Genomic DNA, 52,377 nt, shown 5'->3' on the forward strand with positions numbered 1-52,377 from the left:
TGTTATAGGCCTATATTATATCTCCCTACTATGTGATTGAAAAGAAACACAGACTGTTGCTATGTATTCTAACATTCAGTAATTCTAATCAATAGGATCGTTTGTACTATCTCGAAGATGACTACTAACATATACGATATAACAAACTATTGTGGGATACATATGTGTTACCTGTTTAGGTTAGATAAAGAAAACAGAACAGTTTTTAAAAACTAAATAATTTGTTACTTACGTCAGATTTTGTAATTTAAAAACAAATTATAAAACAGCACATATTGAGAAGCACGTGATAACTATCTCTAATTGTTGATTGGCCGATTTTTAAATCAATATAAAGCAATACAATAATACAAAGGATACAATATACTGTATAAAATAATGTAGAATAACGAATAAACAGTCGGTGATGACGTGTATCCCTTCAGTAAATATGGTGAATGCAGTATACAATACAAGGATATAATATGTCTAGACGAATGCCAAATACAATAGATAGTTATTAGGCCTTCTTATTGTATCCCACAACAAATAGTCAATTGTTCAGTAGACTTGGTAATAAGGGATATTTATCTGTCAATACTTGTAATATTTTTTGCATTAGCATAAATGACTCCCTACACTGGCTACATATTGTACTATAGGCCTACGATACTTGTAGTGATGAAGTTAAATTAAACTGAAACATTATTTAACATTTTTGTCTTTTCTTTGCTTTATTGCATCCCATCCTCCACTCTCCATACTGTATCTTAATTCAGTATTATTATTATTATTATACCATTATATATTCACTAAAAGTTATACATAATAATAGAATAGTTACAACTTGACGAATAATAAAAATGTTTTATTATTATTATTATTCAAAATAACACAATTCAGTAATAGGTATGTACATGTACATGTATATAATGTACGTAACGGCTAATTAAGATTAGCCTAAGTGTTGTTTTTTTATTATTTGTATAATGTAAAGAGGGACTACATCGACAGGCCCATCGGGCCTTTTGTAGTCTCTCGACTATATATATTATATGCAAACCATTGTTAATGTTATACCATTTTTGGTCAATAAATGTTTAAATTGAATTGAATACATTAGTTTGGGCATTTCCAATTTCTTATGGCTAGGGCATCAACCAATAATTCAGTGATACATAACGGTATTTAACAGTAGTTAACATCTCAGGATTCTCCACATGTCCAAAAGATCTTATTATCACACGACAGACCACCACACCATCGAGTCTTTCACTATATAGTACCATTATATATCATTTTCATAACCATAACTAGACCTAATAAACTTTCAATAATTTGTATCAAAATATGTGCATTAGTATGAATCTCTTTCAATTCTTTCAAGCAGCCATCTAAAATTCTAGTGGCACGGTGAATATTGCCATACTTAAGTGTTACTCTTGCCATTATATAATAAACAACTATGTCCAAAGAAAACCTAACGTCCCCGTGACCTTCGATGGCATATCGAAATACGTCATCAATCTTCCAAGACCTATGAATCAAATCTTTATTTTCATCTCTAGAAATTTCCACATATGGAATGAACGGTTGTTCGTCTTCCGGTAATGCAGTTTGAAAATCTGCTATAGCTCTTAGCAGGGCTTTGTCATTACCCATTAAGTAATGGAATTTTACAGAAAGAGCATGCTTTCCTAAACAGTTGTCGTGGTTTCCGTCAGGGTAGACTATTTCACCTCCTAAATTGTAGTAATATAACGCTTTCCTTTCATACGTTGTCAGATCTTCGATTGAGCATCTGTTTCGTAAGCACACCATTACGGACAGGATTAAGTCTCCTAAAAATTGGTACAGTCGGGTTTCAAACGCTTTATCATATCCCTTCATTACAATGGATTTGATATTCCTAATGATTGGTAATAACATGGATTCTGCATTTCTGATGATTTCTGAAATGTTAAAATTGCTCGTTATCAGAGGAAAGATCTTGGTAGAGATTGGCCAAATATCCTTTGACATCCAATTGAGAAATAGCAATTTTAAGGTTACTGGTTTCAATTTATTTTTTAGCTTTTTAATGAAGTCTTCAAGGCAGCTTGTTGTCATTGTGTGCTTTAAAAGATCATCCTCAAATCTTGAATAGTCATCACTTGTATTTACATCTGCAACATTTAATTTATCACATATATCATTCTTGATGATGGTTCTGAAAGGTACTTCACCATCCACTATACTTGAAATCACCAACACCCAAAGATTGTCTTTAGTTTCTTTCAATTTCCCACTTACGTCATCACAGCATTCGACTGATAGATGACCTATCAAGTTTTGTTGTGGAATAAAATAATGTGGCAAATATCTCTTCTGATAGCAACTAATCAGCCAATCTAGCCCTCTTCTGATTAAATCCATGGTGTTGTCCGATGAAATGGTTTCACACATCCATAGGCAAGCAGTCTTGATGAAATACGAACAGAATGGTTTTGGTGTTTGAGGCTCATACAGTTTGTGCTTTTTCTTGATAGCTTTCAAAGCAAACATGCAGCCAAAAAATTGTTCAGGTAATTCTTGAATGATCTTTGTCTCCGCAACAGAAAATGACAATCGCCATTCACTGTCTTTTGTGTCACTATCATGACGTCCAACTGCAACTACAAGACAGTCTAGACTTGAGATGTTATTTAATAACTCCTGCGTCGGCCAGTTACTCGGTCTCAATCTTGTAAAGTACTCGTCAGTAATATATGGCCATGATACACACGCGAAGCAATATACTGTATCTCCCAGATCTGTTAATTTTGACATCTGTGTTAGTGATGGGCCGTGTATATCATACTCAGATGAAGCATAATTCTCCCTAGCTTGCTTAAAAATAACGTCCATAAAACTGCTACTCTTATAATAACCATCTTTATCAATAAGATTTTCTCCAAGGCTGCTCTTTCCATCAAAACTTTTAAGTTTTAGATAGGCTGGTTCATCTTTATATAGTTCAGCTACAACAAAAGCATCTTTTTCCGGAGGCTGTTGCCAACAGACTGTCGTGAAAGATAGCACAAACATCATATCCACATCACTCCGAATATATGTAGGCATTCCTTCAGAATAACTTCCAGAGAAATATACTCGTTCGAAGTGTTCGTCTTTTTCAGTGTTAGTTAATGCCTCTTCAACTATCCTAAGATAAGATATTTGAGAAAATCGTCCAGTTGATTTACATGCAATTATCCCATTTGCGACCTCATCCATCTTCAGTTTTGGGTTCATATCTTCTCTCATAATAATTATCAATGTTGGTATAAATCTTCCACAACTTAATGCTGACGTGTTAACATACAGTACTTGAAAAAAGAAAACAACAATTAACCGCCTTTTATAAATTATACAATCATTGATAATCGACCTTGAACAACACTTATATAAAACTTGAATCTTAGTATAAAGTTTGGAACAATTCAGTCTATTAACTGATATATCAACCGAAACATAACCTCTAAATTAGGACAGAATTGTGACCTATTACTTAACATTACTAATTACAAGCCCTACGTAGTCCGTAGGCCTACATAAAACGTATCAACAACGAAACTAAGCAATGTTAATAACATCATCTGTTGAGCCATACATGTAGATATTAATGAATAGGCCTACAATACGGTATTATTGAACAAATAGTCACACTCAACATTGCCAATGGTATAATGGTAATGGGGAATAAGTTACGATTTTCCATGGTACTTATTTCTCCATGGTATAACGTAGACTGAACTTTCCGGTTAAGAAGTTTCAATCAATAAAGCTTGTATTGGGCCTATTTTTCAATATTAATTATAGCTAAACAACAAACAATTTCTATTAGATATACTGTATGCAACATAGAAAGATACTATATAGGTATACTCACACAAAATACAGAAAATCACCTAAATGCCTATAACAACATAGCACCATTACCACTGTGTTGTATGCCTGAATGAGTCGGAACAATTAAATAGGCAGCCAGCCAGACAACGAATAACAAATTATTGTATCTGAGTAAATAAATTAAGTAAATAACGGTATGCCTACCTGGAACGCAATACGATTCGGAATCTACAACACATAACAACGTTAACCTTTTATCAAATATAAGATAGGCCTACGGTTGTACATTTTCATTATATTTAGGCTTGTATTAGGCCTATAGATTTTAAACGTGCCATATTTCCTGGAAAGGTTACACAGGATAATATTACAGTCCATTGCTGTATGGTTGGGGCGCTAATCGATTATCATTAGCCGCTTACAGTCAGTTAAATCTGATATGGGGAAAGTCGTTTCTACAAAATGCCGTCACACTACGCAAACCTGGTTACAACTTGTTACTTTTTGCATATGTGAAAAGGGTTAGATATTACGCATAGTACCATATAATTTCAATGTTACTTTGTCATATCATGTATTACATTTTATTTTGTTACCATGACATTGAAAGTAAATAAATGTTTAAATGCAAAAAAAATTATTTTGTTAGAAAATAATCTCTACAATTTTAATTTGGAAATGTTATTGTACAAAAAAAGAAACTTATAAAAAACTTAGAAAACTTGTTAAAACCTGCATGATAAAACACCAGGCAAAATGCCAATAGATATATGATGTCGGTCATAATCTTCTGACGACAATTAATTACAAAACAACGACGTCAATCAGCTAAATTCCTTTGTTTACCCAGTACATCTTCTGGCTTGTTACAATAGCATGCATACCTGACTCTAAATACTCGTAACGAACGACGTGTGCAAATCTTCATCTCTATGCCTGTTTATACATTATGTCATAGCATAACGAAGTGTAACTAGCGACAACTCAGATACGAATGAACCAAACATATTGGAAATGATTAAATTCACACACACTACTTGATAACTTTAAAAGTGTTGGTATTTTGTAAATTGCACACAAAACTAGTCAAATGCAAAGCTGTATTTCCTCGTGTACTTCCATGCAATGTTGGTTTTTAAATTATATTTCCTAATTATGCTACGGTAATGTAAGTAGCATTTTTCTCAAATATCTAGAATTATTAAAACAAGTGCAAATCTGCAATAAATATATCTTACCGTAATAATTGTGCCTGAAAAAGGAAAAAAACAATTTGAGTGAGGTACAATTTCCCATGACCTACGACCTACAGCCATAGAGCCTTTGTTTATACCTTACTAAATAGTACCATTACATATCATTTGCATAACCTGAACTAGTCCTAACAAACTTTCAATAATTTGTATTAATATGCATACATCATAAGCATTCTCTATTTTTAAGGCATCTGCGATAGTAGACGCAAAATATATGTGGCCATTTTTTAGTGCCACTCTGGCCATTATATACCATACAATCAAGTCTAATGGATATCTAGCTCTATGACTTTTGATGACATATTGAAATATTTCATCAATTTTCCATGACATATAACTCAAGTTTCTGCAGTCAGTGATACATATTTCTATACAGGTAGACAACTCGGGTGTGTGTACGTCGAATATAGTATGCATGAAGTCTGTCAAACCCCTATCTAAATCTTTGTCATTACCCATTAAGTAATGGAACTTAACTAACAGAGCACGTTTTCTTAAGCATCGGTCGCGATATCCGTTAGGTTGGACCATTTCATCACCTATGTTGTAGTAATACAATGCTTTATTTTGATACGCATTCAGATCTTCGATTGAACATTTGTTTCGTAAGCACACAATTGCAGACAGGATTAGTTCTCCTAGAAATTGATACAATGCTGTTTTAAACGCTTCGTCATATCCCTTCATTACAATGGACTTAATATCCCTGATAATTGGTAATACGATAGATTCCATATTTTGAATTAGTTCTGAAATGTGAATTTTGGTTTCCATCAAGGAAATGATTTGCCTAGAAATTTGTATAACATCAAAAGCAAACCATTTCATGGGGGCATTTGATCTTAACTTACACTTTAAATAATCAATAAAGTTGTTAATACAATGTGTAGCCTTTGGATGTTTGGAAAGATCTGCCTCAAACTCTGAATAGTTATCACTTTTAGTTACATCTGCAATTTGCAATTTGTCACATATCTCATGTTTGACGGCCATTCCTACTTCATCAATACCAATACTGGACATCACCATCACCCAAAGTTGTCTTAAAGTCGATGTCAATGTTCTACTAACATCGTCACAAAGTTCTCTAGACAAATGACCAATCAGGTTTTGCTGTGGAATAAAATAATGTGGCAAATATCTCTTCTGATAGCAACTAATCAGCCAATCTAGCACTTGTCTGATTAAATCCATGGTGTTGTCAGATGAAATGGTTTCACACATCCATAGGCAAGCAGTCTTGATGAAATATGAACAGAATGGCTTTGGTTCTTGAGACTCAAACAGTTTGTGTCTTTTCTTGATAGCTTTCAAAGCAAACATACATCCAGCAAATGATTCCGGCATTTTTTGAATAAGCTTTCTCTCGGCAACAGAAAATGACAATCGCCATTCCAGGTCTTTTGCGTCACTATCATGACGTCCAACGGGAACTACGTGACAATCAAGGCATCGGATGTCTCTTAATAATTGCTGAGATGGCCAGTTACTCGGTCTCTGTCTTTTAAAATAGTTGTCAGTGTTAGGTGGCCATGACTGGCATGAAAAGCAATGGACAGTATCAGTCATTGTTTGAGCCTCTGACATTAGAAGTGATTGTCTCTGTGATAATGATGGACCGTTTATTGTAGGGGCAGAAAAATTTAAATTCAGATTTTTACTATATTGATCTGAAAATAGATGTAAACGTTTCATAGCAGATTCCTTAAAACTGCTACTCTCAATGTATTCATTTCTAACAATAAATTCCCAAATGCTTTTTTCACCAAATATGTTAAAGCCATGTCGGCTTTTTCCCTCAAGGCTTTTAAGTTTCAGATATGCTGGTTCATCTTTATGTAGCTCACCGATTACACACCTGTCTTTTTCACTTTGTTCCTGCCAACATACTGTTCTTGAAGAAATCACGCCCATAATGTCCACATCACCCCAAACGTTATGAGGCATTCCTTCAGAAGAGCTTCCTGTGTAATAACTGTATTCAATATTTTCCTTTTTATATGTACTGTTATATACTTTTTCCAAAATCATTGAATGAGATATTTTTGCCAATCTGTCGACTGTTTTACATTTAATTATCTCATTTGCAACCTCATCCATCTTTAGGCTTACGTTCATATGTTCAGCCATCATATTATTATATGAAATAAATAAATCTTCACTGTGACATGTACCTGGAAAAACAATCAATATAGACCCTATTTATTTCATAGATAGAAATGGTTGTATTTATGTCTTATGCAATGTTTCACACAGCCACATATACGTAATACACTCCATAATTTTCAATCAGTATTTCTAATCGACTGTAACTGCAGATTATACGATGTTGATACAATTAAACGATGATTATGGTATAATATTAAAGGGATACAATCTTGTTTAATATACTTACAAAAAATGAAAAATGTAACTTACGTTAATTCAAATAATTCTAAAAACAAAATCTACAACCATACGTATTGAAAGCAAACCAAGTAATGACGAAAACATATGCTTACAAATTTTCTAATCTATAAATCAATAAAATAAAGTGCAGGATAGGAAAATAATAGTGATGTTTTACTAAAGCAACCAACATCTGTTAAATTATATCTATACATTAATTTACAGCTCCATAATAATAATATTTTATTGGCTTCAGTTGCATGCTGTTACAGAAATTACCAAATACTATAATATTTTGTAGATTTAAAATGCACAATTATTCAAGAATTTCATGATATATTGTTTAACTGGCATCATCAGAATAAAAAATAATGTTGTGGTTACGAGTGTATGCTAAATTGTATTTAGTGTTAATAAACCTTCCACACCCATGGAGATGTGATTGAACCCCAAGAGAGCATCTATGGAACGAACCACAGCGGGAACGAGCCACTGTGGGGACGAACCATATAAAACGGAAGCAAAACAGAAACCCTGACAAAATAGTGATGGCGTAAACAAGTAAAACAGTATTAAACCATTGGAAGAAATAACACCATATAAAGTAAATCCTATGAGTGCCACCTTTATTTAAAACCATAAGTTGATGAATAAATGTAGAGCATCTATTTTTCCAACTTGAACCATATTTTAACAACGTATTAGGGATGTACATATGATTCCAGAACAATCGCGAGATTTACGATATCGCCGCGCGCGCTCGCCGTACAGCCGTGGCCGTAAATTGCTGTGACGTAACAAGTGCATGTCAAAATCTATCTCATGAGTTTTCACTGTTGTTAACATACAAGAGATAACGCAAAATACCACCGAGTGAATGATCAATCAATCGGCGGTTCCACAGAGCACGCGCATCTAACGGCAAACAAATGTTATCGTCCAATTATAGTTAGTCACGTGTGTTTATCAGCGGAAAAGGTATAATCGTTTTGCTTATCCCTAGCGTGCTTCAAAAAGCCACTTCTAATCTAAACACAAAAATAAAAGACAATTTACCTGAAAACTATATTCTGCTGACGCGGTCGACGACAATTTCGAAAATAACAGTTAATTTTCCTACACTATATAATAAACACAGATGAGTCTTTATATTATAACATTAATGAAGAAGTCTGAATGCGGAACAAAAGTTGTTTTCTTGCAAAGATTTACACAATTGCTTATATTTTTAAAATAAATTAGATATTGGTTTGTATTACCATATCGTAATACAACTTGGCGTACGCACTTGCCACTGGTCATAAAGACCTCTCAGTTGACATTGTACATAAATAAACACTTGCACTGATGAAGAGCTAGTGTTGTCCGAAAGCTCTGCTGATTTTTCTGGCTGTTTTTCTTTACCGTTTTGATTACTTTTTGCTTATTTTGCTCCATTGAGATCCAGCCACTGATAAAAAACAGCATTGTCATTTTGTATCTCCATTGAGATCCAGCCACTGATACAAACAGCATTGTCATTTTGTATCTCCATTGAGATCCAGCCACTGATACAAACAGCATTGTCATTTGGATCCAGCCACTGATACAAACAGCATTGTCATTTTGTATCTCCATTGAGATCCAGCCACTGATACAAACAGCATTGTCATTTTGTATCAACATTGAGATCCAGCCACTGATACAAACAGCATTGTCATTTTTTATCTCCATTGAGATCCAGCCACTGATACAAACAGCATTGTCATTTTGTATCTCCATTGTTGAGATCCAGCCACTGATACAAACAGCATGGTCATTTTGTATCTCCATTGAGATCCAGCCACTGATATAAACAGCATTGTCATTTTGTATCTCCATTGAGATCCAGCCACTGATATAAACAGCATTGTCATTTTGTATCTCCATTGAGATCCAGCCACTGATACAAACAGCATTGTCATTTTGTATCTCCATTGAGATCCAGCCACTGATATAAACAGCATTGTCATTTGCCTTTGGATATATTATACAACATATATAGATAGTTAGATATTTTATTTTACACAGTAGTTGTGATGCCACGAAGGAAAAAAATACAGTACGGGTTTATGATTTTTAAGGACCTCAATCAGCGGTTAGATCAAACGTATCATGTCTTTTGCCGGCGTCGCACACGATCCGTTAATTCGCAGCTATCTATAGAGGACAGCGGCAAGATACATTGTGTTCAAAGAGCGTGTTTTGTTTAATTGATAGAGTGCTTAGTTAGGCTATCGCATTGAATAATCGTCTGGTCTGATTCAAGTCCTTCTTTTCCAGTTGTTTACGCTAAATCATGGGCTACTGACCAATATACGTATGTATGTTTTTTTTTTAAATACAGGAGTAAGAAGACATTCTATAGTATTACAATGACGTATAACACAAAAATAAACCAAAGAGAAATGTACGTATAAAAATAAGGAATGCTATATTTTTTTTAATATAATAGGCCTTTATATAAAAGAATAAATTTCAAAATGTATGAATGCATTTTGTTATAAATACTATTAGATTATTACTATTACTAAGCCTAAATATTAAATAAGATAAAGACTAAAATGAAGAAATTAAAGTATGTGAAATCTCTACAAGATTGTTGTTGTCATTAGTGCATTGAGGTTAAATATAAACCTTCAAAATGAATAAATCGATTTAGAGCAGACTTGGCTAAATTCAGTTGAAACATCACATCAAGTCAATAAACTATCTTAACTGAATGATTTACAAAAGTTCATTCTATAGGAAGTTCTTTTTTATACCCAAACAACAGAAAATCGTATAGATATGTTTGATATAATGATTCTAATTCTGAATCAGAAATTTCGGAATAACTTCGTACAAGTCTGTCATGACTCGAGCTATTTGTAACATGCGTTTTTGGTGGTTTGGGAAACTGTAAGTCAGATCCTACAAGCTTCAGGATATAATTTGCATAATTGTCTAAATCCTCCATGCGACCGATGACGTCATAGTCGATATCACATGGATGACATCTAGTAGACATTTCACCCCAGTGAATGTTGGCGATGGGTTTTTTTGAAATCAACATTTGAACAAATTCACGAAATGTCAAATCATTTTTGCTAATAACAAGTCCCAGTTTCTTCCTAATTTGTTTTGTAAATATATCATGTACATCTTGTCGATAATCACTAGCATTCTTTGCAACCAGCTTATCACTATAAGCAGATAATAGCCGAATATACGGATTTCTTACAAACATAACTTTCGTATAGTCTCTCATAATTTCTTTTTGCTTTTTGAGAGGAAAGCGTACAAGACGAGGTACGTGGATTTTCCAAGCAGCAGACACACTTGGAGCACTCATTTTCTGAATCTCTGAATAGTTTTTATACCCAGATAGAACTAAGAACAATCTACTCCAACTATTTGTGGCTACTTTAGGTGTTTGACAAAGAGCAAATTTAAGTTTTTCATTAAATACTGTATGATGAGGATATTTCTTCATTGTTGGAATCTTCTTTCGATACTTTTTGCACATATCTTTTACGTATCTAGTAAAGTTTTCATTTTTTTCAGCGTATTTCTTCATAAATTCGTCGGAGGTCATCTGGGATTTTACCACATCCGTAGCGTTTAACACCTGTAAGAAGATAAACCAGGAATACAGACTTTTACAACAATGATATTTATATCATTTGTATATACAGTAATATATAAATTATATAGAGAGAAACCCTCGGTGATACTTTATGCTGGAAAATGTATAAACGGTGAAGATGGAAGTAGATGGAAATTTAATGGGAAACCTAGATATGGTCCTTTATTTGATACCATGAAAGTTGCTAGATCTCGTTTTAAATTTGCTCTTCGGAACTGCAGACAGAATGAAGAGCAGCTTCAAGCTGATAAGATTGCGAACTCTTATATTGATAACGATTTATATTTAACAGTTTTTGGAATAACGTAAAGCGTATGAACAACTCATCTTCTGGTTCATCTAACATTATTAATGATGTTAGAGGGGATAATAATATATGTAAAGCATGGGCTGATCATTAGGAGAAACTTTTCAATTGTGTTAACAATGATACTCATAGAATGTATGTTGAAAGACATCTTAGTGAAATTAATGTATCTGCGTTTGATGATAAAATTTGTACTGATAGTAATATATTGGATAGTATAAATAAGCTCACTAGTGGTAAATCCCTTGGATTTGACGGGCTTAGTACAGATCATTTGAAGTATGCTTCAAAACATGTTATTACTTTACTTAGTTTATGTTTTAATGCTATGTGTATTCACGGCCATGTCACTGATGAAATGGTACAAGTTGTACTGGTGCCTATAATTAAAAGTAAATCTGGTGAAATTACGAGTATGGACAATTACAGGCCTATAGCTCTTGCTTCTGTTGTATCTAAAATATTTGGAAACATTGTTAATCAACTATTGTGGAGATACCCTTAAGTCAGGTGATCACCAGTTTGCTTTCAAAAGTCAACACTCAACGGATACTTGTATCTTAGTTTTTAAGCAGATAGTGGATTACTATAATAGGAATGGGAGCCCCGTATTTACTTGTTTTCTCAACGCGAGTAAATCGTTTGACCGAGTTAATCACTGGTCACTGTACAGGCAATAAATTATGAGAGATCAAACATTATTGCTATTAGACTTCTAAAATCTTGGTATGAGAATCAACGATTTTTTTGTTAGATGGGGTAACTCTATGTCTCTATGTTTTAAAGTTACCAATGGTGTTATGTCTCCTCTGTTATATAATGTTTAAATTGACAATTTAAACATTATGCTTAGTGATTGTAATTTTGGTTGTGAATAACACAAAGTTCAACAACAAGTTATGCAGACGACATGGTGTTACTTGCGCCCTCTTTAGATGCCCTCCAAAAGATCGTTAACATATGTGAGGATTTTGCTAATGACTTTGATGTATTATATAATTTTAAAACATCTATTTGCATGTGCTTTTGCCCTAGAACAAGAAAACTGAATGGTAGTTATGTACCGTAACTGTTCTATGTGGTAAAGAACTAAATTACGTTCAATCCACTACCTACCTTGGTTGTGTTATCAGTAATGATACTAGGGACGAACTGGATAATAAAAGGCAATATCGATCATTATGTATTAGAGATAACTCTCTTTGTAGAAAATTTAGTAAATGCTCAACGGATGTTAAGATTACTTTGTTTAAGTCATACTGTATTTGTATGTATTGTGCGGCCTTATGGTGTGTTTTTAATGTAAAAACTATGAAGTCATTACAGGTCTGTTATAATAACGCGGGTGTCACGAAAGCTCAGACCACGAAAGCTCAGACCCCCTAAGACCTAAGATCACGAAAGCTAAGACCCAACACCTAAGATTACAAATATTTATCTTTCGCACCTGCCTTGTATTTTAACTCCTAACATTTATTCTGAATACCACACCTTAGAATTGGCACTTTCATGAAAAAGAATCACATAAAAAGTAACAAATACATTTTTAAATTGATGATTTTACAGACGTTTTTCTCGCACACAAAATGACTAGCCTACAGTACAGTAGGCCTACCCCATGGGCCATGTTCAATGTTTTTGTTTCTATGGAACGTCAAAAGAGCAAAAATGATATAGAGGGCTGAAAACTCTGTGGAGTCCATCTACAGTGTGGATGGAACAATGTAAAATTAAAATTGTAATTATAATAGTATAATCATGCAAGTACGAAGAAATAAATACTGGCAAATAAATTTTAATTTAAAAATCATGATAAGTTTTTTTGTTTCGTTTTCTTTCTGTTTTTATGCTTGTACTATTATTGTTGCTCTTTTGGCGCTCCATAGAAACAAAAACATTGAGCATGGGGAGCTCGGAGCTCGAGGAGTTACATTGTCATTACAGTATACAAAGAAACACATCTGTAAAATCATCAATTTAAAGGATTTATTTATTTATTATTATGTGTTTCTCCTTCTGAAAGTAGGCCCTACTTATAAGTCCCAATTTTAAAGTGTGGTGTTGAGGATAAAGTTAGTCAACAAATTTGGAGTCAAAATACAAGAAAGGCAGGTGCGTAAGAAAAACATCCTCTGAAGCAACACAATGGAGTAAATATATACCAACAAACAACCCGTCAAGTTTGTTTGTTGTAAAGAAAAAATATACATTTATTCAACGGGCGAAAATAATGTGAGTTTATCTATGTTTTGCGGTAGTATTAAATTATATTTATGGTAATAAATGAAACCTACTGTGTTTAAAATTATGTATGGATAAACAAGTATTGTTTTTAAGCTGTAGTATATCTTAGAATTTGTAATCTTAGGTCTTGGGTCTTAGCTTTCGTGATCTTAGGTCTTAGGGGGTCTGAGCTTTTGTGGTCTGAGCTTTCGTGACACCCATAATAACGCATTTGAAATTGAATTGTAGGCCACCAGGGCTTTTAATTTACTTTATAGGCCTATTTATTGAATAACAACAGGCTTTCATCTCCAACGTAGAAACCCAGCAGACAATGGTGTATTTATATCTCCACACTCGACTGCTTTATAAGTTATACATCATTTAGTGGGTGAGTGCCCGAGCGGTTAAGACAGTGGAACCGTAATCACGTAGCCATAACATCGGCAGGGATTCGAGGCTCACTCACTCCATGGTTCTGGTGGTAGAACGAGTCTTCTCGGATAAGAACTATAAACCGTAGGTCCAGTGTACACAACTTGCTCGTATGCACTTTAAAGAACCTAGTACATCTTTCGAGACGAGTAGGGGGTTACCCCGGTGTATTAGTACATCACAGCCACTGATCACCAACTGGGCCCTCTGGGAGATCAGTCTTTGACTGAAGAGGTCACCCAGTATAAAGATAAAACAAACAATCAATCTGTGAGGAGAACTAACTAATTAGCATATATGGTTATTTATCGCAAATCTAAATTTCACTAGGTTCATTCTATTGTTTGACAGAAGATTACCATAATAGAGTATATTACATTTACTAACAGGGAAGTTCACTCTTCCCTGTTTACTATAAACAAAGATAATCACCGAATGTGTTTGTTTTGCCATAACATGTAGTGCAACATCATTTCCATGTTCTGATTTTTCAATATACTGTTTACTTTTTGATATTTCACTTACAGCTTTAGAAGGAAATGGTATCTATAGATAAATAAAAAGACATTTAAGTTATCAAAAATTAGTTTGTACTTTATAACAAGTAAAATAATTTGGGGGAAAGAAACACTCACAGTATATTTAAATATTGGAGTTTTCGGATTACTAAGTAATAACGAATCAGAAGTCGAATATTACTTTGCTAAGTCAATTTGTAAGTCGTCCTGTTTCGTTGTAATTAGAAATGTAAGGGTCAATAACGTATTTATGTTGACCTTACCTTTACTGCCGAATTGTAGCTGGTATTTCCTATAGGGCCTAAACAACAATAAACAATTGTTAATTTATTCTGACAAATATAATGTTCAATTCAAACAACTCAAATCCTGTAAACATATAGAGATATGTCTACGTTTAAGATTCTCAAACAATCTAGGAGAACTTCCTGAGCAGACACTATTCCATTTCTCTAAAAACTGGGTTTACAAAATACCAAATATTGTCAACAACGGCTATTATATATCGCTTTGTTGTACATTAAAAAATGATTACCAACCTGTAATAAAAATCCAATGTACGATAGAATAGCTTATAAAAACAAAGAGAGTGAGTCCAGAAAATAGTCGTACCGACATCGTAGCCATGAGAACAGAACTAAATTTCTGAACCCAAGAATTAACTTCCGCTGTTGCCACTCCGAATCAGTTGAGGTAATACTTGCTTGGCGATGGTATGGTTTACCATGGAGCTCTAAGACTCTAAACAGGGATGAATGAACCTTAGAGTGTTTGATATGCATCAGAGAATCTGAACACAATGCATGCGGCACGCATGAATTAGCACAATGACTGAAATCATTATGCTCGACTGAAATCATTATGCTCCACTGATCCATGGCCTTTGAGCCCGGTTCTGAAGAACTTGTAATTAACATTAGCTTTACAAGAGCCCCATAGAATAGCAATAATCAATATTAGATTATCATTTAAGTATAATGTAAATTTAAATCCGGTGAGTTTTTATTTCATAGAAGATCCAAAAAACATTAGCGCTGTTTCGGTGTTATTAACAATTACCTTGTTACTATAAGCCTTAACTAAACTTTTAGCAACTAGAATAGAAAAACAGTATTATATAAAGAATCCTGCTTGGGGCAAGTCAACACAAATTTAGTCCTATGCACCATCTTATTTAATAATATTTCTTAGCAGTTCAAGTCACAACAAAAACATTTTGTAGAAAATGGATGGAAATTTGTTAGATTTTTTTCGAAAACAATAAATAAAGTAATTCGTTGAAAATTATGCTTTAGTATTTTGTAGTTCTTTTTGTTCTTTTTTATACCCAAACAACAGAAAATCGTATAGATATTTTGATATAATGCTTCTAATTCTGAATAAAAAATGTCGGAATAACTTTGTACAAGTCTGTCATGACTCGGGCTATTTGTGGAATGTGTTTTTTGGTGGTTTTGGGAACTGTAAGCTAGAATACCCTCAATTTCTGAAACCAAGAATGATGTTCGTCGACATATTATATTCTTGCGACACCGTTGTTTGCAGTTTATGTACAAATTTGATAATTGGTAATTGACCAGGTCATTTTAAAACCTTGCCGTTTTTATAGGCCTATGCATCGGAAAATCTTAACACACAGTAACAATAATATAGCACAATAGGCTACAGTCCAAACAACTAAAGGTATCCTTGGCATTTTTTATGCCACACAAATTTAGCACAATGAATAAAAAAACCTCCGCTTCACAATCTTTGATCCCAATTTTACCATGGCCGACTTAAGATACAAGCGATTGATTTATTGTAGGCCTAGGTAATGAAAGTACAAGTAATAAATGCTTTGTATTAGGAAGCCTGATGGAGCCATGGTCATAATTCCCTTCAACTCATAATTAATTGGTTTTTTACGAATCAATTGCAAATATTTTACAAGAATATCATTTGATCTGCTTCTTTTCCCGTGGAAACGTTTACTTAATATGACGATTGGTTACGGTCTTCTTGCTTCTAATAGTGGATAGTCCCTGTTGAGTGCAAATTTCATGCAATAGACTTTCCATCGTTCCATTGTTTATATTATTATTTCCTGTTTAAAATAATAATCTCTCTCGTTTCTGTGTATCACACTCATTGCATGCTGGCAATAACATCTAGATTTTAAATATGAAAATTTGATGATTTCATTAATTTCTACTGAGTTTATCCAGGTTTCAGACAAAATATCAACGATATAATTTCTTTTTATTCCAGGTGCAAATTAAATTTAAACACTTTCAAACACTTTAAGTGAATGATTGATAGGCATTAGGCCTAATAATTTTTTTATACAAAAGTTCATTCTATAGGAAGTTCTTTTTTATACCCAAACAACAGAAAATCGTATAGATATGTTTGATATAATGATTCTAATTCTGAATCAGAAATTTCGGAATAATTTCGTACAAGTCTGTCATGACTCGAGCTATTTGTAAAATGCGTTTTTGGTGGTTTTGGAAACTGTAAGTCAGATCCTATAAGCTTTAGAATATAATTTGCATAATTGTCTATATCCTCCATGCGACCGATGATGTCATAGTCGATATCACATGGATGACATCTGGTAGACATTTTACCCCAGTGAATGTTGAGGATGGGCTTTTTGGAAATTAACATTTTAACAAATTCACCAAATTTCAAATCATTCTTGCTTTTACCAAGTCCGAGATTTGTTCTAATACCTTTGGTAGTTATATCGTGTACATCATGTCGATAATCACTAGCATTCTTTGCAACTAGCTTATCACTATAAGCAGATAATAGCCGAGTATACGGATTTCTTACAAACATAACTTTCGTATAGTCTCTCATAATTTCTTTTTGCTTTTTGAGAGGAAAGCGTACAAGACGAGGTACGTGGATTTTCCAAGCAGCAGACACACTTGGAGCACTCATTTTCTGAATCTCTGAATAGTTTTTATACCCAGATAGAACTAAGAACAATCTACTCCAACTATTTGTGGCTACTTTAGGTGTTTGACAAAGAGCAAATTTATGTTTTTCATTAAATACTGTATGATGAGGATATTTCTTCATTTTTGGAATCTTCTTTCGATACTTTTTGCACATATCTTTTACGTATCTAGTAAAGTTTTTATTTTTTTCAGCGTATTTCTTCATAAATTCGTCGGAGGTCATCTGGGATTTGACCACATCAGTAGCGTGTAACACCTGTAAGAACATAACATAAAGAATACAGCTGATATCTGTATTATCATTAATAAGGAAATAATTAGAATTATATGAAGAGAGAGTGAATACCTGGCGACTTTAAAGACATTTTAGAAAATTAGCGTATAATCGTTTGTATAATGGCCGACTTGGAGAACAATTATACTTTACCGGTATGCTATAGAAATAAGAAGAGGTGGAGGAAGGAATGGGGCAACCTTAAAATATTGTTGTATTCCTGGTTGACAAGAAGAAAAGTCAAACGTTCAAAGTCTGATTTTATTGATTTTTATTTTCATGTTTTTGGTGGACAGTACCTGTACATCTTTAAAGGGTATCTGTTTGTAAACAGAATATTATCAAAATTTGGCCAATGCTTTGATTATTGGAATTGTTAAGTTAGTGGTTATGGAATTGGTACGTGGTTGATGGAATTGTTACGTTAGTGGTTATGGAATTGTTACGTTAGTGGTTATGGAATTGTTACGTTAGTGGTTATGGAATTGTTACGTTAGTGGTTATGGAATTATTACTTTACCTATAGGAATTCAATTATTTTATCTAAATTGCTATGTTTAATTATTATTAAATTAACAATTGTTACCTTGCAAATGCGGTTCGCCTCAAATTATACATGCGTTGACATTCTTCAACTGGTATTTGTACCTGGCGAGCGACACACAGTGGGCCAGAATCAATTCAAAGTGTGCCAAAAGTCCAAAATGGTAAATGTGGCATTCCGAACTTTTTAATATTGGATTAGGAAGAAGACATCTTAAATTATATAAATCCACTAATAATTTTATTTTTTGTAAATTTTAATAGTGTCTTGTAACCATGGAAACTTGAAGAAACCATGACATTTCACTTAAAATGAGCAAAAACAACAGTTTTGATAAATTCGCTGTTATTTTTTCTAGAAAAAAGCAATCGATTTGATACTGCATGAAATTATTGTCTGTTATTAATACTATTAGGCAGTAAAATAACATTTTCGATTATTGCTTTATTTTAGGGTTAAAAGTCACAAAATATATCCCAAAAATACCAAAAAACATATTTTTAAAGTAAAACCACTAAAATAGTTTGGATTCGCGTCGATTCGCGCGCTAATTTTGACATTAATATTTCGAGCAAAGCTTGAGCTTTACGTTAATACCAAATTTGGCTGCGAAAATTTGCGACATTGCATATAGGAAGCTATTTAAATGTCCCGTTTTAAAATAAATGTATAATGCATTTTCATTGACACATTGATGTACCGCAATCGCACGAACTTGACGAAGAGAAAACCATTCCACGACGCGTCTGTATTGGAAAAGAAAATGCTACCAGTGTGAGAATAAGCATTCATAAATGTAGGTACAGGTAACATGGCCTCCATATCAAAATACAACCTTTAAAGCTGTCCATTCGGCTGGTTTAATTACCAACATTGAACTAGCCTGCAATGTATGTTTACGTGAATTGCGTTTACATTACAATGTAAGGAATGACCAGAACATACCAAAAGAACTTTTGGAGTATACTACTAAAACTATCAAACCATTTTCTTTATTATTTACGAAGAAGATGGTACAAGTATGGCCGTCACAAGGTTCATTTCATCAACTATTATTAGTCAGAGAACCAGAAGAACTTCTCTATGCTGCTTCACAAGGCGTCTATAAGCAAAATTCACATTTAAAATATATGTGCTGAAGCTAAAATAAGAAAGTTAATATCCGAAAAAAAAACAGAACCGATCAAGTTTACTAGTGAAAAAGCTTTGTCACTTTTAGCTATAAGTTGAAACTGATATGACAAAACAGTCATACCAAACAGGTTTGTGGAACGTGAGGGAAACTAAGCATATGCTACGTAAATAATATAACGGTTAAAGAAGATTCGGCAAGAGTACCCCTTCAAAGCTTGCTGGACCAAACTGCACTTCGAATTGTTCAGTTAAAAAAAAAAAAAATTAAAGAAGTAGTTGAACATAAAGATACTTCCTCGTGATTTTGCCGAAATTTACACCTGCAATTCAATATATTATTTGATATTAATTAACTATGAACTGGCTGCAGATGAAAACAGAAAAGACAACATCTGAATACACTACAATTTACAATTCACCATAGTTGACCAAAAGGTCGTGAATGCTTTGACTGAAACCAAGTATTCAATGCGATGTTATATATGTGACGCTACTCCAAAACAGTTTAATGATAAACTCCCATCGTCAAGTGAAGAAGCCTACAGCTATGGCTCTCGCCACTACACAAATGGAGTGGGTGCTTCGAAATGCTAATTCATATTGGTACAGAATGCCAGTAAAAAAAGTGGCGTATTTCGTCTGATAGTGAAAAAGCCATCGTTGCCGATATGAAGAAAAGAAATACACGATCGGTTTAAAGAAGTTATAGGAATGAAAGTAGATGAACTTAAACAAGGTTCAGGAAAACAATGGCAACATAGCTTGCAGAGCTAGCTCTCCAGGAAAAGGAGACTTTCGCTGAAATTTGCGGGTTGGATGTAAATCTAGTACGTGTTTAGACCCTTTTTAGGGACTACTGCCGAAAAACAGCAGAGTTATATATACAACTCTATCCATGGTATAAAATGCCAGTGAGTGTACATGTTCTCCTAGTTTATGGTTCATCAATTATTTCGAATTCTGTATTACTGATAGGTATGATGAGCCTATCGACGAAAACATACAATGAAAACAAACGACAACATAAGTGATGTATTTCAGTCATTTAAACCCTTATTTGTAACATGCAATAAAAACCTATTTTCAATATCAATATTATTCACACAATCAGAAAACAGTATTTGTAATGACATAATACTGTACATTAAAAAGATGGTTCACTGAACTCTGTGGATCTTTAAATAATTTAAGTACGTTTTAATCATGGATGAAATTTAATCACACATGATATTGCAATGAGAATTAAAGTCATCTAATCAAAAATTATTATTTTATGACGTCTAATATATTAAGAAAATGTTCCAGTTGGATTTATTGGGTGTAATAGAAACCCTTACACTTTCAATAATGAATGTAGGCCTAATATCAATCGACATAAGAATTACAAGCACTTAGCCTCAACCAATCAGAAAACACCATTTGTATTACGTCATACCTATTTAAAAATACTTCCATTAAATTCTACGGGTCTGAAAACCCCTTAGATCCTTTCAAAATTAAGGTAATTAGTATTTATTTATGCGTATAGACTTTTGGCACACTTTGAACCAATTCTGGCCCACTGTGCGACGGCTTCCCATGCGTTTTTTTCCCCCTTTTTCCGTTTTTGTACGACGGAACATTTTTGTCATACAGACATCTGTATGTCTGGATGCAATCCATGAGCACAACCTCTGTTGATGAAGGCATCTTTCTTGAAAATGAAGTAGTATCATCCCATCCCACCCTGTTTCGTTTACTTTACTACGTAATAATTGCTTTATCCAATCAAAAAACTGAACAAATTACTTTGTTAATGCCGCTTCTTTAGGAAACAGTTTATAATCTTCAAAAACACTTTGGGAATGTAACTTTTTGTTTGCAATCTTCTAATTTACTTTTGTTTTGCCGTCATTTTTAAGTGCGGTAAAACTTCAAAAAGATGTACCTCTCTATATTGACCCGGCATGCTTATTGTTATTTTAATTAAAGTACCACGGAGGTCTACATGCTAATGCATACACTATGTCAATAAAATAAAGAAAGTATGCCTGCAAGCAATAATGTTAATGTAATATAAAACTATAATAGGTATACTCGTTATTTCTTTTAATATTGATTTATTTTTGTAAAGGAAGATTGTAAGCAAAAATAAGATTACCTGTATTTTTCCTCCATGTTAAGACGGTCATCTTAAATTCGTATGCGCTAAATTTTATTTCACATTATTATTAGTATTTGTCTTATTTAAAAGTATCTTTATACGTAGTGTTTAATTGTTTTACTTTTTTATTGTTATTAGCAATACATGTACACACACCCTTTAATCTTTATTAAAACATCAAAACATATTTGATAAAATTAACAAACATAAAAAATACTAAATTACAATAATATTAGAAAAACTGACATAAAGCAAAAAGTGCCGGTATAAAAAAAAAAATCCTTTCTCCTAATAATAAAAGTTAACGAACTTAATTACCGGAAGTAAAATATGTCAATAAAATAAAGTATGAATAGAAAGAACTTGAATATAATAAAAGTACTTCTCTAATATAGGGCTAATTTTTATTTATTTATTTTTTTGGTAAAGAGATGTTGTAAAAAGCTGCTTTTATTAAAGAAAGTCGTATTTTCGTATGTATTAAAAATAGGCCTATCCTTTTCCATTGTATATCTTGCGTTTACGACTCTTATGCTTACGTAAAGTTGACTCCAAGTCAACTTTACGAAAGTTGAAATTTTTTTCTTACGTCGGTCAGATTTATGACGTATTTGAAACAACATCTCTGATTGGTGTTTCTTTTTAGAGCGGGTTTTATCATTTTTCGCGCGAAATGTTGAATGATGTTATTGTACCTGTAGCAGTCTACTCAGCATCAGTGTCAGTGCAACTCAGCATCAGTGTCAGTGCAGCACACCAATATATTATTTTTAGTAGATAGGCTAGGCCCTAGTATTAGTAATAATACTTAATTAATACTGTACTAATAGGAATTAATTAATTATGAATAGAATTGACTCAATGGAGGCAAAACAATTAGATATGGAGAAATCCATTACTTTTACCTCCGATTCAATCAACGATCTTGAAAAGAAAGTAACAACGTATGATAGCGAAATGAAAGATATTTCAACAACACTTGAAACAGAAAAGAAAAAAATTTTGAATCTTGAACGGTATTCAAGGAGTTTTAACCTGAGATTTGGTGGGATAACTGAGGAACCAAACGAAGATGCAACAAAAAAGATTAAGGAATTACTAAATAAAACACTCAACCTAAACGACATCGTCATTGAAACGGCTCATCGCACAGGAAAACCATCAACAATAAGTGGTAAGCCAAGACATATCATTGTTAAATTTATATATCGACCACAGAGATTTGAAGTACTCAGAAGAGCTAAGTCGATAATGAAAAATTCCGAGATGTTTGTACTAGAAGATATGCCAGTAGCAGATATTATCAAAAAGCGAGGCCTGCGAGAAGTTATGAAGAAAGCGTATGAAGAAGGTAAAAAGACTGTCTTCAGAAATGGCAACCTTTACATTAACGGTAAAATGTATACATAACTTCTTTATTTTCGTTCGTTTGTTTTTAATTGAATTCAATTTGTGACTATATCCTGCCTGCATTAAACCATATGCAGAAAATGGGTACCACTTATTGTATCCACTAGGAGAATTCAAACTGTAAGGAATTGAAACATCAACACGATCGCGATTATGTGTTTACATAACCTAAACATTAACAGGTGAAAGAATTGGCACACTGACTTAAATACCATGTTACGTAATCTGTTGCTGTGTTGCGTGTCACATACTTTGCCTATTGTTTTTGAATCAAGTAGTGAAAAACTCAATTGCTTAACACAACACACGACTCCCTATTGCTTTCATTCACACACTATTAAGTATTATGATTTGGATTAAGAATGGGATAAAATTGGAACGATGTGGGTGGGTGGGGAGGGGTTGGGGGATGGAGGGGTTGGGGGATGGTGGGTCTTTGGGGGATGGTGGAGTTGAGGGTGGGTGAAAATAGGATTAGTGCTGTAATTAAGATTTATCACTGTGTTTACACATTTCGCACTCAATTGTTTTACTTAGCGAAATATATGTATACTAATAATATGACGGAGCAACCACATTGTTCGGTTGACCTGATTATAGATAAATTAGTTATCTTAATTATACTGTTTTTTGTTGTTGTTTTTTTTAAATCTTTTCTCTGACTATTCTTTTTTAAACTTAAAAATTGCATTATGATATTTAACTTAAATGACATTAACCCTAATGATGATATCAATATTGAAGAAACTAAATATTACCAGATAAACGATTTTAATCTAAGTTTTAAGAACTCGATACATGCCAATCACTTCTCCATTCTAAGCCTGAACTGCCGTAGCATGGTCAACAAATTCGATGATATTTTGAATCTGATTAATTCAATAAATCACTCCTTTTCAATTATTGCCCTAGAAGAAACATGGATTTCTCCAAATTCTACAACATCACTGTACGAAATACCAAAATATACATTTATTCATAAAGATAGGATAGGACGAAGAGGAGGAGGAGTTGCTCTCTATCTATCAGAAACCCTTAGTTACGAGATGCGAAATGACCTCGCTTCAATACTGACCGAAGGAGAATCTATATTTATTGATGTTAAAATAGAAAATAAAACAATATCTTACGGAGTAATATATAGGCCCCCTGATACAAATGTACAAACTTTCAACAATCAGTTGTCAATAGTCATGCAGATGATTAACAAAGAAAATAAGCTAGCATACATTACTGGTGATATGAACTTAGACATTAGCCAACACATGAGAGACAAAAACATCGAATCCCACCTTGACAATATCCAGTCCCAGTCCTTCACTTTTCTTATTAATAAGCCCACAAGAATAACAGAAAACTCTGCTTCCATAATAGATAATATTCTCTACAATTCCCATCTAACAAATAACATAAACAATGGTATCATATATTCGGATATATCCGACCACCTTCCAATATTCTGCATAAACACATCCGAAACTCACCATTATCATAACAACGTATACTGTTATAAGCGCGAAAACAAACAGTACAACATTGATCATTTTAAGCATGAACTTGCAAATCAACAATGGCAGGATGTCCTAGAATCAAATGACGCAAACAAAGCATATCAACATTTTTCCACAACTCTGCAATCATTAGTTAATATATGCTTTCCAATAAAAAAGATAAAACTTAAAGCTAATAAACTTCAATCTCCTTGGATAACGGAATCAATTGCTAAGTCAATTGTTACTAGAAACAAATTATATAGCAAATACAAACGTAGACCGACAAACATAAATAAATCTAAATATACAAACTATAGAAACGTACTTACCAATATTATTAGAAAACGAAAAAAGGAATACTATTTTAATAAATTTGAAAAAAATAAAAATAATATGAAAGAAACGTGGAATGCCATTAATCAACTTTTAGGTAGGAAGAAAAAATCCAAACTGCCATCAAACCTAAAACATGTGACAGAGACATACACTAACCCAGAAACAAAATCCGATGCATTCAATTCTTACTTTATTAATATTGGGAAACAATTAGCTGACAAAATTAACCATGATAACAACCCTGCCATTGATCCAACGTCATATTTGACTGGTAACTACCTTAATTCTATGTATTTCAGACCCACAACAGAATACGAAATAATGACATACATTAATAAATTAGAAACAGATAAAACACCAGGTCACGATGATATCAGTGCTTACTATATCAAGTACAATTCCGTCTACCTTACAAAACCTATTTTACACTTAATAAACGTTTCACTCGCCACTGGCCGATTCCCTGATGAACTAAAATGTGCCAAAACTATACCTGTTTTTATAAGTGGCGATAGGCAAAACCTTAATAATTATCGACCCATATCAATCTTACCATGTCTTTCTAAAATATATGAAAGAGTTGTCTACGACCAAACCATTTCATACCTTAATAAATACAACATAATAAATCAATCTCAATATGGATTCCGACAAAAACATTCAACTGCACATGCTCTACTACACACACTATAAAAAATAACATCAGCAATTGATAACAACTCATTCATTATAGGTGTTTTCCTAGATCTGTCGAAAGCTTTCGATACGATCGATCATAGAATTCTAATCAATAAAATGGAATGCTATGGCATACGTGGTATTGTGTTAGACTGGTTCAGGAGTTACCTAAACCACAGAACTCAGTATGTTACTATTGAATCACACAAATCAATAAAAAGAGAAGTAAAAGTTGGTGTTCCACAGGGATCTATCATTGGCCCATTGCTATTTTTGTTATTTATAAATGACATATTTTGTGTAAGCAAAGTTGTTGAACTTATCATATTCGCGGACGATACAAACATATTCCTCAAACATAATGACCCCATAGTTGCATGTAATATACTAAACTGCGAATTACAACGACTAACCACTTGGTTTAGAGCTAACAAACTCTCAATTAATACAAATAAAACTAAATATATAATCTTTAGAGGGCGCCAGAATTTAACCGACTTCACAGACATGCAACTATACGTAAATAACACCACACTCGAAGAGGTAACCCATATCAAATTCTTAGGAGTTACCTTAGACAAATTTTTGTCCTTCTGTACCCACATTGATGGCATTGCAAACAAAGTTTCAAAGATAATAGGAATTCTGAATAAATTAAAGTATTTTTTACCATATATGACTCTATTGCAAATTTATAAATCTATAATCCTTCCCCATTTAACGTATGCAATAGTAGTATGGGGCTCCTTCGGACCAAGTAAATTAAACCGACTTCACATCCTCCAGAAAAAAGCACTACGAATTATATGCAAAGTCCACTATCAACATCCTTCCCAACCGCTATTTATACAAACCAACACATTAAATATATTCGATCTTTATGAAAAACATATGGCAATACTACTCTTCCAATTTTATAATAAACAGCTCCCAATTACGTTTGACACTTACTTTCAAACAATTGAATCAACACATAATTATGATACCAGGAATAAAAAAAACTATACCACTGTACTAAAAAGAACCAAAATAGGACAACAAAGTATATGCTATAGGGGTGCCAAGACATGGAATAGCCTTGAAAACTCAGTAAGAGAAATCAAGAGTATAGGACTATTTAAAAAAACAATTCATACTAATCTCCTCAAAAAATATTCTAATACCTAAAATCACAACGTATTATGAACAAAATATTTTTCATTATCGATTTCTTTTTTTCTTTTTTTTATGAATGATCTATTCTGGTCATATTTTTTAAATTGTTATTACATGTATAATAATATATATATATTTTTTTTTATTCAACTGTCATTTATGATTATTGCTTATTGTCTCTATTGTTTACATATATATTTACTAATTGTTATTGTTTTTATTGTAATTTATTTATTTATTTAATTTTTCCAATTTTTAATTCTTACATAGGACATCACATTTTAAAGCTTTGCTTATAGTGATGCCCGATTCAATCAATCAATATATAACTTTTGCTTAAAACCATGTTCAACTGTAGGCCGTTGCCAATATACAGTAATCTCTCTAAACAATGCTACTTTTAATACTTACAATATTATATGTTTTCATCTTTTCCATTGATTGTAAACCTCTAACTAAACTTTCCAGTATTTTATTATTCAACTTCTGTTTCCAATAATAGTCAATATAAACAATTAATTTTTATTTTATCATTACTGTAAATAATCATTGTATATATTTTATAATTTATATTTATATTGGTCTTGTTTTTTTTGTTTGTAAAAATCTACTGTAATATTATACCTTATTGTGGTTACCATTATAACAAATGTACGATTGATTGAATAAAGTTCACATATAATTGATTTGACCAAAATCTAATCAAACTAGCCTATAAGGAGCCTAGGCTAGTAGGCCTATGTATTATTGTATGAATCAAAATATGAATGAATTATCCTGGCCCTTTAGGCCTAGCCTTAAATAGTTTTCAAAATTAAAAAAAGGCAAATCATTTCGGGATTCCTATTATTATTAGACCTACCTAGGCCCTAGGCTAGGCCTTGGCCTATGGGCCCAGGCATACTCTAATCGAGCATGAGATAGTACTACCGCAGTAAGATATCCATTATTTACAGGCCTATAATAAGAATAAATTTAACAAAACAATATAAATTATACAAAATCAAGCAAACAATTTTTTTTTAAAGTTACATAATAATATTATATTGCTTACAAAGGGGCTTTCTATATCTTATCTTGTTGCAAATGTTCATTTTCGTGACGTTTCTACCGATGCTGATTGTTTATTGCACGTCCATAAATAAGAGTATTAGATTTTGATATGAGTTGTAAACTCCCTGATTAGAACATTATTAGGCCTATATTGAAACTACTGTGCATTTGTAAAGTATGTACAACATCGTAAAGTGGGCTACAATTATAGTAGTAAATACATACAAATGTTATTGTCCGGCTTTATTTCACTATAAGGACATACACATTACGTCATAACTCTTGTCGCTCATTGGTTGCTTGTTACGATTGCGCTTACGTCTCTTGCGAAAGTTGACTTCAAGTCAACTTTCGTAAGAGACGTAAGAAACGTGACGCAAGGGCGTTCATTCAAGCGTAAGATAAAAAATCCCGGTTTCCTGTAAAATCGGAAGAAAACGTCGTAACGCAACAATTGTTAGATCATCGGTTTCCTGTAAAATCGTTTGTCGTTACCATTTTTCTTACGTTGCGTCAATTTTGTAAATTTTCGATCGTAATCGGTTTCCTGTAAAATCCGCATTTCTTACGACAAATCGACGTAGTCGCAACAAAAGTGATGTTCTTACGTCGACAGGAAACCAGCCTTTAGTGGTTAAGGAATTGGTACGTGGTAGATGGAATTGTTACGTTATATTAGTGGTTATAGAATTGGTACGTGGTTGATAGAATTGGTACGTGGTTGATGGTTGTTACGTGGTTGATGGAATTGTTACGTGGTTGATGGAATTGTTACGTGGTTGATGAAATTGTTACGTGGTTGATGAAATTGTTACGTGGATGATGGAATTGTTACGTGGTTGATGGAATTGTTACGTGGTTGATGGAATTATTACGTGGTTGACGGAATGTTTACGAGGTTGACGGAATGTTTACGAGGTTGATGGAATTGTTACGTGGTTGTGGAATTGTTACGTGGTTGATGGAATTGTTACGTGGTTGATGGAATTGTTACGTTACGTGTTTGATGGAATTTTTACTCGACGAAAATCAAGTTATTCCATTGCAGAAAATTACGAGTATATATTAGTATTTTAGATAAGCATAATTACCTCTGTGGTCTTATGAAGGCAAATATTACAATTCAGTATTTTACCAGAAAGGATTGTAATTTCACTCTTCCTTGGTCTCACGTAGATTTAGGCTATTACTAACAAGAGTACCTTTATTTTTAATTTTTGTTTATTTATTTGTAAAACGTTCATAATTGTAACATTTTCAACTAACAAAATTAGAAAAAAAAACATCTTGGATCTCTATTATTTCTATTTAGGCCTACGGCTATGGAATTATTTAGATTCCACCTTTAAACCTTTGTCAATAATAATACATTTCAATTCAATAATAATAATTATTATAATAATTAATTCAATTCAAGATTAATATTAAAAAACAACCTTTTTAAACGTTTTACACTTTTAAATATTTTAATAACTTTTGGCTGAACTTTTCAACATTTGGCTGCCTTCTGTTTGTATGGTTTTTTGAATAAATATACTTCAATATTTACTTTAATACATCAAATTGCTGGCTGGGGCAACAAATAAACGAATCAAACATATCTACTGATTAACTTATTTAAAATGATTTTAGAAAATGGAACTTTAAGCTTTTAAACCATCGTCGAGGTTATTCCCAAAATGTAGGGTCTAGAAACAGCAATGCTGTGACCGGTAGACTGGTCAATCTACAAAAAATGAGGTTTAAAGCTCTGTCTACACTATCAAACTAGTTTGATAAAAAAACAAGTGTGATGTGCCCAAATATGGAAGTGATATGACATCATCATGTCCATATATATGGGCACATCACATTTTTTTGTCACATAAAGTTTGATTAATTCAATTCAAGATTAATATTAAAAAACAACCTTTTTAAACATTTTACACTTTTAAATATTTTAATAACTTTTGGCTGAACTTTTCAACATTTGGCTGCCTTCTGTTTGTATGGTTTTTTGAATAAATATACTTGAATATTTACTTTAATACATCAAATTGCTGGCTGGGGCAACAAATAAACGAATCAAACATATCTACTGATTAACTTATTTAAAATGATTTTAGAAAATGGAACTTTAAGCTTTTAAACTATCGTCGAGGTTATTCCCAAAGTGTAGGGTCTAGAAACAGCATTGCTGTGACCGGTAGACTGGTCAATCTACAAAAAATGAGGTTTAAAGCTCTGTCTACACTATCAAACTAGTTTGATAAAAAAACAAGTGTGATGTGCCCAAATATGGAAGTGATATGACATCATCATGTCCATATATATGGGCACATCACATTTTTTTGTCACATAAAGTTTGATAGTGTAGGCCTAGACAGAGCTTTAGATTGTTCTTGATCGTAGGGTTAAAATTGTAATGTAACTTAAAGTTATATTTCGTCATTACACGTCAGTTAGTCGCTACGTCATTATTTCAATTGAAAGGCGAAAATCTGGATATGAATACATCGATTTCAATATTTTATTTAAGTCTTACCTTTCCTGCCGACATTTTACTGGACTTTCCTATTAAAAAAGAAAATTTTATAATTCAACAAATATTTTATGTTCAATTAAACAAGACAATTATTCATTGAAATATTTTGTACACGAATGTGAAGCACCTTTCTCTCGGATATTTATCAGTGACAAAAGACTCGAACATCAACTTACAACTACACCAATATAGGCCTACGGTAAATTTTTTATATAACACCCATTCTCAACAAACAACTCGTATAAAATTAAAACATGAATTACCAACCTGCGTAAGAAACCCAATGCACTACTGAATAGTTCATAATAAATGCAAAGACAGTGAGTCCAAAACATATTCATAACGTAAATAATTATTTACCTGTTATTCCAATTAATTTTTGAAAATCTTTTTGTTCGCACTAAATTGAAAAGAAAATCTGTAATGGATGATTTTAACTGAACGTTTTGTATTCGTTTAATGGCAGAATATTTTTATTCGTTGAAATCTCAATCCGACTCATTCTCCATATTCAACTAAATCATGGATAGGCCACAACAGTAGCATATAATATAATTTCTTACTACAAGCATGCACATGGGATGCATATTTTAAGATCTGTCTAGAGAAAAAATCTTTAAACTAATAAACACCTTTGAAATAATAAATAAATAAATAATATATTCACAAAGCCTATTGTCTATAAGACGGTTCTCTAATTAGATTATTTATAATAGATTTTTTTCAAGAAAGTTTAAAACTACAAAATTGCCTTTTTACGTTTCATTTTATTCATCTTTCATGTTTTGGGGGATGATAGACAATTTTTGAAAGAACTATTTGTGGCATAGCGCCATCACACATGTCCAATCATCAAGGACGACTAAAGCTATGAATGAGGAGGATAGTAGTCAAAGTTGGTTTTTCTAGCGTACGTATGCCTAAAGTACGCTAGTCAAATCACAGTAATGGATCAAAGGTTGTATGCACTTCCCGTGCTTTTAACAGCTTGGATAACTCAAATAATCTGCGTTCAGGTAAGAATCGTATCATTCTCGTACTTAAATTTGGATATCTATTTTCCGTTTTAATTACAATACACATAGGCTATGTGTTTAAAATTAGGTTCGGTAAGATCATAAAACATGGATTACTATACAAACACGTCAATAGCGGTTATTCATAAAGCGCCCTTGTTTCGGGTTATTTAGTCTGCTATCGATCATTCTGATGAAAATTGATTTGGTTATTATATTATTTATAAAGCACTGATATTTTATAGCTTTTCCATTTTTATGTAATTTGTGCATGATTTATCTATTATAACAAACAGTTTAGATTTACAGCGTCTATTTAGACAACGAACTTGTCCTCCTTTTTTTATCCTGCAAAAAAAATCAAAATATTCATAAATATTTCAATAGCTCATCATTCGGTCGTTGTGTGCATAAAAATGTTGTTTCATGTTAAATTTATTTAAAATTTTAAATGGATTAAAATTATATGCTAGAAAGGTATCCTCGTAGGCATATGTGAAGCCGAGTAGGCCCTATTCGTAACAAATACAGATAGCTTAATACTATAACCACGACTTTTGCAACCATTTTTACCACTTGGAGTAACAATTTTATGTAAATTAAATACTATAACCAAACTTTGCAACCATACCTTGGAGTAACAATTCCATATAATGAAATATTATAACCAACCTTAATTGCAACCATTTTACAACTTGGAGTAACAATTCTATGTAAATAAAATAATGTAACGAACCTTTCCAACCATTTTACCACTCTGAGTAAAAATTCTATGTAAATAAAATATTGTAACCAACCTTTGCAACCATACGACTCAGAGTAAAATTTCTATGTAAATAAAATACTATAACTTGAAATAATAGTGATATTATAATGATGCATAATACCAGAAGAAGTGGGAAAATGAATTATACCTATATTTTAAGTTTTGAAAATCGAACCATGTGGGCCACAAAGTTGTTCCCTCTTGTGGTTCTTCTGTAGGCCTACGTAGACTATGACCGTTTTAATGCAGACCTATACTTGATCATCTTATTGATTTTATTTGACTCTTTCTAATGATGGGGTCCGTAATATTGGACGCTGGAGCAGGAACCCTTTCGGCTAACTAACATAAAGCACGTATGCCTACACTATGTATAAGATTCATTTATCGACGTAGTAGTTCAACATCCAAATAGTTTATATGTGTTTGTGTTATGAACTATGTAGAACTGCATAGCATTATAATTATCTCCTTTCGACCTAATCTTCGTTTCATTACAAAGAGCAGCAACGATAAAAGCATTTTGCGAGCCTTTTCGTTAATTGTGACTTATTTTGGTACAGAAATATTATCAATTCGAGTCACTTGTGCAATAGGCGTAATAAATTTCTAACTTTCTGATGAATGGTTAGAAATAGCAGCTGTTTATGTGCAATATATCTATGCAATTTATTCGCAACGTATAAAATTTCCAGAAATAAAGTGTAATTCATCTCCACCTTTACATTATATTTAATTTAAACTTCTCGTATACGGTCTATAAGTGAAATATTATATGGCGTGGATGACGCGTGTGGCATCCGGGTGTGACGCGAATCGCGTTTAACATGACACGATGAATTCAATAGTTTATCGACAGTAGGCCTACATGTAGGCATACTACAACTACTTCAGCCCTATTACGAATTACTATTGTTAATCATAGAATATGTGACAGTGTTAAATCTTTTGTAGGTATAGTGTATAGAAGTTTTTTTATTTTCTAAATAAAAATAATATGTTTTTGATAAAAGAAATTATTATGTTTTCCTACTGCGAGCTCCTTTAGGTTCAATGTTAGAAAAGCACAATCAATGATTAAAATTGAGATTTGTGAAATCATGAAAAAACTTACTTAAGACCTTTTCAATTACAGACTCCTCATCCAAAAACATTTTTTTCCTATTATAAAACCTCCAATTAAGACCCTTTACACACAGTTGATTAAAATTATGAGATTTGTGAAAGCACGTTAAGACCCTTTCCAGTAAGAAACATCGAATTAAAAGCATCCCACCTTTATACAGCCCCACCCCAACATCCTCCTCAATTCAACGTATTTTACATAAAACAAAACTAAAAACCTTTAAAAGCCAGCCCATAATTATGTGTGTTTCTATCGTCCGTCTATTATGGCCACTAACATGCCCAAAAATGGACATTTCTCTGCTGTAATCCCAATCCATTAGAAATGTCCATTTTATATACCAATCGTAAATTGATTTATCAGATAATGAAACAATTTGACCATTTATGCCGATATCTTTGACACGTGCTGTGATGTACTAAACGTACAAGTAAAAGCACGTACTATGAATCTGATGTCTGTCTTGTTGAACATGTCCAACTTTTATGTTATACACAGTTATAATCATGATTTCAAAATATTTTTTTACATTTCTCAATATTTTTCCAATAGAAACTACTGTAACTGTAAGTTCTGGAAAAAATGGTTTCTTAAAAACCTCTAATTAGAGATCTTTAAATCAAAGAAAAACAAATAAATACGGAACTCATATTCATAATAATATAAACACCCTATGATTTATTAACAACCTTCTACTATAAGACATGATAAATACTCGTTCCAAGTACAAGTCCCAAGCCCAACCAACATCTCACAATATTCAAACTTTACGCAGATAAACTATTGAGACTTACTTACTAATATTATTCACATATCCTCAGTATAGGGATGGAGTTAGCCTAATGTAAGAAATATCATATTTCCATATTATCTGTGTTAACGTTATAATTATATGGATCAATCAATGCTGTACTATCCGTCCAGTCTATTGTGTACAATTTAATAAAAACCCTTTGAAGCCATTTCGATCAATATTCGTGTATCTCATAATCCGACATTTACTAACGTATTTGCGACGCTTCAAATTGAGTGATATATGAAAATTGACGCAAGAAATATCACATTTCACAGGAAACGCAATATGACGATATAATCAGACGCAAGGCGGAATGATTTTGACACAAGTTAGAAAGCCTCGATATAATGTGTGTTTGCAAATACAAAAATATAAGGCATATCAATACATGATCATGTAGAAAAATTCTGATTTAAATAAAATAATTCTCTTAGGCCTATTGAAAAATGATAAATATGTAAACGGCAAAACATACGATGTTTATTTTAGTTATTGACAACCTGTCAAGGTATTGCAAATCGAAGGTGCTTTAGACAAAATATCAACAGAAACTAAACTGACGAAATATCAATAGAAACTAAACTGACGAAATATCAATAGAAAATATACTGACAAAATATCAACAGAAAATTTATTGACAAAATATCACCAGGAAATTGTAAAAATATCAACAGAAAAATGTACTGAAAAAATATCAACGGAACATTTTTAAAACAGAAAATGCGCTGACAAAATAGCAACAGAAAATTAAACTGACAATATCAATCAGAGAAAACTGAACTGACAAAATTTGCACTGAACATTTTCAACAAACATGTACTGTAAAATTTATCAAAAGTATCCTCTAATTCACAGACAAAATATGAACAGAACAGTTACAAATCGCAACAGACGGGAAGCAACAGACAACATAGATCCATTCGATATCATAAAACAAACAAAAAACAGACGGTTTGATTAATGTAGCAAATTCCTCAAAGTACAATAATGGCTACAGATGGCATTGTAGTTTAGCATCCAGCCTTCGCTTTTGGATTATGTAATAAATCATTTATCTCGTTTCCATTTTAAATAAAAAACAAACACTTAAATATCACAGACGGTGTTAATTGTACAATGAAAAAGAAATAGTGTTTACACTTGGTTGTTGTTTAACACCTACTCCTGTAGTTTTATAGTACATTTTAAACCTCAATGCGGTATTTTATTATTAAAATAATTGCATTCCCCCAAAACACAATTATTGACGCCACTTTCTACGCTACTGAAGAGAATTGAACAAACTATCTAGTGTTATTAAAAACAGAAAATTAATGAAGACCCCTTTATCTATAACGCAACAAAACCTTATGGAAAATTAAGTTATTCTTAATAAAATATTTTTTCATGAACCAAACAAAAATAAATAAGAAATTTGAGGGGGGTGGGGGATGGGGGGGGGGATTCTATTCAAAATATACGTTAATATTTTAATAGTTCAATTGTTCAAACTTTTTTTTAAACTCTCATTTAAATTTTTCTAAAATTCATTTATGACAAATATAGTTTTCTCTGTGTTTATTTTTAGTATATTGCTTGTAAATCAGTGATATGACTTCATCGTGTCTATGAGCACGTCACTTGTCACATAAAGTTTGATAGTGTAGACAGAGATAACAACGTTATATCGCCACTTATCTTTCTATTATAAAACTATGATCAACACAATCTAAAAATACTATTATACAGTATGTCCAATGAGGAGATGTTTTTAGATATAAATCCGAATTGACAATATGGAAAAATACTGTAAAACAAATGTTTACGTACTCTTCAAAAAATGTATGCACAGATGTAAACCACAGTAAACCAGACATGACATAACTTACATAGGAAGCCATGAGGGCCAAAATAGACAACAAAATAGTATTCGTAAAGACAAAATTCAAGAATTGCTGTGTGTTGATTTATGGGTTGTCTCACTTCTGGTTGTCCATAATGTACCTCTAACCAATATTTTTGATTTTTCAAACATCTCTTTATTTTCATATTAAACGAAGTGATGAGCTTTTAATGACTATTAGTTCTACCATCCAGAACTGATCTTCATAACAAAATATCCAACATTGGCCTATATATCGTTTGCGGTACACCACAATAATATATAGTTCTGAGTACTGTTGATTTACTCTGATCGTCCTCGGGTTTAGCCTTAACCAGTCCCATCCATTTTCACTTAAATTCCCAGTTTCACTTAAATTCCCAGTTTCATGTGCTTTCTGCATTCTTATTCATTCGAAACGTTGAGAAACACAACAGTTCTTTTCATAACTTTAATATTTTCTCGTGGTGTACCGCAAACTTTATTGTCTTCGCCATCATACAAACCTTTCAAATAATGTTATGTATTTCCTTTTTTTAAATTGTGTATGGATCCAGATACCCTTAACCAGTAAGCAAGGTGTAAAAAATCAATCAACAACAATAATTATGAATATCGATTAACACGATACATATCGATCAATCCAATACTAAGTTACAAGTGTTTGTCTGGATCGTCATTTAGAAATTCCTAGTAAAATTCATTGCAAAACCTGTGTGGTCTTTTTTCTATTGTTCTGTTCTTAACGGCTAAAATATCTCGGGTATTATTTTTCAGTTTTTAGTCACTTCAACATGAAAATCTAAACCTTCTTTATTAAATCGTATAGACAGCCCCAAATACTGACTTAATGAATTACAGACAATTGTCGATTCGAAATCGGCGCAAGTTTAATGTTATAATTAGCCATTCTCCATCATTGAAATATATTGATCTGTTTGTCTTTTCATCTCCATACATCTTTTGTTTATAATGGTTTCATATAAGCCGAAATAATAATGGGCAAATCGATGAAAGATGAGCAATATTCAGTATTCAAATGTTACCGGTAACTGACTTTGCTGATGCTTTTGATACCGTTCAGTTAGTACACCTGTATCAATTTAATTTATTTCTGTGTATTGTCTTTTTTTTTTAAGTAGGTCCGGAACATTTTATTGTAATTAAAGGATTGATGTTCAAACGCGTACCGTACCTAAAGGACCTATACTTTCTCCCAAGTCTGTAGTTATTCCGAGGCTGTATGAAACGCCATATGTGCCAAAATATTTATCTTTTTACTAATATTAAGTCAAAACTACAGAAATACAGGACCATACGCTGAAGCTATACCTTCTGATTACTTAACCGTATTGGTTAGTCAGTTTTATCTCGAAAAATAATCGAATTCAAAAATTGGGACACGATCTATTATAGGAAAAATCAAAGACGTGTTTAAGTTACGTGTTGTATTAATCATCAGACGCATTCAAGTTAAATCTAAAATCAACTTTAATAAACGAATATCACAATCATTAATTTCTTTACATTAAAATAACATATCCGCAATTCAACACATATTCGTTTATATTATTTTATACTCTAACTTGTCCTTGTTTATGCGCTATGCAAAAAGCTATTCATTGCATAATGTCAATGGCCGAACAGTGATAGAACGTATAGTCTTCCCGGATATGTTATAGTAAGCACTTCAAAACATACGCTCAGCGTACATCATTAGTCCGTGTGAAAACCTACTATACTATATTTCGAAATGAGTAGGAGATTACCCCGGTGTATCAGTTCCACACTTCCCTTATAGACGGTGCCTTATACGGCTGCAAAGGTCATCACGTATCCATGAGAGGCACATTACATTGAAAATGTTAACATTTAAGCCAATATAAGTGCTCTGTGTAACATAATTATATTTTTTTGTTCATCACAAAATAATATCAATAAAACTAACACAGACAAAAAAAACAATCAAAATAAGTTGGCCCTATTTGAGGCAAAATATATGATGTTGACCTTTATATATTGTCGAAGCGCACTGTGCTAGGGTACCCATTTAAAGACTGGGCTCTAAATTAGTATTATTCATTAATAACAGCCTTATTCGAAGAAACGAAAAATACGTTGAAAAAATATAATATAGAAAAATTATAAATTAACCATATTCAATAATCACGTGAAACTGTGTGATTATGACGTATCAAAAAGGGATGCAAATTGCTTTTTAAACTAAAAGTGGATTTAAAACATAATGTAAACGTAATATAAATTGCCTACGCTTTTTGTAGAAAAAAAATGTTTATTTTGCATACTCCCTAAACTTCGCATATCTTTTAATATATGTAAGATCACCGATACCGATCACTCCATGTGGATCCAAATTATAGCACATGTCTAGGCCTATTTATGTTAAGAGTTGATATTTTGTAATCCGACACAATTATAAATTTTATATTTTGTTAATTATTTTATTTAATTATGTTTTATTTGTTTTCTTATTTGATTACACCGTACACCGAAATTGAATAGTCACAATTTGGTATAAATGTAAATTACATTTATGTATACTATTATATTTACGTTCATCATGTATAAATATCATTATGCTGTGCATTATTTCACATTACTGTTATTAATAATTCATTATTTTCATTGCTACTCATTATTATATAGGCCTAGCTCTGCTCGGTTGCTGTAACGCAATAATTAACACTATTATTATAACCATTTATCATGGTACATATCTAGAAATATGGAAGCTCATCATTCAATGCATGGTTACCTTGCATGTGTTAGTTTTTGGTAGGGGTAGGCCGTTTTCTTCCCCTAAAGATGTATTGTCCCCTAAAAAAATAATTCTTAACAAAGATTTTGTTTAATATGTCATTTTAATGTAACTTCCTAATAATTTGACCAAAAATTGGGTCGAGAAAAATGTATTTACCTGAAAAACTGCAGTTTAACGCAAAAAGTGGTCAAATTGGCTGCCAGCCAATGGGTTTTTGGTTGATTGAACCATTTATCTTGTCATTTTATCAGTGAAAACATTTTTTTTCTATGGAAGTGATTAACTTTATATACCTACAAAATAGAATATTCAAAGTCTGATTTAATTAATCTTCATTTTTCATGTTTTTGGGGACCAATACATCTTTAAGTAGTACAGGTATATTTTAATATCTTATTTTGTACATTCGTTGTCTATTAGCATTAATTAATACGAATAATAAATAAATAACCTCTAAAACTATTTATATAGAGACTAGATTTCCATTCACAATGTCACGTAATTGTTGTACGATATTAGGCTTACTGTTAATCTACGTTCACACTGTTCTCGGAATTCGGTCAGGAAATGAGATTTTGAAAAATTGTGTAATAAGGGATAATAACCATTCACACTAAGATTTTGTGCAAAAAGTACGTGTATTTATTATTAATATTATGAATTGAAAACAAGCGACATTGTTTTAATTCATCGCTTGTGACTGGTCAACTAACCTACGTTGCGTTGCCTCCTTGTGTTGCGGCTCAAGTGGGAACCAGGCTTAAGGACGTAAGTACAATGTAATTTATTTGACCAATCGCGATGAATTATTTGAACTGTCACTTGTAATTTGTTGGTTGGCTTGAGTTCACGTCCTTGCGTTGCGTCTCTCTTAACCTGGGCCGAATCGGGGCTCAGAGTGTGAACGTTGCCTTAATACGTCTGTACTACCATACTATTACTCCTATCTTTTCTATTCTATGACTACACCGTATTAAATGCATCTTTTTATGAGTAAATCATATCATATTTGGGTGGTTACAGTTTACAGTGTTGAATAAAGCAAACAGAAACGTCAAACACTGAATGCTACCAACATAAGCAGACTATACTAACACAAATCGCCAACTATCAAATTGAATTCCATTTATTGATCTTCGGCTGCACTAGCAAACTAGTTTGACAAAAAACACTGTGATATGCCCAAATATGGTAGTGATATGCTTAAATATGGTAGTGATATGACGCCATCATGTCCATATATGAGTGTTGACAGTTTACGTTTCGTTTTTACCCGATCATCACCGTGTGCCTGAGGTATTTAATGTATGTTAAATGAAATCACACAAAATGTGTTTGATGGTCGCTTTAGGCGATACATAATTACTTAGACTGCTTCTCTTATTCATTAATTAATTTTCGTACTATATCTTGATTTCACAGGGAAAATCATGTCAACATAGAGAGGAATTCATTAATCTGCAGTACAATGTAAGTACACACTTACTGAAAATTTACAAAATAAACTATTTTTTTAAAGCGTTTTCTCCGGGCTCAGTGATTCTGTATAGTGTTTTGGAGCTCTCAAAATGTTGTTGGTCATTGTCCTTTTTAACAATACTCTAAAAATCTTTATTACATGTCTATATTTGATCTATATGTTTTGCTCATAATTTTGCTCTGTGTGTAACTCTGTAGGCCATGTTTTTTAAAAATATACCGTATATGATTATTTTCAATATAGCACTGATATTTAGGGTAATTGACAAGACATTTCAATGTTTTCATACATAAAACGAATAGTTTTTTTATTTCTCTTTAAAAAAAACCCAAAAAAACACCCGAATTATATCTAGGAACAAAATTCTGCATGAGGCAAATTTTCAGGGTTACAGTAACTTTACTATTGTAAAAATATGAATTTTTAAAATATTTATGCATGTGGCAGCATCCAAATAGCAGTGAAGCAGAACGAGTGTTGTGAAAGAAACCAATTCATCAATGTTTCCTATTATCCTAAAGCTCATGTCTACAAACCAGTTTGACAAAAAAAAAGTTGTATGTGCCCAAATATGGTGATATGCTTAAATACGGTATTGATATGACATCATCATGTCCATTATGGCACATCACATTTTTTTGACACATAAAGTTTGTTAGTGCAGACAGAGCTTTACTCTATGTGTGAGAGTACCATTTCCGACCGTCTATGGGTACCATCTATATATAAATTCGCTTAGACACAGGCTCCTAAATACCTCTGAGTTGACGATGATGTTAAGGGGACACCCGTCAAATTGTTCTCTTATGTGAGGCTTTCCCTTAAAGATGTATTGTCCCCTAAAAACATGAAAAATGAAGACTAATTAAATAAGACTTTGAATATGTTATTTTGTAGTTTTAATAAAGTTAATCATTTCCATAGAAAAAAAACGAAAAAAAAATAATGTTTTTACTTGTAAAATGACAAAATAAACCGTTGAATTGAACCAAAAATCCATTGGCTGGCAGCCAATTTGACCATTTTTTGCTTTAAATTACATTTTTTCAAGTAAATACATTTCATTTGGATCCAATTTTAACTATTATGTTACATTTTAATGGAATATTCAACATGGGGACAATACATCTTTAATAGGGTTGGCCATAATTTTAAACAAGTATTGCTACTGGTCGGATGAGCTAGTTAATATGATGATGATAATAAAAATGTTGCTGTTTGATAAACTATTGAATGCCATGGTTTTGTTGGTGAATCGTGTGACATTAGATTCTAATGCAAACAACATGGTAATGATGGATGATAAAAGTCTAATATATAACTTGTCATTATGTTTATTATCCCTAACTTATTAGAAAGTTCATTAAAATGTAAACAGACCTACTTGGCTACATATAATTTGAAACTTTAAATGTTTTCGAAAATAGTGAATCAGTGAGTGTAGGATAGTTGATCACGTGATGCAAATGGTTACGCACAGTTGATGAAGCCGGATTAATGAGATTTTAAGTGCATGATATTAACACATGTAGTTCTCGTTTGGTGGATATTTGTTGTCTTCACAACAAAAAATACTGTTGCGTTATGTATTATGCACGGAATTAAATAACACAATTAATAATTAATTTATGAAAATATTTACGGCGTCTGTGACTCTATTAACCGACGAATTTGATTGGATTAGAAGATTGTTGAAATGCTTTCACCAGAGAAGAGTAAAATTACACTCTTCGGCTCCATTCACTTTATCATTTTAAACTTTTAATTGCGGCGAACCCAAGATAAAATATACATTTTTAATCATAGTTATAAACTGCAGTGGTACATTAATAAAACATCGGTAAGATAAAATTAGACATAACATCGTTGCGAGATCATCATTAATATTAGCCTACTTTATTGAATCAATTCAAACATTGGTAGTAAGTAATTAACAACAGATTCATTGAACTGAATAATAATTATTATATTAAAACGAGACCGCATTAATAAAGCAATCGAAGTGAAATTGCTAGGCTAGAAAGAAAGAAACAGAAAAGCAAACAATGAATGCTACAAACATAAGCAGACTACCGTATGTCATTACTAACACAAATCGCCAACTATCAAATTCAATTCCATTTATAAAGCTCAGTCTACACTATCAAACACTGTGACAAAAAACTGTGATGTGCCCAAATATGGTAGTGATATGCTTAAATATGGTAGTGATATGACATCATCGTGTCCATATATGGGCACATCACATGTTTTTGTCACATCAAGTTTGATAGTGTAGACAGAGCTTCGGCAGAACGTTGTGTTTCTCTGAGACTTCAGCACAATGCGGCAATGCAAAAGACAGAAAAGTACAAAAGCCATGACACACATCATTATCTAACGTAGTGCTATTAATGACAACTACTACGGATTCTATTCTGCCTACGGGATGGCTTGCGTCTTGTAAACCTGCAATGTGTTTTCTTGTAATTCTCTTCTCGATTAAGGTCTGCTCACCAATAATAAGTGAAGCCTAAATAACAATACGTAGTTATCGAACGAACTAAAGACAATAACCAATAATCAAACGTATAAAGAAAAAGAAACAGTGTCAACTATCCAATAATGTCTGACTATAAACGAACAAGTAACTTAAATACTGCAGTAACTGCAGTGACGAGCCAACAAAAAAGGTAAATCATCAAATAACTAGACAAGATTTCATGAGTATTCTGTAATACGAGCGTACGTATAATATAGGTCCAGTGTAACCTATGCTAGGCTTACAGTACATAATTATTACGTCAGAGATGAGTAAGGGGATTACCCTGATGTATTACTTTTACATTGCCTTTCGTCGTTGAAACACGGTGCCTTATATGGGTAAAAGAAAATCACGTGACCTTACGATAGATGTCTAGAAAGTATTAACTAATTCACCTTTAATTAGAAATACCTTCAAAATAGAAACTATTTATTAGTTCTTGTTCAAAATTACTATCGTATAGGCCTATACGTAAACGAAACAATTTGTATATCTATATTTAGGCCTACTTGAACTTGAAGTCCCACATGAATTTACGACAGGAACAATACATCTGAATCTGAACATCCAGTAGAACCTCAAACCTAGGAGACGTAGGCCAAGTCACAGTATTAAGGAATTATCACCCATAATAATACTGTTGTATCATGGGCATACATTATAATCACGGTGGTATTTGTTTGCAATACCGGCATGTAATGTGACAAATTATTGAATCTCAACTGCTAATAATTTAAGTTTCAATATTAATCACTCTAGCCTATACAGTATTCATTACAGTAGAACACTTCGTTTGGGAAACCCCTATAAAGGGCAAGTCCGTAGCAAGAGGGAACTTTTTCATGGAAAAAAACAGAGATCCTCGGCGAAAGTGCTAGTAAGGGGAGGGGAAATGAATACTACTGCAATTTGAGGAGACACTTTAGTATTGGGGGATCGTCCCGATGGTCTGCCGTTAATAATAATAATAATTGTTGCCTCCGTTATTAACAGGCCTAAATCGAATATTAGCTTATGAAATATACATTAAACTATTTTATTTTGACAAATATAATTAAACGTAATTTACGGTACCTGAATTAAAATGTCTTGTATTCTGTTCGTTTAGCAGTAGCGTAAAATATCATAATAATTGAAACATAGGCTAATCATGCTTCTTCCTTTTTTAACACGAAACATACCATGGACACAAATATTTACCGTCGCCAAAACTACAGGCTTGGTACATACCATTGACGAACCTGTATGCAAATCACTTAATATGCAAAGCAATGCCGTGTTACAACATTATGGAAAAACAGTAATAATGTGTTCAATTGTAGACTTACTGTGATTTTGTAATTTAAATTAATCTAATGTTTGTGATTTGAAATTTGTATTGTTTGTATTGTGTGGTTTAATAAATGCGCTTAATAATAGATTAATTAATTATCATAGGAAAATGATATGATAGATAACACGTATTTATAGACAATGTCACGTGTGTGATTCTGTATTTAGCCTATTCAACGGCTCTCAAACAAACCAACATTTAAAATAATACAGAGCACATGTGACGTATATTTAGTGCTGTATCAGAGATGTTTCTGTGATACTGGGCAAACAATGTCATTTCTATAAACATAATACATAGGCGGGAAACAAAAGGTATGATTGTTTATATTTAGGACTAAATGCGCTCTGTCTCCCTTTAATCAAATAAAAACTATTCAACCTTATTTATACTGATGGAATAATTAATTTTGAAAGAGTATTATCTTCGATACACATGGGGAAAATTGTAAATAAATTCGAAGAAAATAATGATGTAGGCATTGCATGAGCATAATGCAAACAGAATAACAAAGACAGCTACAAAATACATCGATTTACTCTGCATTATGATCGAGTACCATCAATCACTCTAGACATTTCTTCCTAAAAAGTCAACGACAGATACGAATTAATTACAGTAGATAAATATGACGTTATGTAAACTTGATTTTGACCTTGGAGGCTGTAGCGAACGACTTAACACATCCATCCCTAGATATTCATGTGATGTATGTTTGAGAGAGGCCTAAACTGACATTGTATACACTCTATTATGAAAAGCGCCGAAGAGGAAACAGACGTATGAAGTTGATTTTGCCTTGGCTGTTTAGTTATAGAAAATGACTTAGGGCTTCCATATCCCTCTTTAGATATTCATCACTTTGTAGAGGCCTAGACTGACACAGGCCTACTCTATATTATTTTTAAAAAGTTAGGCCGAAAAATATTTACTGTAAGTTATGCAGTTCGTATCGTATTCAATAATATGACATTACGAAAAGGTGATTTTGACTTTGAATGATGTAGAAAATGTCTTAGAACCGTAGAACATCCCTCATTAGATATTCATGTTCAAATCGAGTTCTAAAACTGACACTACTCTCATATTTTGAAAGATATAATGTGTTATTGCCGTCGGCTCTTTCACTGTAATGTTATCAGTAACAGATCAATTAAGGTACCAGTTGTTTTAGTTTGTTGAACTAACACTAGTAACAGCATATCACTAGGCCTATATAACATTTTATTTGAAAGCGTTTTCCAAATCTATTGATTTTTTAATTTCAATCAAGAAAATCAAATGCAGTTAATTACTTGTTTTATAAAAGAAGTACATAGAAGTAGTGACATAATAACATAACTGAAAGTGATAATTGGAGAAGTGGGAGCAGCGTGTTCCAAGAGGATTGTACCACGCCATCTCAGTTCTCGAATCAGAATTTATTTTTAGTATTTCAAGTATTCAATCATCATAGTGCCCTCATCATCATTATTCAATACAATATAAAAAATTCCTTTATTGTCCAATAGATTTTGAAATGACATTATCTCATATATTTGAAAACTCATTCCGACTGAGCCAGTCCGTGCAGATCCCATAGAAAGTCCATATCAAATCTCATTATTAGTCCGTATCGGATCATCCCATTAAAAGTCCGTATCGGTTTCTATTACAAGTCCATATCAAATCTCATTTCTAGTCCTATCGGATCCCATTAAGAGTCCGTATCGGATCCCATTAAGAGTCCGTATCGGATCCCATTACAAGTCCATATCAAATCTCATTACTAGTCTGTATCGGATCCCGATATCGGGGGCCCATTACAAGTCCGTATCTTTACAGGTACTTATTCCATTACACCTAAACTAGTCAATACACTCATCAATATAACATAAGATTACCTAGGCCTAATCTTCCATGTGGTAGCAATAAATATGCATTTCGTGTGTGTTGGATGCTTAAATTTTGTTCGACTTTCTAGTATAGTGTATACAATAATATTGCACAACAATGAAAATGCGCATTCTACCAAATGTAGCCTAGACCTAATACTGTAGATGATAACGACGGCTTTCTCATTTTTATAGAACTATTATTAGGTCTACTATAACCAAGACAATTGTCGCAGCCAGACATAAAATCAAAAGACTGTCACGAGTTCCTATACTTGACAAGGCTGTCGGTTGCCTTGCTACTGTATAACATGGTACCTACAAGTGCTATTATGATGCTACAATGATCAGAATAACTATTATGAAAATTATTATTATTATTTTGTTTTAAGACGACTGTGATCCACATGAGATGATTTTTAAATGGTTAATGTTTTTTAGGTGACACTATGTAGGCCGGAGGAACCAAAACCTTGTGCATCAACCTTTAGCAATGAATTGACTTACGCTTTGTCAAATCCAAGGGCCACTGAGTCGTCAATAAACAAATGGGAAGAACTTATAGTTAGCACATGCGAAGGGTAAGTTATTTTTGTTTTCGTTCGCTATAGTAACAATTCTGAGATAACAGATAATTGATAATGCTAGAATCATATTTGTATACCTCCATGCTAGAACGATGGATAATTGCCCGTGGCGCTGTCGTCTTAGATGTTACACTAGATGTACAGACTCACGTCATGTCAGTGCAGCCAGCCAAAAATGCGCTCTCTCCCCTGTGCGTGCGTGAACTACTACGGCGTAACCCCCTACTCGTGGCGCTTCGACTTACCGTAAGATTGGCTGCACTGACGTGACGACGTGAGCCTAAGGTAAGAAGGCTTTCTCCCCTGTGCGTGAACTACTACGGCGTAACCCCCTACTCGTGGCGCTTTGACTTATCGTAAGATTGGCTGCACTGACGTGACGACGTGAGCCTAAGGTAAGAAGGCTTTCTCCCCTGTGCGTGAACTACTACGGCGTAACCCCCTACTCGTGGCGCTTCGACTTACCTTAAGATTGGCTGCACTGACGTGACGACGTGAGCCTAAGGTAAGAAGGCTTTCTCCCCTGTTCGTGAACTACTACGGCGTAACCCCAGCCCCCCTCCCCCCCCCCTCGCCACTCGTGGCGCTTTGACTTACCGTAAGATTGGCTGCACTGACGTGACGACGTGAGCCTAAGGTAAGAAGGCTTTCTCCCCTGTGCGTGAACTACTACGGGGTAACTTCTTCTCGTATATAGCCTGTGTTATTATGATTTATTTTTCTTACAGGGACGACAAGTCTAAGACGATAACAAACTGTGGACCCCTAATGAGAGAAATAGGATATAACATATCCGAAGAAGACGCAAACATTAATACATTATTTTCCGAATGTAAATTTAATATATTAGTTATACGAGCAGTTGAACATCCCACCCCAACCCCAACGCCTTTACCAACAAATGCAATACTACCAACAAATGCAACACTACCAACAAACGCAACACTACCAACTAATAAAACACTCCCAACTAATGCAACACTACCAACTAATGCAACACTACCAACTAATGCAACATTACCAACTAATAAAACATTACCAAGCCAAACAACAGATTCATCAAAACCAAACATACAAAACTCGAATATAAATGAAAATAGAACTATTCTATTCTACCTTCAATTTATAGTTATTCCTATAGCTCTAGTTCTACTAATTCTGATAATTTACTATCTCTACAAAATTGAATATGCAAATAAAAACGTCAAATTTTATTGCGTAAGTGAGCAGTTTGAATCTGCGTACGAAATAAACCAATTAATATGAATTACAGTGCATGATTATGTTGTCCAACATCATCACCGAAGATATTCTATTCCTAGCGCATGTTTGTGTTATAAAGCATTTCTAAATATAAGCTAGGTCAGAGGGAATGCGGGGATGGGGAGGTTGGATCCTATTTCTTACGGATCCTTAAGGGATTTAGATATATTCAGTTAAATATATACCGATACTCATACTGAATGAATGAAATGTCTATGATATCTTTTCAGTCATGAGTAAATGCATTTGAGTTTATTATAATTTATATCGTTTCACCATGTTACGCTTCTAGTAGGCCTAGTATTATATAAAACATTTATGTATTTTAACAGTTATTTTAAATCAAATTATAAATTTTCAAGTATTAATTAGATAAAAGTATATTTATGTTTGTTTTTATTAAGTTATAATATCAATTACAATACTGTAAATTAGAAGTAGTACAGGCTATATGTGACATTTATCCTATGTAACCTTGAAAAAATTCTAATAAAAGGTCTTTTGGTATTTTCTTGTAGCTTTAGGTGTGAATAAATACCAAAACATTTTTGCAGCCTTCTAGTTGCTGCGTTAGGGAGATATTGAGGGTCAAAGGTCAGTGACCTTTTTGTGGCATTTGATGGCTCATAACTCCTCAACTCCTGGGTTTAAAAAGACAAATGTTGTGCCTACATCTATGTTTTAGTGGTCAAACAACAAAATAAAGTTTTTGCAAATTTCGGGTTACTTGTGCCATTGGTCAGATAGTCGGGTCAAAGGTCATTGACCTTTATTCATTAATAACTACTACTAGTCTAGGACCTTGGTAAGATTTGTATGCATTTAATTTAGGAGAGAATATCTCAACTGTTATAGGATAATTAGACCCCAAGGAACAACATGGGATATGTGCCAAATTCATTATCTGGGGCGAACATGCCCAAAATCGGGGTCAAAGGTTAGAAATGTGTGGTTCTTATATCTCGACAACCACTTGTCATACAGATTTGCTTTTGGTGTCAAATTGTTCAGAATATACATATTTATATTCAGTCTAACACAACTTTTACCCCAAAAAATGACCGGAAATGCTTTTACTGACCTTTGACCAAAAAATGACCAAAAAAACACATTTTCGGGTTAAATTATTCCATAAAATGTCAATGGACATACTGTATGGTATAAAATGAAAGCATATACAATATGCTACCCATTGCTACCCAACTTGTATTAAACATTTTTAATTAGGAATATAACTTTATGGAATGTGCATAATTGACTTCAGTATTTAGAATTATTATTAATTTATCTTTATCAACTGGTACGACCTGTCCTGTTGATTTGAAGTTGGGTCTAGTTACACTTATTTTAAAGACGCCTTCACATACTTGCATGGCAAATTTTCGATCTATTTCTAATGTCGCTTTCTTATCTAAGATCCTTGAGAAATGCATTGCTTTAGATCTCATACATTTTCTTGACGACAATAATCTGTTCGACCCTCTTCAACCAGCACCACAGTACAGAGTCAGCCATTCTCAAGGTGCATAATGATATTATTTTAGCTCTGGATAAAGGTAATTGTCTTTTTTCTGTGTACCTCGACCTGTCGGCAGCTTCTGATACCATGAACTATTCCATTATTATTGCAAGACTCTCGTCTATTGGTATCCGTGGATCTGCTCTAAATTAGTTCAAGTCATATTTGTCTTCTAGGAAGCAGCAGGTCCAGATTGGTAATGTCAAATCCACCTCTATCGACCTGAAATGTGGTGTTCCTCAAGGATCAATACTGGGTCCAGTATTGTTTTTAGTTTACACCTCGCCCATGAGTGATATCATTAAGAGACATTGTGTCCAATATCATGTGTACGCAGATGATACATCAGCTTTAATTCAGCAGAGTTTAATGAGGCGAAGTCGGTTATCGAAGCTTGTGTTGTTGATGTTCAGGATTGGCTAACTAAAAACATGCTCTTTTTAACCCTGGTAAAACAGAAATCTTATTTATTCATTCAAAACACTTCAAGAAATTGGCCATTGCTAGAAACATCAATCACATCATCATTGGAGGTTAGATATATCGGAGTTGTATTTGACTCAGCAATGATTATGTCCAGACATATCAACAACATTAGTAAATCTGATACCTACCACCTTCGTAACATAAGATCAATTCGCAAATCCTTAACCCACTCCTCGCTTATTAAACTTGTCCATGCACTAATAACATCACGGTTAGACTACTGCAATGCCATTTTGTTTGGTCTACCAAATAAAGAACTTAATAAACTACAACTAATTCTTTTCTTTTTTTATACCAAATATTTCATTACAACGCTAGAATTATTTCACCCAAAATAAACTTACATTAATTTATACTCATTTTTGTCTAAATTTAATAAAATATATGCATATTTTCCAAAAATAACATCACATAATTAAATACAAGTTAGGTAGCATATTGTATGTGCTTTCCTTTGATACCAAATATGTCTTTTCAAACATTTGAATTATTTAATATCATAAATAAACCAAAATAAATTATCTGGTAATGTATACCCATTTTTGTCAAAAAGCAATAAAATATGCACATTTTTCACCAAAGTAGCATCATAATTACAGATTTGTATTACAAGTTGGATAGCAATGGATAGAATATTGTATGGGCTTTTATTTGATACCAAATAGTTCTTCCAAACACTTATTTAAAATTATTTAACATTATATAAATAAGCACAACAATTACGCTACTAAATATTCATTTTTTGTATAAAAGTAATCAAATTAGGCACATTTTCCATAAGATTAGATTCCTAATTAAAAAATGTTCAATACAAGTTGGGTAGCAATGGGTAGCATATTGTATATGCTTTCATTTGATACCATACAGTGTGTCCATTGACATTTTAAATAATAATTTAACCCGAAAATGTGTTTTTTGGTCAAAGGTCAGTAAAAGCATTTCCGGTCATTTTTTTGGGTAAAAGTTGTGTTAGACCGAATATAAATATGTATATTCTGAACAATTTGACACCAAAAGCAAATCTGTATGACAAGTGGTTGTCGAGATATAAGAACCACACATTTCTAACCCTTGACCCCGATTTTGGGCATTTTAGCCCCAGATAACAAATTTGACACATATCCCATATTGTTCCTTGGGGTCAAATTATCCTATATTCTCTCCTAAATTGAATGCATACAAATCTTACCCAGGTCCTACACTAGCAGTAGTTATTAATGAATAAAGGTCAATGACCTTTGACCCGACTATCTGACCAATGGCACAAGTAACCCGAAATTTGCAAAAACTTTATTTTGTTGTTTGACCACTAAAACATAGATGTAGAAACCACATTTGTCTTTTTAAACCCAGGAGTTGAGGAGTTATGAGCCATCAAATGCCACAAAAAGGTCACTGACCTTTGACCCTCAATATCTCACTAACGCAGCAACTAGAAGGCTGCAAAATTTTTTTGGTAATTATTGACACCTAAAGCTACAAGAAAATACCAAAAGACCTTTTATTAGAATTTTTTCAAGGTCAAACCATATATAGCCTCTACTAAAGAGCAATATTATTATTTATTTATAGTAAACAAAAGATTACTGCAAGAACTTAGAGAAAACCTGCAGTAGATACGGGTCTTTTAGTTATTAGAGAGTACGTGTATTTGATTGGTTATTGATGAATCATTGTATATGAATAATAACAGGGCATTCAATGTAAATATAATTTTTATCAAAACGGATATGCATTTCAGACCTAGAGTAGGCCTAGTGGGATAATTTGGTTCCCACTGTAGAAGAACAATCCAGTCGCAACGCAATGGTACAACGTCGTCGAAAGAAAAAATAGAATCGTCATTTTTATTGCAACGCACGTAGTTAAGTTCGTTCCCACTTGTGAAACACAATGTAATGTTTTTACGTCACATTGCGTCATCAATATGTTGCGTCAGTGTTCTTACATTCCTAGTGGGAACCAAGCTTTACTGATGATTGAACGAATACTACGCTACGTTGTTTAATTCACATGTGACGTATTTTAATTATTTTGTTCCAAACGTTTGTTACCGGGATAATAAGGCCAGACAATGAGTATGTATCATTGTATGTGTTTTTCTAGGCCCGACTAAGCCGAATTTATTTATATATCTTAAGAGATTTTATAAGTAAACCGACATAAAAATTATTTAACTATTGTGCGAATAGCAAACTAATAAATTGCTTTATTTATTTTTATTTTATAAAGTTTACATTTCCGTAGTTGATGTGTTATTAAGGCTGAATTTAGCTTGTTGTTATTATATACTATCTGTTAATTAGTAAAATATTAAGGCTGTACTATTTTGAGCAGAACACCAGGACCCAACCAAATATCCAGGAGGTGTCCCCCTGGAGTAAGGGTTGTATGTAGTGTTAAAACATAATACTGTATATTGTGCCTTGTATGCAAAAGGCCGTAGACGCGAATTGACCAATCACAAGCGATAGTTAGAATAATCCATCGCTTGTGATTGGCCAAATCACTTGCGTTGCATTGCGTCGTAGTGAGAACCAAGGGTTAAAGCTTGGTTCCCACTAGAACGTAACACAAGGACGTAAACGCAACGCAAGCGTTTTAACCAATGACAAGCGAAGTTATAGACAGTTAGCAATCACAAGCGAAT

General features: G+C 32.9%; 6 protein-coding genes across 7 annotated transcripts; 3 read left to right on the forward strand and 3 right to left on the reverse strand.

Annotated features, from left to right (window-relative positions):
- Positions 1 to 283: 283 nt before the first annotated feature.
- LOC140046240 (uncharacterized) lies at positions 284 to 3,949 on the reverse strand. The gene is made up of 2 exons (XM_072090813.1): positions 3,887 to 3,949; positions 284 to 3,323 (listed from the first exon to the last, which is right to left on the reverse strand). The coding sequence occupies exon 2, from the start codon at positions 3,259 to 3,261 to the stop codon at positions 1,255 to 1,257; it is 2,007 nt and encodes a 668-aa protein (XP_071946914.1). The 5' UTR covers positions 3,262 to 3,323; positions 3,887 to 3,949; the 3' UTR covers positions 284 to 1,254.
- Positions 3,950 to 10,096: 6,147 nt separating this feature from the next.
- LOC140040987 (carbohydrate sulfotransferase 11-like) lies at positions 10,097 to 15,479 on the reverse strand. Its single transcript, XM_072087314.1, has 4 exons — positions 15,236 to 15,479; positions 14,883 to 14,920; positions 14,534 to 14,647; positions 10,097 to 11,118 (listed from the first exon to the last, which is right to left on the reverse strand). Exons 1-4 carry the CDS (start codon positions 15,477 to 15,479, stop codon positions 10,246 to 10,248), a joined length of 1,269 nt encoding a protein of 422 aa, XP_071943415.1. The 3' UTR covers positions 10,097 to 10,245.
- A 1,474-nt stretch (positions 15,480 to 16,953) lies between these two features.
- On the reverse strand, positions 16,954 to 17,838 carry LOC140040992 (carbohydrate sulfotransferase 9-like). Its single transcript, XM_072087323.1, has one exon. It carries the CDS (start codon positions 17,836 to 17,838, stop codon positions 16,954 to 16,956), a length of 885 nt encoding a protein of 294 aa, XP_071943424.1.
- A 4,670-nt stretch (positions 17,839 to 22,508) lies between these two features.
- LOC140041000 (uncharacterized) lies at positions 22,509 to 23,075 on the forward strand. The gene has a single exon (XM_072087336.1). It carries the CDS (start codon positions 22,509 to 22,511, stop codon positions 23,073 to 23,075), a length of 567 nt encoding a protein of 188 aa, XP_071943437.1.
- A 692-nt stretch (positions 23,076 to 23,767) lies between these two features.
- On the forward strand, positions 23,768 to 25,597 carry LOC140041002 (uncharacterized). The gene has a single exon (XM_072087352.1). The coding sequence runs from the start codon at positions 23,768 to 23,770 to the stop codon at positions 25,595 to 25,597; it is 1,830 nt and encodes a 609-aa protein (XP_071943453.1).
- A 5,618-nt stretch (positions 25,598 to 31,215) lies between these two features.
- LOC140046249 (uncharacterized) lies at positions 31,216 to 48,503 on the forward strand. 2 transcript variants are annotated; one of them, XM_072090824.1, is made up of 5 exons: positions 31,216 to 31,330; positions 38,403 to 38,420; positions 40,084 to 40,131; positions 46,314 to 46,453; positions 47,188 to 48,503. In XM_072090824.1, the coding sequence occupies exons 1-5, from the start codon at positions 31,262 to 31,264 to the stop codon at positions 47,723 to 47,725; spliced, it is 813 nt and encodes a 270-aa protein (XP_071946925.1). In that variant the 5' UTR covers positions 31,216 to 31,261; the 3' UTR covers positions 47,726 to 48,503. The 2 variants fall into 2 exon arrangements, with proteins under 2 accessions (XP_071946925.1, XP_071946933.1); XM_072090832.1 differs by lacking the exon at positions 38,403 to 38,420.
- The last annotated feature ends 3,874 nt before the right edge of the window (positions 48,504 to 52,377 follow it).

The sequence above is a fragment of the Antedon mediterranea genome, chromosome 1 (genome assembly GCF_964355755.1).
Source record: "Antedon mediterranea chromosome 1, ecAntMedi1.1, whole genome shotgun sequence".
Classification (NCBI taxonomy): Eukaryota; Metazoa; Echinodermata; class Crinoidea; order Comatulida; family Antedonidae; genus Antedon; species Antedon mediterranea.

What these genes read in the sequence shown, in the direction of transcription:
- LOC140041002 (XM_072087352.1), top strand. Translation starts at nt 23,768, where the DNA reads ATGATATTTAACTTAAATGACATTAACCCTAATGATGATATCAATATT.
- LOC140041000 (XM_072087336.1), top strand. Translation starts at nt 22,509, where the DNA reads ATGAATAGAATTGACTCAATGGAGGCAAAACAATTAGATATGGAGAAA.
- LOC140046240 (XM_072090813.1), bottom strand. Translation starts at nt 3,261, where the DNA reads ATGAGAGAAGATATGAACCCAAAACTGAAGATGGATGAGGTCGCAAAT.
- LOC140040992 (XM_072087323.1), bottom strand. Translation starts at nt 17,838, where the DNA reads ATGTTCTTACAGGTGTTACACGCTACTGATGTGGTCAAATCCCAGATG.
- LOC140040987 (XM_072087314.1), bottom strand. Translation starts at nt 15,479, where the DNA reads ATGATTTCAGTCGAGCATAATGATTTCAGTCATTGTGCTAATTCATGC. An exon ending in TCTGTTCTCATGGCTACGAT is followed by an intron (nt 14,921 to 15,235) that starts GTCGGTACGACT and finishes ATTGTTGTTTAG; the next exon opens with GCCCTATAGGAAATACCAGC. An exon ending in TGGCAAAACAAACACATTCG is followed by an intron (nt 11,119 to 14,533) that starts GTGATTATCTTT and finishes ATCTTCTTACAG; the next exon opens with GTGTTAAACGCTACGGATGT.
- LOC140046249 (XM_072090824.1), top strand. Translation starts at nt 31,262, where the DNA reads ATGGATCAAAGGTTGTATGCACTTCCCGTGCTTTTAACAGCTTGGATA. An exon ending in TCATTAATCTGCAGTACAAT is followed by an intron (nt 40,132 to 46,313) that starts GTAAGTACACAC and finishes AATGTTTTTTAG; the next exon opens with GTGACACTATGTAGGCCGGA. An exon ending in ATAGTTAGCACATGCGAAGG is followed by an intron (nt 46,454 to 47,187) that starts GTAAGTTATTTT and finishes TTTTTCTTACAG; the next exon opens with GGACGACAAGTCTAAGACGA.